The following is a 63,969-nucleotide window of genomic DNA, read 5'->3' as shown; positions in this document are numbered from 1 at the left end:
CTTGCACAGCAAAGGAAACAGTCAACAAAACTAAAAGGCAACCTACTGAATGGGAGAAGATATTTGCAAATGACATATCAGATAAAGGGCTCGTATCCAAAATCTATAAAGAACTTATCAGGCTCAACGCCCCAAAGAAACCAAATAATCCAGTCAAGAAATGGGCAGAAGACAGGAATAGACAGTTCTCTAAAAAAGATATACAAACAGCTAATAGACACATGAAAAAGTGATCAACATCACTCGGCATCAGAGAAATACAAATCAAATGCACAGTGAGACACCACCTCACACCAGTCAGAATGGCTAAAATGAACAAGTCAGGAAATAATAGATGTTGGTGAGGATGGGGAAGAAGGGGAACCCTCTTATACTGTTGGTGGGAATGCAAACTGGAGCAGCCACTGTGGAAAACAATATGGAGTTTCCTCAAAAAGTAAAAAATAGGGCTACCCATTGACCCAGCAATTGCACTACTAGGTATTTATCCAAAGGATACAAGCAAAGTAATTTGAAGGGTCACATGTACACCGATGTTTATAGCAGCAATGTCCACAATAGCTCAAATATGGAAAGAGCCGAGATGTCCATTGGTAGATGAATGGATAAAGAAGACGTGGTATATGTATATGATGGAATATTACTTGGCCGTCAAAAAGAATGAAATCTTGGCCTTTTGCACTGACATGGATGGAAATAGAAGGTATTATGCTAAGCAAAATAAGTCAGAGAAAGACGAATACAATATGATTTTATTCACATGTGGAATTTAAGGAACGAAACGGAGGATACTGGGGGAAAGGAACAAAAAATATGATAAAAACAGAGGGAGGCAGACCATGAGAGACTCTTAACTATAGGAAACAAACAGGGTTACTGGAGGGGAGGTGGGTGAGGGGATGGGGTAACTGGATGATGGACTTTAAGGAGGGCACTTGAAGGAATGAGCACTGGGTGTTAATATGCAACTGAAGAATCACTAAATTCTACCCCTGAAACTAATAATAATAAGTATATGTTAACTAAATTGAATTTAAGTAAATTACAAAAAAACTCAAAGTGGCTGGTATGAAGATCAAGTAATCCTAATACTTAGTAAGCTGTTGAAGCTGCCCAGCCTATAGCAAGCACTCGATAAAAGGTAGCTATCCTGTTATCAGAGCCCAAAGGCTAGGTTTCAGAAGTGGATGTAGGCATATGAAAAGTTTATAATGGAGATTGGACTCAAAAGGTCAATGCCAACACCAAGGAGATAGGAGATGAGAGCTCAGGATGCAGAAATTAATCAGAGTAAGATTTTTTCTTGATTTTTTTTAAGTATTAAAGCAATTAAATAATTTCTACGTGTATGTGATCTCATTACCTCCTTCCTTTCCTGTTATTGTCAGTTTTGTTTGTTTCATTGAGAAATGTAATATGAAACCTAAGTCTTCTCATTTATTTATCAACATTTTTAAATTTAGTATCTGCTGTTTACTTTCTGGACTAAGCCCTATTCTATGAGTTCTATATAGAATCCAGATTACTAATGGTTTATAATGATTATGCTAGTCTCAGAAGCATTCTTACAGGGTCAAGTTCTGGTTTTATAAAAAGAATTAAAGAGTTGAGCCAGTCTCAATCCTTTGACTTTACACCAAAATGACTTAATGTGTAAACAGCTCTACTGGTTACATAGTTTGGTACAAAAGGAAGGAAAAATGCTTGCAGAAATAACTAAGTAATTACGCAGTCGAAATGAGGATAATCCTGAAAATGATGTAAGAAAAGGGAAACCAATAATAGACTATTTTCATTGATTGAACCTATCATGGAATTTTTTTCTTGACTATTAGTAAAGTACTATCAGTTGTCTTTTCATCTAAAAATTAGACCAACTGTAGTTATTTGTAAACTCAAGAAACACATAAAAAAATAGGTCTGACAAGATTAAAAGGACAGGTCCGTCACAAATAAAAATTGGAATAATTTACTTTATTCTAGTTTCTTCCTCCCTTCCATATGAATTTCACTTTTAACATTATAGGGTGAAGATGACTGCTAAGTTTGATAAAAGGTTGTAGCATACAGTGGAGCATAACACCAGATCATTTCTACTGTGTCATCCAAGTACATACATAAATAAAAATACTGACTTAGTGAAAATTAGTGATATTCCCCACCTATTTTTGTTTTTTTCCCCCATAAAAAAGCACCTTAATTAAAATATGTTACAAAAGCAGTGCTACAGTGTTTTTGCTGGGCTGTGTAGTCCTGTGGTAGCCATGTTATCGTCTGATTTCTCACACTGGGACATTGCTTCCCCTTGTTGATTAATAGTCATGGAATGGCATACATTTGAACCTCCTATGTGTCCCCTCTCTTAGCATGAACTTTTGATTTTTTTAAAAGATTTTATTTATTTATTTGACAGCAAGACAGCACAAGCAGGGGGAGCAGCCGAGGGAGCGGGAGAAGCAGGCTTCCCGCTGAGCAGGGAGCCTGATGTGGGGCTCGATCCCAGGACCCTGGGATGATAACCTGAGCCGAAGGCAGAGGCTTAACCAACTGAGCCACCCAGGTGCCTCTGAATTTTTTATTTTTTTTTCTTGAAGTATCTTTTACCTGTGTTACAGCAACTGACATTCCTTTTTTATTTCTGTCCTGTTTTTCATTTTTCCCTATTTCATTTCCTGTTCATCCCTCTCATAACTTCTTTTCCCTTGTTTATCTTCTTGGCCTAAGTTAAGAGTCAAAGAGTTGGCTTCATCCCTCTAACCTAGAGGGTGGGATGCTGCAGAGAACCCACACAGACCAGCCCTCCTGTTTATGCCCATTGATTTGGGTGAAGAGATAGATAAATAAGTCAATGGACTTACTCTGTTCCTTTGGCACCTGTCTGCTTTCTCTTTCTCCAAGTTCTGTGCCAGCTGGAAATGTTTATCTGGGTATTATAGGAACTTTTTACTTCCTCGTGTCAATCCAACTTGTCTCCTATCTTTATTTAATTCCAAAGTCCTTCTATCCTTGATGCTCTTCCACCCCAAGTGGATACATAGTCCCAGTTATAAACTTTGTAATATGCTTGCTCTGCTTTCACAGTTTCATCCCCTTTGTCCTGGGAAGCCTTTTCTGGCACACCCAAACACTTACGTGCTCGTTTTCTCCAGCCCCTTTGTACTTTCTGATACTCATTAGTGCAACATCATATTGCATTTCAATGCCTTTTAAGTTAGATGAACAAAATTGGAAAATGTAGATAATAAAAAAGAAGAGAAAGTATAAAAGCATCCATACTCCCACCAGCCACACATAAGCAATGATAATAGTTTCATTTAGATTTTTATTTTATTATTTTATTATTTTTTAAGCTTTTATTCATTTATCTGAGAGAGGGAGACAGAGCACAAGCAGGAGAGGGACAGAGGGAAAGGGACAAGCAGACTCTCCGCTGAGCTAGAGCCCAACATCGGGCTCGATCCCAGGACTCTGAAATCATAACCTGAGTCAAAGTCAGATGCTTAACTGACTGAGCCACCCAGGTGCCCCTCATTTAGATTTTTAATCTTTTGCTTGGAAATATGTATTTTACAGAGAGACATTTATGATTTTGTAAAATCACCAAATTAGGATCATCTTGTATATACGTTTTATAACCTGCTTTTGTAGCTTCATGTTTTAAGACAGCTTTTCATGTCAACGAACACCTAAGTATTGTTATTCTTAATAGTGGCATGCTATTCCATTTTGGGAAGTGTCTTACTACATTTCAGTTATTTCTCTTCAGGCCTGTCTCACAGATACAACTGAACACCTTAAGGGCAGAGGCCAATGTCCCTTCCCTAGCGCTGTGTATTATATAGTGTCTTAACCATGATAAGATCTGTTTAATATATGTTGAATGAGTCAGTGGAGTGAATACAGATTCTTCTTCCATGTTCTTTTTTTCCTCCTATATATACTTTTGAAGATTTTCTTTCTCTTGTGGTTTTATATTTTTATGTACTCTTCTAAAAGGGAAAAATAGGTACTGAAGATTTATTAATGCTGTGAGCTTAGGAAAGTGACAATTTCAGACAATAACATTGCTCAAAGGCTGAAAGTGAGTGAAGGAACAAGAAATCAGCATTGTTTTAGAAAGACCACAGAGTCATAGTAACTGGCTGGCAAGTATCTCATGATTAACATGATTCGTATTATCCAGACAGCAGAAGAAGAAAGGTGAAAATAAACAGTGTTTTTTAAACCTAGAATGCCCTCCCTTCTCTTGTGACCTTGCAGACCCAGCTCCACGCAGTAAATCTTACTTCGTAAGACTTCTGCGTTGTTCTTGTTCCTTGCTGGTCTCCGAAGTGTGTGGTTGGTGCTGCTGGTGATGATTCTTCATGTATTATTTTGATTCCTATTTCTCAGCCAGTCTCTAACTTCTAAGAGGGCAGGAGATAGAGCATCATTTCATAATCTCTTGTGTGTGACTAGCTTAGAAACATTTTTGTAAAACTGAGTTTAACTTTAAAGAAAGGTGACATGTTACTAGTTAAACGTTAATTTTTGAAATAAACTGCTTGCTTTGTTTTTATAAAGGGAAGAGAAAACTTCTTTCAGAGCTCCGAAATAAGGGCTACCAGGAAGTAAAAGTATTCTAGAACATGAGGTTTCTACCTTCAGTGATCTTATCCAACAGCTGAGAGAAAGTTGTGCCCATGGTGGCCTCCTGTGGGACTGCAGTTCTATGACCTACAACTGAAAGGATTTCCAGAGAAAGTATGGGAATTATATCAGTAGATAATGAAAACCAACAGAAGAAGGGATATTTGATACTAGTTGCTATTATTATGATAGTGTAGCTAACAGTCATTAAAAGCTTATGCTTTGATGTGCCTCATTCTAAGCGTTTTTCATAGGTTAACTTTATAAAACTGAGTTATGAGTAACTTGCCCAGGATCATACAGTTAGTAAATGCTGAAAATTAAGACCCCGCAAATACCACTTTTACATGTATTGTAAAACCTGACTTTCATTGCAAAGTTGGAATGCTCTCTGTCCATAGTAATTTCTGTAGGAAACTGAGCATCAGCCCTTTGAAGCATGCAAATGTTTTCCTTTCAGCACAAATGGGTGGAATTCTTTCAATAGGTTCCCTGCCTTAGGGGTACTTCCTGGGGTAAGCAGGTCATAATCTAAATTTCTTTTGTCTGTTGTTTTCTTGATCACATCCTGTTGTTTCACAGAAGGAAATTAAGATGCTGATGTATGAATTGCTGAGTTATATTTTGTTAACATTCATTCTCAAATCAAAGGCTAACACACCTAATTAAAGAATTACTTCTCTTTTACCAACAAGATAATACCCTTGCTGTTTTTCTATGGATTTTCAGCATGATTTCAAGTATTCTCATGTCATTTATATCAACTATATTAATTTCTTGGTCAACTAAAAGTACACCCCTACTCCATTTCTCTAAAAAGTGGACAGTATTGCCTTTTTTTTTTTAAAAAAGATTTTATATATTTATTCGACAGGATAGAGACAGCCAGCGAGAGAGGGAACACAAGCAGGGGGAGTGGGAGAGGAAGAAGCAGGCTCATAGCGGAGGAGCCTAATGTGGGGCTCGATTCCATAACGCTGGGATCACGCCCTGAGCCGAAGGCAGACGCTTAACTGCTGTGCCACCCAGGCGCCCCTGGACAGTATTGCCTTTAATTTTTCTTGCCAAATCACTCTTGCAAGTTAATAGCCCATTTCACTGACTTTATGTTGTCACTGGATTGTCATTTTAGAAGTACCTTAATCTGTGCCTGCTCAATTTCTCGAAAACCGGAAACAGAGGAGGGGTACGGCCCTTGTGAGAGAATGCCATGCGTGTTCACAGGTATAGTGTCTGTCTTCTTTCTTGTACAGCATCTGAGAAATGCAGGCTAGCTATTAAGGTGGCTTCTTTGTCCTGCAGACTGGTTAGCTGTCTACTGTTTTCTCCTGTTTGTTTCTATGTAAAGGCACATTGTCCTGTATTAAGAGAAATTGCTGGTCAGTTTTTTAAATTGCGTACATCCCAGTCTTCTAAGCTTTGCACATGTAACTGAATGATCTTCTCTGGCAAAAATATTATGAAGCAAATGATTTGTTCTTTCAGTGAAATTTTTCTGTGTGTATACTTACTAGAACTCTACTGGAGTTCTGTTATTACAACGTAAATACAATGAAAACACTTCTCTAGTTAGCTTTTCTAATAAATAAGTCATTATTTTAGAAAGTTTCAAGTCTGGGGAAATTGTGAAGCTGGATTCCTAAGAAATTAATCGACAGTCCAAATTTTAGACAAGATCCAGGGAGGCATGGCCCGAGCTTGATTTTGTGCGGGTGTGAGGCTCCCCCCTGGTTCCACAGGTGGGGTGGAGGAACAGGCCAGGGACACAGCCCTCCAGCTCAGTGCTTCACAAACTAGCTGTGAAGAAAGACCATTAAAATTTTTTTCTTCTCAATGCATTGGGAGCTAAACAGTTTTGGAAAATATGGAAAAAAATTATTTACCAGGAAAAAATTTAAAAAACTTTTCAAGTCCAGTTCTTTTGTTAGAGTCAGTAGGCATAAAATTATAATAAATATAGTCTCAGGAGACATAACAGGAAAATAGTAAACAGTCACGTATTTGAAACCATTGATTCATAAGCAATTAATATTATATTGCACATAACTTTTTGTCTTTTCAAAATTGTAGCTAAATGAAAAGTTACAAAGGAAATCATGAGTTCCCATGTTAAAAGTCTATACTCATGCTTAGAATGAACATTGTGTAAGCTTATAGTGAAAAGTTTAAAGTTCCACATTTAAATGAGTTTGTTTCTTATTATTTGGTTATTCTAAATTGCATTGAGGGCAATGCTACTTGCAGAGGATAATGTATTTTTAAATTGTTTCTGTGTTTTGTTTTAATAATACTCAAGAGTAGAGAAACCAATCACACAGTGAGTGGTATGTTGATAGGAAAAGGAGAAATTTTAGAATATTTTCAGCAAACGCCAGATATTCATTTTAACATTTTATTCATCATAAGGTAAGTGATGCCGTATTGTCACATTACACTTTCAGCCTATCAGTAGTCAGTTCCAGCAATTTATCCTGTAAAGTTATAGAGTAACTTTTTTTCTTTTGATTAAAAAAATGGATTCTGGAGAGGTTAACTTTTGATTTATGGAGCTTTTTTTTTTTTTTTTAAAGATTTTTTTATTTAAGTGAGAGAAAGAGATAGAGCACAGGAGTGAGGGGCAGAGGAAGAGGGAGAGAGAGACTCAAGCAGACTGTGTGCTGAGCACAAAGCCAGACGCAGGTCTCATGACCCTGAGATCAGACCTGAGTCAGACGCTCAACCGACTGCACCACCCAGGCACCTCTGGACCTTCTTTGACGGGATATAAAATTCAGAAGGTGATTGGTCATGGCTTTTTGAAGATATGTTAATATCAAAATCATCCAGCATTTCCTTGCTAGTTGTTCGATTACCTGCCATCATTGTTTGTAATCTGTTTTTCTAACTTTTTGGCGTTTGCTTTTGCCCTTTTATCATTTCATTGTAAAACAGTCCTCTTGGCATAGAAATATTCAGAGTATTCCCTTGCAGGGAGCTGGGTCTGACTGAGTCTTAGATCCCTACGAGCCAACCAGGAGGAGGGCAGTCAGACAGACGCAGAGTGCACTCTTGAATGGATGCATGCGGGTTCCAAGGTTGTGGCTTTTTACAAGGCTTAGAAACTGTGTTTGTGTGGTTTCTGAGCCTGAATTGTGGCCTCAAATGACAAGGGTGGTATGAAGAAGTAATTTGACATAATGGTGACAGAATTCACCACCAGATGTCCTTCGTGGTTAATCTTTTTTTTTTTTTTATTTCACTTTTAATTTTTTTTCTGGAATATCAGGAAATTAGTTAGCTTGGAACCTTGGGAGGCAAGAAAACATGTCTTTGTGCTTCTCCCCTGACATTGTGTGATCCTAGAAAGTTATAACAGTTGGGAATCTTAGAACAGTGCTTGCACCGTGTATCTTTGGGTCAAATACCTTGAACCTAAAGAAAGTATTTGTCTACTAAAGGCCTTGAATTCTACTAGGTATGGATTAATTGGTTTTGTGTCACTGGTCAACACTAGGAAAGTGCAGAAGAACAGAGGATGTTTTAAAATTCACTAGCTATTTACTGAGGTCTAGTTCAGTGCCAGGTACTGCCTTATGTTCTGATGAGTGAACAAGACAGAAAGTACTTTCACACCCTTAGGGGCTGTGTCTTTTAGGGGCTCCTCTTCCTCCTGTTCTGCATGAAAGCTTCAACTGAGCCGGCAGGCCCAAGTTTCCTAAAATAGGATCCTCTCATCAGAGCCCTCCAGTTCATGACATAGGTAAGGGTAAAGGCTACAGACATTGTCAGTTACTTATATCCTGTTCATGAAAGGGTGGGGGATGTTTCTGACATATTAGTACCTTCCATTTCACCAGTGGGAACCCATTTCTAATATGCCACTGATGTAGTTTTGAAAGTTAGGAAGAATTCTTGAGACCTCTTTGGTGCAAAAAGGTGATTTTATTACAGCAAGGGGACAGAAAGCTGCTACCCTGGGGTTGTGAGGAATGGCTAACTACATATTTGGGAGTTGGGGGAGATAAGAAAAAAGGGAGGTGTCCAAAAGGACTTTCATGTGGTAAAGAAGACCCTTCTGGTTACTGGAGGCCTGACTATTATCAAGATAAGGTGGTTTTTCCCTCTAGCAAAGCATTAACATTAAGATAGTTGGAAGTTTCCTGGAGGAATGTGCCACGTATCCCACCCAGGAGTTGGGGTGGGGGGGGTTACGGAATGTCAGTTTGTGCTTTGTCCCCAGCTTGCCTTCTGCTCCCTCAACACCAGTGCTATGTCAGAAGCCACCCATGTGCGAGACAAATTATGACATTTATTGCTGTAATTAGCAAAGTGTCTAACGTCAATAGTTACAATTAATTGCCTCGGGAGAATGGGTTTCATAATTAGAATGCTAGTTAACCATCACCATTTCTAATTTACATGGTAGTAGCTACATTGGTTTCTAGCTTAATGCTGCTAAAAAGTAACCATTATTACACTGCACTGTAGTGTTTGAATTATGGATATTGTAACCCTAGGTCTTACCCACAGCTACTCAGACTGAATGGATCTGTAATGGGGTTCAGAATTTTTAATAATCATTCCCAGTTGAAGGGAGCCACCATGTTTTGAGAATCTCTGGATTATTGTAGTAGAGGAATATAGGAAGCTAGAAAAAGCTATAGAGGCAGGAAAGCAAGCTGAATAGTTTTCATTCAATGAATACTATTTAGTAATAAAGAGTAATGAACTGTTGATGCATACAACAACTGCTAGATCTCAGAGGTATTATGTTGAGTGAAAAAAGACAATCTCAGAAGGTTACATACTATATGATTCTACTTATAGTATAATCTTAAAATAACAAAATATATGTGATGGTGGACAGATGGCTTCCGGCGTTGGCAATGAGGGTGTGCCTCTGAAGGGATAACATGGGGGAGTTTGTGGTTATGGAAGGGTCTGTATTCTCAAGGAGTGTTTTTGGGATGGTAGAACCATTCTGAATTTTGACCGTGGTGGTCATTACATGAATCTATACACATGATAAATGAACTATATACACATAAAAATATTGTATGTAAAAGCTGGTGAAATAAGTTCTAAGGTTTATTAGTTAGTAGTATACAAATGTCAGTTCCCTGGTTTTGGTAATTATACTATGATTATGGAAGGGGTGAGCATGGGGGGAAGCTGGGAGATAAGTACCCCAGGAGCTTTCATACTATTTTAGCAACCTGTTTGTGAATCTAAAATGATTTCAAGATGAAAAGTAGAAACAAACAACAAAACAAACCTAGGTGGACGTGAAGTTATAAATGTAAATGTTGAAGATGGTGTTTGAAAAGAGAAAAAGAAGGCCCAGCCTAAGGTGGGATCTAATTCACATACCCTGGGTTCAGATTCCTATTTTTGCTCTTGCTAGTTGTGGCCCTGGGCAAGTTAGCCTCTCTGTGCTTCAGTCAGCTCATCACTGAAAAGGGGACATCGCGGTCAGTATCGATGCCAAAGGCTCATTGTGCCGGTGAAATGAATACGTATACAAAACACTCTGTATAGTGTTGGATACACAGCAAAGACTCAGAGACTTTCCTTATTTGCTTAGAGAAGTTGGGAAAGAACCATCAGGATGGGGGTTAGAGTGGCTGTGGGGACAAGGGCAAGTGCAGGACTCCAGAAATGCCCTGCAGGGCCGGGGGAGGAGGACAGCCCTGCCCGCCTGCGGAACCCATAGGAGTACACAGTGGGGACTCACCTGTTGGCTCAGAAGTTACAGACAATAGAATTAACTACAGTAGTGCTTTGAACTACCTCTCTCCTCTCTCAGAAAGTTTGAGCCAAGAGAATAAGAGCTGAAGTACTTGGAACTAATGTTTGGGGGATATTTGGAGGAAAGGAAAGTTGTGTAGAGGATACAGACACATTTACTTTCGTTCTAATCCAAGTGCCTTGAGAAGTTAGTGCTGCTGATGGAAGTTATGTCAGAGGTGATTTCACTAGGTTCTTAAAGAATAAGGTCTAACGTAATTATTCAGAAAGGATTGACTGAGCAGGAACTGGGGATGCTGAGGAGAGTAGAAAAGCTGATATCCTAATGAGAGAGTCAATGAATGAAAATCAAAGAAATACGCAGTTACTCTGCAATCCAATCAGTTCATAAGAGAAGAATTTACAGTGCTTGGTGGGGAAGGATTTCCGCAAGTCATCCTTGAGCCTGCCTTTGAGCAGGACTTCCTCTGAGATAAGCAGTCTGTGGGATCTTTGGGGCTGAGAAGCAGTCGTTGGTTTAAAAGCAGTGGCCTGAGAATGTCATTTTGGCTAATACTGGGATCCGTTAGTGGCCTCTCAATCCTGTCTTATTGACTCTCCTCCCAAAAAAATCAATTAAAAAGAGTGAGTGGCCATGTTTGGTGGTCACCTTTCATATTCTCCCATGAATTTTTGAGTGGGAGAAATGCAGCCCACTCTCTCCCTGTGTTAGGAAACGGGTAGGGATGTGGGGAAACACAGGACTGGCCAGCTCCTCTCTCCATGTCCAGATGGACATCCTGTTCACTTCACCTTCTTCCCGCTCCTCCCCATGACTTACTGCCTTCTGGCATGAGAGATGAAGGAAGTGCACTGCGGGCCTGATCTCTTGATTATGGGGGGAAGGCCCTGAGTTTTCTCCTCCATGATCCTTCTCTGATTTTACAGGATACCCCCTGCCCTCCAAGCACACCTTAGCTTTTGCATTGTTAATAAAAGATTCTTTTTGTGGGTATAGTCTATCACAAAATGTTCATTTTTTTTTTTTTCAGACAAAGCAAAAGAGCTTCTGTAGAAAATGATTTCTGCCAGTTATTGGAAGGTAGACTATTTCAGGGAGAAGAGCCATCATTTAAGTGTAAAGAACATAGCCAAACAGGGGTGCCTGAGTGGCTCAGTCGTTAAGTATCTACCTTCGGCTCAGGGCGTGATCCCAGGGTCCTGGGATCGAGCCCCACATGGGGTTCCCTGCTCCGCTGGAGCCTGCTTCTTCCTCTTCCACTCCCCTTGCTTGTGTTCCCTCTCTCGCTGGCTGTCTCTCTCTGTCAAATAAATAAATAAATAAAATCTTTATTAAAAAAAAAAAGAACATAGCCAAACACAGAAGCCACCACTTAGAAATTTTCTCTTCCAGATACCTGCCATCCATCCAAGGGTGAATATCCAAATCTAAACTTCTTTTTTTATTTTTAACACTATCTCTGCCAGAAGTTCTATCTGGAGCCAGTCATATATCTAATTTCACTAAATCTGTCACATCATTGTTGGTAGGATGCACAGTTATTTTATAAAACACTAAGAAAGTAAAGTGGTATCACTTAACCTGTAACACTGTGCAATTTCAAAGATGTTATAATGTGAAAAAAAGGGTGAAATGTAGAATGGATAGAAGATGGTGCATCTTTAAAAGGAAGACAGAGGTTTTCCTTCATAGCCTTAAGAGAGACGGTAGGAGGAAGGATGAGGAGTTTGTCGTTAGACTGATTTGTGAATCGCAGTGGCCCTCTTCCTGGCCCTGTGACTTTGAGAAGTGACATTTCTTTAAACTCCCATTTCTTCATCTGTAAGATGCAATCACACCCACTGCAATTGGGTGGAGGTGAGGAATAAATGATTTACTGGTTGTAATGCTTCTACCCTAATGCCTGTTACATGGCGTATATTTAACAAAAAGCAGTTTCTCTTCCCCTTATTTAAACCAATATATTTCTTGTATTAATTTAAATCCATTTCCTCGTTTCGGTCCTCTCATAGTTCTAAATCGAGATGCCTTACGGAAGCAGTCTTCGTTCCAGCAGAGCATCGCTCTTTCTTGCCATTGCTGTCCCTTTGCTCTTCATCCTCATTCCTGCTCTGCTGGTTGGAATGCAGACCTCAGTGATTCATTACCTGACTCATTCATTACCTGAGCTGCTTTGCATCTAGACATAAGCAAGAGGAGCTCATCTGCTTCTGGATGTCTCATCTAGTTCTTGGTTTTACCTCCTCTTGTTAATACTTTTTGCTTCTTTCGTAATCTCTGAATGCCTCATTCTCTGCTGAATATCCAAAAAGAGCAATTCTCATTACTTCAATGATGAACAGTAGCTTGGCTCAGCAGGGTTATCCCCCTATTCAGTGTCTTCCTCTTTCTTAGGTAATGCTATAGAATGCTGTTAAATATTGCCTTCCCGTTTTCTCTTTTTTCTCTGATAACATTCTACTCCTATCTTCTTTACTCATTGTATCTTTTCTGTCACCAACTCTACTCTTTATTAAATTATCTCTTCATTATCTTTTTTATTTCATTTATTCACAAATTATAGCATCCACCTTCTTTAAAGGTGCCCCCTCCAAAAAAAAAAGCACCCCAAGAAAAACAGAGAAGAAAAAAGAAGAAAAGAAAAAGAGAGGTAGAGAGAGAAAAAAGGAACAGAGCTTTATTCCACACTATTTGGGTCTTGTGGTTTGTTGTGTCTTGCATTTCCACTGTGTTTTAAGTATTTGATATTACTAATTTACTAAAACCATAAGCAAAGGTGAAACAGTTTAGCAGGCCAATAAAATGAAAAAGGGAAATTCAATTAATATATTAGAATGCTATTTCATTTCACTAGCAATAAGAAATTATCAAGATGACATACAAATTTTCTGCTTCATGAATTAATAAGGAAGAGGGTGTGTGAGACAGAGAGTGGTAATTTATTAAAATTATACATCTGTCTTTTAGGGGGACAGTACATCTTATCTACAAACTATAGAACAAATTGTCACATGTGAAAAAATATTGAAATCCCTTTGATTCACTATTTCACTGACTTCTAATGTAAATTTCTTTAATAAATGGATAAAAGAAGAATAAAACTGAACATATTTTGGTAGTTAAATGAGAAAACAGATACCTAGATATTTGGACAGCTAGATAGAGTGTATAGCCAGAGTCAGCTGGAGTGCTCACCAACAGGATAGTTGGGTAAAATAATTCTGGCATTTCTAGTGATGGACTATTACGTAGCCATTAAAATAAGTATATGGAAAGATAAAAATACATACATGAAACCCATTATAGGGACGCCTGGGTGGCCCAATCTGTTAAGCATCTGCCTTCAGCTCAGGTCATCATCTCGGGGTCCTGGGATCAAGCCCTGCATCAGGCTCCTTGCTCACAGGGGAGCCTGCTTCTCCCTCTGCCTCTGCCTCTCCCCCTGCTCGTGAATCTCTCTCTCAAATAAATAAAGTCTTTTTTTTTTTTTTTAAAGAAACCCATTATAAATGTTACATAGAGAAAAGAGTATGTCTCTTGATTAATATGAATATAAGTAACCATATAAGGAACTGCTTTTCAGCCATCATTATTTTATAAATATTATTTGAGGACCTTCTCTGTATCACACACTCTTACGTGCTGGAGGTTCAGTGAAGAACACTGCAGTCAAGTCCCAGCTCTCAGGCACTTGTGTTTTTGGAAGGAGAAATGAACAAATAAAGGAACATCAGATTGTGTCAAACGAGTGCCAGGCAGAGAATTACAATGAAGTGGAAGTATCTAGAGAACAAGGTGAAAATTGGTCAGAAAGACCATTAAATTTTATGTTGTCTTTTTTCCCTATCATTTCTTCAAAATTCTTGAAATAATGTCTTTAGGATGCAAAAGTGTATTTTAAGAACTGCTTAAAGTGATAAGAAGTTAGCTAAATTCTTTTATCTTAATTTGGATTCCACAGAAGGGATTTAGACTAGTGGTCCTCAAACCAAAGCACCTTAGAATCACGTGAGAGTTTTTAAAATTTCAACTTTAAAAGAAAAAAAATGCATGTGTCTGCTTCGTGTAATAAGTTTCAATAAAATTTTCTACCATCTTGTGACTTGGATTGTTCCTGCCATACACTTAGATTCGCTGCAGCTGTTTCCTGCAAACGTAAAAGCATAACTTTAACAGGTTTCATTTCCTACGAAGACGAAAGCACAGAGTGGCGGCTGGATCTTTCCGCGGCTCTTTTACTGCAGGAGCTGTTGAAAAATGGTGCCAGAGTTATTTACACGATGAGAGCTTCTAGGGCCAGCGACTTCTCTCTTCCTTCATCTCACCTGGTTCGCCGAGAGCTACTGCTCTTGTCGCTGATGCTGCAGCCCACGGATTTGTTCCGACAGCGCTGCATATTCCTTGCTCCTATCAAAGCTGAGAATATACTGGTTTGAAGATCAGGGACACTGTGAAAGCCACCCACAGCTGTTAAGTTGTCAGAGTGTAAGTTTGAAGTGATACAACTGAACCCCGGCTTAAGTGTCCACACTTGGCCACAACCTCTTCACCACTCACTAGTGACAGCAGGTAAATGCATCTGAATGACATGAACCCCACAAGGGCAGGAATTTTTGTCTGTGTTGTTCACTGCTTACATCCTCATCACTTAGAACAGTACAAACAAAGCACATGGTAGGTGCTCAAAAAATACTTGAATTCGTTAAATGAATGTAGCCTCATACTTCTGTGCCTGCAGATTTTAGGCTGCCTAGCATTCTGGGTAATTCCCTCCCTGCTTCTCTCTCAAACCACTGAATCATCTCTCTGTTTCCCTTAAGGACTATACATCCCAAAGCAGATGCTCTTACGGTTTAAATGTTTTCCTGCCACATTCACTTTTTGGTGAATCGCAGTGTGTCTTCTTTCCTGAACACCCCTCTACGATTGTTTCTCCTAATGCTGCCAGTGACTGCCTGATTCCTGAACCCAGTGGCCTCTACTGAGTCCTCGTGCTTGAGGATTGCTCAGCAGCACTGCTCTGCTGCCTCCTTGCCCTTTGAGACACATGTCTCAGCGTCCAAGACAGGATACTCAAGAAAGTCCCTCTCCTACTTCCCTGGACATCCTCAATTTCCTCCTTACTAATTTCACTGTCTGTGGCAGCAGCTAAGTGTGGGCATTCTTTACAAAGTGTCACCCTGCCCTGGAAACTCCCATTCATCAGCTCTGTCAGTGTTAAGTGAATCCTTCCGGCAATTCCATATTCAGTCCTGTTCTGCCATCTGATTTCCGAACTTGGATTTGCAGGTAGGTGTCTGCGTATCAGAATGAATCTTTAGTCTATAATGTGAAATCCTAGAACCAGTCCAGTCTGAACTCATGATCCAGTTCCTGTGCCTGCAGTTTCTCAGCTTCTCATCTCTCTCCGTTAGCATCATCCCCATCTCATGCCCTTCCCACCCCTGTCATCCAGAGTCAAAGCAGAGAGAGATCTTGGATTTCTTCCCTTTTATAGCTAATAAAGTCCTTCACATCCATTAAGTTCTGCCTGCTCCAGAATATCTTTAAATACACGCTCCGTTTTTTCTAGTTTTTAATTCAGGTCTACTTTCTTATTTATTCCTGTTGTCTCACTTTTTTTCTGAACAACTAATTGTAATTTCTTGTTTACCCACTCAAACACTTCCAGTGATTTCCTAATGCTTAAGAATCTGAGTCCAGATGCGGTAGGCATTGAAGATTCTGCATACTGTGGTCCCAGCCTTTTTCTATTGCCTTGGGTCTAACTACCCACTAATTTAACCAAAGCCCATTTAGGTGATTCTGTTATTGCCCCTGAGCACAACTAGAATGTTTCCGTTTTCATCCTGTATAGGTATTGCCCCACCTACCTGGAATATTTTTCCTTATTCTCTTACTATAGAATTTCTACCTATTCTCAATTCAATTCAGATCTTTCCTATTCCATGAGATTTTCTTGCAATAGTCTAAGCCCTCATAGAGCTCACTCATTTCCTTAACATTGTTGAGCAACTATTTTGCACTATACACTAGGCATTTTACTGTTATTTAGTCCTTCCCGGCCATCTTCTCTTTTTTTTTTTTTTTTGAAGATTTTATTTATTTATTCGACAGAGATAGAGACAGCCAGTGAGAAAGGGAACACAAGCAGGGGGAGTGGGAGAGGAAGAAGCAGGCTCATATCAGAAAAGCCTGATGTGGGACTCGATCCCATAACACCAGGATCACGCCCTGAGCCGAAGGCAGATGCTTAACCGCTGTGCCACCCAGGCGCCCCCCGGCCATCTTCTATCTCTTTTAAAATTATTTTTATTGGAATACATTCACACACCAAAAACCCACCCATTTTAAGCATTTTTAAATATATTCTCAAAGTTTTGTAACCATCACCACTATAAATTCCAGAATATTTTCATCACCTCTGAAGGAAACCTGAATTAATTAGCAGTCACTGACCCTTTTTCCCCACTCCCAGCCTCTGGCAACCACTGACCTTGGTTCTGTTTCTATCAATTTGCCTGTTGACAGGCATTTTGTATAAATAGAATCATAAATTTGTGGCTTCTTGTTTCTGGCTTCCTGTACTTAATTAGATGTTTCCAAGATTCATCCATGTTGTGACATGTACCAGAATATCGTTCCTTTTGATGGCCAATAATGTTTTATTATATGGATACACCACATTTTTTTTATTCATCAGTTAATAATAGACATTTGGGCTGTTTCTGCTTTTTGTATACAAGAACATTTGTGTACAAGTTTCTGTGTGATCGTATGTTTTCGGTTCTGTTGAGGATACACCTATCAGTGTACTACTGGATTTTTTAGTAACTTACATTTAGCTTTGTGAAGAACTGCCAAATATATTTTTCAAGGAGTTACACCATTTTATATTACCACTAGTAATAGTATATGAGGGTTCCAATTTCTTCAAATACTTGGCAACTCTTGTTACTTTCCTTTTGATTACAGCCATCCCCGTGGGGGTGACGTAGTTTCTCATTGTGGTTTCGATTTGCATTTCCCTAGTGACTAATGATGCTGAGCATCTTTTCATGTGCTTATTGGCAATTTGTATGTTTTCCTTGGAGAAATATGTACTCAAATCCTTTGCCACTTTTTAAATTGGGTATTTGTCCTTTTAATTGTTGAGTTGTAAGCTTTCTTTATACATTCTGAATACTAGGCTCTTATCAGATATATGATTTACAAATATTTTCTCCCCTTTGGTGGGCTGTATTTTCACTTTCTTTATTGTGCCGTTTGAAGCACAAAAGTTTTTTTTTTTTTTGAAGCACAAAAGTTTTTAATTTCTATGATGTCCAATTTATTTTTTCCTTGTTCCTTGTGCTTCTGATGTCATTCCTAAGAAACCTTTTCCTAATCCAACGTTGTGAAGTTTCCACCCTTGTTTTCTTCTAAGAGTTTTCTAGTTTGAGCTCTTACATTTAGGCCTCGGCTCCATTTTGAGATAATTTTGTGTGTGGTGTGAGGTAAGTGTGCAATTTCATTTTCATGTGTCTTATCAGTTTTTCCACCACAATTTATTGAAAAGATTATTCTTTTCCTATCAAATTTTCCTAAACCTCTACTGGTTTCCTTTTATTTTTCCAATAAAATAAAATTTTGTTGTATGTTTTTATTGAAGTAAAGCTAACATACAATATCCTGTTAGTTTCAGGTGTATGTATAATCTTTCAGTGTTTTTATGCATTATGAAATGACCTCAAATTAGTGACCATTAGTCACCATATAAAGTTATTACAGCATTATTGACTATGCTCCATTTCCTGTGCTATATATTATATCCCCATGACTTATTTATTTTATACCTGAAAGTTTGTACCTCTTAACTTTCTTCACTGATTTTGCTCCCCCCTCCCCCTGCAATGCCTCCCCTCTCTGGTAACCAACAGTTTGTTTCTTGTATCTGTGAATCTGTTTGTGTCTTGTTTATTCGTTCATTTTGTCTTTTAGATTTCACATGTAAGTGAAACCATTTGGTATTTGTCTTTCTTTGTCTGACTTATTGCATGTAGCATAATGCCCTCCATGTCTGTCCATGTTATCTCAAATGGCAAGATTTCATTATTTTTTATGGTTGAGTAATATTCCACCACACACACACACACACACACACACACACACACACACACACTTCACATCCTTCTCCATTCATCTATCATTGGATACTTAGGTTGCTTCCATATCTTGGCTATTATAAATAATGCTTCAGTGAACATAGAGTTGCATATCTCTTTGAATTGGTGTTTTTATTTTCTTTGGATTCTAAGAAGTAGAATTGCTGGAGGGTATTATAGTTCTTTTTTTTAATTATTTTATTTTAACTAGGCTCCATGCCCAGCATGGAGCCCATTGTGGGGCTTGAACTCATGGCCCTGAGATCAAGACCTGAGCTGAGATCAAGAGGCAGATGCTTAACTGACTGAGCCACCTAGGTGCCCCCATAGTTCTATTTTTGGTTTTTGAGGAAACCCTGTGCTGTTTTCCATAGTGGCTCTACCAGTTTACATTCCCACCAACAGTGTATAAGGGTTCCCTTTTCTCCCCCTCACCAATACTTGTTTTTTTTTGTGTGTGTGTCTTTTTTATAATAGCCAATCTGCCCTGTGTGAAGTGATATCTCATGTGGTTTCCATTTGCATTTCCCTGATAATTAGTGATGTTGAGCATCTTTTCTGTTGTCTACCTGTATGTCTTCTTTGGAAAAATGTCTATTCACGTCCATTTTTTAATTGGGTTTTTTAAAATATGAAATTGTGTGAGTTCTTTATATATTTTGGATATTAACCCCTTATTGCATATATGATTTGCAAATATCTTCTCCCATTCAGTAGTTTACCTTTCTGTTTTATTGTTGGTTTCCTTTGCTGTGCAAAAGCTTTTTAGTTTGATATAAACCCATTCGTGTATTTAAGCTTTTATTGTGTTTGCCTGAGGAGACTGGTACAAAAAAATATTGCTAAGATTGATGTCAAAGTTTACTGCCTATGTTTTCTTCTAGTAGTTTTATGGTTTCAGGTCTTACATTTAAGTCTTTAATCCATTTTGAATTTATTTTTGTATATGGTGTAAGATAGTGGACCAGTTTCATTCTTTTGCATGTTAGCTGTCCAGTTTACCCAATTCCATTTATTGAAGAAACTGTCTTTTCCCCATTGTATGTTCTTGCCCCCTTTATCATAGATTAATTGCCTATATAAGAGTGGGTTTATTTCTGGGCTTTCTATTCTATTCCATTGATATTATGTATGTTTTTGTGCCAGTACTATATTGTTTTGATTACTATAGCTTTGTAGTAATGTTTGAAATCAAGGAGTGTGACAACCTCTGGTTTTTTCTTTCTCAACATTGCTTTGGCTCTTTTGGGTTTTTCCGTGGTTCCATACAAATTTTAGGATTCTCTGTTCTAGGTCTGTGAAAAATGCTTTTGGTATTTTGAATCTGTAGATTACTTTGGGTAGTATGGACATTTTAACAATATTGATTCTTCCAGTTCATGAGCATTGTGTATCTTTTCATTTATTTGTGTCACTTCAATTTCTTTCATCAGTGTCTTACAGTTTTCAGAGTGCAAGTCTTTTATTTCCTTGGTTAAATTTATTCCTAGGTATTTTATTCTTTTTCATGCAATTGCAAATGGGATTGTTTTCATTAATTTCTCTTTCTGATAGCTCATTATTAGTGTATAGAAATGCAACTGATATCTATATGTTAAGTTTGTATCCTGTGACTTACTTCATTTATGAGCTCTACAGTTTTTGGTAGAGTTTTTAGGGTTTTCTATATCTAGTGTCATGTCATCTGTAAATAGTGACAGTTTTACTTCTTTCTTTCCAGCTTGGGTGACTTTATTTCTTTTTCTTGCCTAATTTCTGTGGCCAGGACTTCCAATACCATGTTGAATAAAAGTGGTTAGACTGGGCATCCTTATTCCTGATCCTAGAGGGAAAGCTTTCATTTTTCATTGTTGAGTATGATTTTAGCTGTGGATTTGTCATATGTAGCCTTTATTATGTTGAGGTACATATCTTTCGTACTAACTTTGTTGAGAGTTTGCTTATCTTTTAATATGTACCTTTTTAAATTACCTCTGAATCACCTCTAAAATCTTTGAAGGCTGGGAGCTTCTCTTATCTTTAGGTATACCCATCTGTACTTAACACTATGCCTTACCCATACTAGGTGCCTGGTGGATATTTTGCTAATGTCTCTTTCTCCAACCAGATAGTAAACTCTAAGAGGAGAGATCTCTGCTCATTTTTGCTCACCAGTAGGCTGAGATCAATAGATATTTTTGGATGAATGAATGAATGATTTCCCAATGATTAGTTTGTGTCTTACTTTAAAATTTTTGTTCTTTCTTGCAGCAGAATGCATACAAGGTAAGAGTAGTTTTCTTACAGTAAGGGGAGAGGTGAGTAAAGGGCAAACATGATTCCAGAGGAAAATCTTAAGTTAGCTTTGATTTTGCCACCATATGATCCTACCATATTCATTTTATATTACTTGGTCCGCTTTAGTTCAGAACATATAATCAAGTATTGAATTAAAAGAAACCCCTTTAAGAACTGTAGACTTGGGGTGCCTGGCTGTCTTGGTCAGAAGAGCACACAGCTCTTGATCTCAGGGTTATGAGTTTGAGCCCCACAATGGGTATAGCAATTACTTAAATAAATAAAAATAAAAAAGAAAAAGAATTTTAGACTTAGGAAAATTTCCAATTTCAACCTTCCCCATCAATGTTTTAGATTTTGCACCAAGAATTTAAAACATATCAAATCTGTGAATGAATTTGTGCTAAATCAATCTGAAGCTACCATTTCTATGTATTGAATCTTTGACTATTCTCTTGTCAAAGTGTAAAATTAATTTCCTGGCTTGATGTCATTACTTCCTACTTTGACAATGCTTGAAGTGCAAAGCCACATTTTGAATAATGAGAAGAGGAAATGTATATCTTGCTCATGTTTTCTGCAGCTCCAAACATGATTTCAAAAAAAAAAAGGCCCTTCATACCCAATTGTAGAGAAATATTGAATTATTCTATATTGACTCAATGAAGTACTAAGTTGCAACTAAAGATAACTTATGAAAATTATATGCCAATAAGGAAAAATATGATATAATGTTAAGTATAAAAAGCAGATTAAAAGACAGCATGGTACTGGTGCAAAAACAGACACATAGACCAGTGGAACAGAATAGAGAACCCAGAAATGGACCCTCGGCTCTTTGGGCAACTAATTTTTGACAAAGCAGGAAAAAACATCCAGTGGAAAAAAGACAGTCTCTTCAATAAATGGTGCTGGGAAAATTGGACAGCTACATGTAAAAGAATGAAACTTGACCACTTTCTCACACCGCACACAAAGATAAACTCTAAATGGATGAAAGACCTCGATGTGAGACAGGAATCCATCAAAATCCTAGAGGAGAGCATAGGCAGCAACCTCTGCGACATTGGCCACAGCAACCTTTTTCATGGCACATCTCCAAAAGCAAGAGAAACAAAAGATAAAATGAACTTGTGGGACTTCATCAAGATAAAAAGCTTCTGCACAGCCAAGGAAACAGTCAAAAAAACTAAGAGGCAGCCCGTGGAATGGGAGAAGATATTTGCAAACGATACTACAGATAGAAGACTGGTATCCAAGATCTACAAAGAACCTCTCAAACTCAATACACAAGAAACAAATAAACAAATCATAAAATGGGCAGAAGATATGAACAGACACTTTTCCAATGAAGACATACAAATGGCTAACAGACACATGAAAAAATGTTCAAAATCATTAGCCATCAGGGAAATTCAAATCAAAACCACACTAAGATACCACCTTACGCCAGTTAGAATGGCAAAAATTGACAAGGCAAGAAACAACAATTGTTGGAGAGGATGTGGAGAAAGGGGATCCCTCCTACGTTGTTGGTGGGAATGCAAGTTGGTACAACCACTCTGGAAAACGGTGCAGAGGTTCCTCAAGAAGTTAAAAATAGAGTTACCCTATGACCCAGCAATTGCACTACTATGTATTTACCCCAAAGATAAGGATGTAGTGAAAAGAAGGGGCACCTGCACCCCAATGTTCATAGCAGCAATGTCCACAATAGCCAAACTGTGGAAGGAGCTGAGATGTCCTTCAACAGATGAATGGATAAAGAAGATGTGGTCTATATATACAATGGAATATTACTCAGCTATCAAAAGAACAATTTCTTAACATTTGCTGTAACATGGACGGCACTGGAGGAGATAATGCTAAGTGAAATAAGTCAAGCAGAGAAAGACAATTATCATATGGTTTCTCTCATCTATGGAACGTAAGAACTAGGAAGATCGGTAGGAGAAGAAAGGGATAAAGAAAGGGGGGGTAATCAGAAGGGGGAATGAAGCATGAGAGACTATGGACTGTGAGAAACAAACTGAGGGTTTCAGAGGGGAAGGAGGTGGGGGAATGGGATAGGCTGGTGATGGGTAGTAAGGAGGGCACGTATTGCATGGTGCACTGGGTGTTTATGCAACTAATGAATCATCGAACTTTACATCAAAAACCAGGGATGTACTGTATGGTGACTAACATAATAAAAAAATATTGAAAAAAAAAGCAGATTATATAGTGATTACAACTAGGTACAATTATGTATTGCTGTGAACTGGGGTGACCAACCATCCTGGTTTGGCTCTGGCTATCTGGGTTTTAGCACAGAAAGTTCTGCATCTCAGGAAGTCCTTCGGTCCCAGATAGACTGGGATGGTTGGTCACCTCATTAGGAATAAATTGCCAAAGGGATAACTGGGGAGAAATCATAGCAATTACCTTCATTCTTCTTTAACACTAGACGTTAGTGCTGTCTCATGAGTTACATGAGGTCAGTAAAAACTAACTTGAGATCATAAAAATGAATAAAATAACTAATATAACACAGTATGCTAATTACACTTGAATAAAAAATATATATAAAATAAAATTCTTAAAGACACAAGGGATTCAGAGAGGGATCCTCTATATATTCCAGAAGTGGAGAAAATAAGATAGAGGTGAGATCTTTTCTTCCTTGAAGGTTTTGTCATTAATTTTTTCCCTCTGGTTTGCCACTGCTCTTGTCCCTTTCCTCTAGTTCAAGGCAAGAGTGCCTGCCTCATATTTTAGCCACATTCTGGAGTGCTAACTGGGAGAAATCTGTTTCTCAATTATTAAATTTTCCATGAAAATTTTCCTTGGGGCTCTGTGTGTGTAAGAATACACTGGCGGGGCGCCTGGGTGGCACAGCGGTTGGGCGTCTGCCTTCGGCTCAGGGCGTGATCCCGGCGTTATGGGATCGAGCCCCACATCAGGCTTCTCCGCTAGGAGCCTGCTTCTTCCTCTCCCACTCCCCCTGCTTGTGTTCCCTCTCTCGCTGGCTGTCTCTGTCTCTGTCAAATAAATAAATAAAATCTTAAAAAAAAAAAAAATACACTGGCATATATAGTTACGTCCAAACATCACACAGTTCAAACCCAGATTGAGCTTAGGTGAATATGAGTTTAAGGCTATGGGAGCTTCCCTCGTGGGCTGACATCACAAGCACAGAGAAGGCTGGGCAAACACCATGTTGGAATCACCGGTTTCAGACAAGAACACAAATATAGTTTTATTCATTTAAAGCTAATTTTGAGGACTTTACATAAACAGAGAAATGTCTTATCTCTTTTTTTTCTAATCACAGAAAATACCTTCTATTGGTTGTCCCTAACAAAGTAGAAATATCACAGGGAGTGAAAATTACTTAACATATAGAAAATGCTTAAATGTAATTGATAGATTATAGTAACGTTCTTTCTATGTAGGGTACTAGTATGTCTGAATAGAAACAGGAATTGAGATGTAAGGTAGCTATTACCTGAGATCTGGCATCGTAACTAATCATATTATTTTCAAGCATGATCTTTTTTGAGAATGTCCATAGCACTTAGTGTCTGGATTATGTAATCTAACAGCTAAGTATATATTAATGATGTAGGTAGTTTTCCAAATATTGTGAATTTCTAAGTCTTTTTATCCCCAAGGAGTAAAATTTGATTCCTGACTCTTGTGTCTCTCAATACCCATTTCATGCTGGTCAGAGAGCAGGTGCTTACTAACATCTGTCGACTTTGCTCAAGTAGTTTATGCAGGCAGTTTGATTATTTCAAACATTATAGGATTTGAGTAAGAAGATCTGGGTATGAAATAAGGCTCTCAAAATTACTAGCTGTGACCATTGACAAATTACCTTTACTTATTTATAAATTACTTAGCCTCTTTGAATCATTTGTAAAATATGGATAGGTTTTTTTTTTCTTGTTTATGGAAGATCAAATGTAGTTATTTGATAAACTACTTTGGGAACTAGAAATTACAAATACAACTGTTGATTATCATTTAAGATTTGGGTACTCATTATGGCATTTTCTTTGATTCTTTCTTCTCTTGCCTAAAGGCTAAAAGTAGGTAGACAGTGCAACCAAGAGCCTAGAGCAGGAGTTAGGAAGAGTTAAGACAGATACAGATATGTCCATTTATAAGCTGTGCTGTTTGTGCAAAGAAAGGGTTGGGTATTGGCCACTTAGAGCTTCCCTGATGGGGTGTGATGTTCTAAGAATGTACCACAGTGTCAGCCCCATAGAAAGATAGCTGGAATAGTTCCTTATTGCACCTCATTATTACTATTTTTTACCTTCCTTAAGACAGGGGTGCAAAAGAGACTCCACAAAATACGTAGATGTGGAAGGAATTAAAGATAGTTTCGGGATGGCCTGGAGCCCACATTTATATTTCTCATCGGGGGCAGAGATGGAATTGCCACTCTGACCACTACTACAAAGCCTTATCCAAGGAAAAGGCTAGTGAGAAATCATGTGGGGCAGCACCTAGTCTGTCTTGTTGTAACGTAAGCAAGCTGCCCCAAACAGGAAGCATGCCGACATAGTTGACTCAATGGCTGTATTCTCTGCATGAAAGAGAGAGAGAATGCGAGCGTGAGCGAGCTGTGGTCACTCCATGCAAAGGTCAGAGGGACACATGGAGGATACTTGCAGAGGGCCTCAGGAAATGGCAGTGGATATGTCTCTTGGAAGCTATGAACACTAGTTTCTAATGCCTAAGAAAAGGAAACAGAAAGGAAAAAATTCATCTAAGGAATGCTGTCATTTTCTATTGGTGAAGATTCCTGATCCTGGGGAGGTTCTGGAAAGTTTACTTCCATTTCCTCTTCTTCTTCTTGGACTGGAATAATTTCAATCTCTTCTTCATTTTTTGGCTGGGAAGATAGTTCAGTCAGCTCAACCATTTCTTCTGTTGTTTCAATAGGCTGTTCTTTTTTTTCTTCAGCAGCTAACAGGACAACTACATCCTAGGACACAAAATTAAACAATTTTGTTTGTGACATTAGCACATTTGTCAACAAACTCTATGAATATTTATCAAATACCTCCTGGTTTTTATGTTGTTTATATTATTTCCTATATGCCTCCAAATACCAGGATTGATTTCCCAACGGAGCAAATCACTTATCAAAGCTCATCTTCAAGGTCAGCAGATATTTGCCACTTTGCCTGGAAGGATCACACAGTATTTGGGAAAGAACACTGCAGTAATAGAGGAATTTAGATTCTAGTTTTGATTTGCCTTTATTGGATATAACCTTGAGAAGGTCGTTTTCTCTCGAATCCTGTTTTTCTCATCTGTGAAATGAAGGAACTATGATGATTTCTAAATTTGAATCTAACATTCTGTGGTTCAAAGTAGTTGATAATCGATCTGTCACTGGGATATTCGTATCTCCCAATTGTGGAGCCTCTTTGAACCTATTGTGGAAGTGGGATTTGATGAAAAGGTGCAGTTTGCGGGGGGGGAATACTGAGAAATGAGGTGGAAGAGCTAGTGCTTTTATCAGCCTTCGACCTTCAGCCATCCCGCTCTTACACATTAAGTGTGGAATCATGAAATCAAGATGGGCACGTGGAGTGAAGTGGAACTCAAGGTTAGTAAGTGCACATACTAGAGGGCTGTACCCTCTGTCTAACCTTTAGACTTATTTCAAATTTGAAGATACTTTTGCCTCATTAGGTATTTTCTGCTTTCCAGAAATCTGCCAAGACCATTTTTCATGAAGCTCCTAGTCTCAAAGTTATATTAAATTCCATTCTCCGTAAATGATTTTTTGTAGACAGGATTTCCTAGATCGGGTGAGTAGACGGAGTGGCTACTACTTACAGATTTAGGTTTGGAGCACAGTTTTTTCCATTCATTCTCAACAATGCCAGCTGTCACAAGTTTCTGGAAGAAGGTAAAGATCACCATCACGGCAAAAATGCCCTGAAGAACAACGGAAAAAACGAGGGCAGAAATATAATAATGGCTCAAAGAATATGGTAGGTGCTCAGTCAGTGAGTGTTGGCTAACATTAAATGATTAAAAGGTCAACTCTGTAGGTGAGGAATGACCAACTGTAAGAGCTGCTCCACCACAGATGGTTAATGCATGCTGCCGATAGAGGATAAGGCAGCAGTAATTAGTTGAAGAATCAATTCTGTGTCGGAAAAATTAACCGCTGAATCCCAAATTAAGTTGTGTCCAGCTCCAGGTGGTATGGTATCACAGCTAAGAAAACCTGTCTATACTTGGAAGATGCATTTTCCCCCTTCAAACTGTACCCTAAAAACTCATTGAGGCAAAAGATGTTCATGATAACTTAGGTACTTCTTCAGTGTTCATCTTAATCATACTAATAAATATTAACCAGTAATAATAACAATAATAATAATAATGCTAAAGCAAACACATAGCACTTTCTGTGTACCAGTTCTAAGTGTTTCGCATCTGTTAACTTATCACTCAAAACAGCCCTACGAGATAAGTACTGTTAATTCCCCCATTTTACAGCTGAAGAAACTGAGGCAGAATGTGGTTAAAATTCTTGCCCAAAAGCCATATAGGCAGTAAGTAGCAGGTATCTTGATCCAGAGTTGACACTCATAATAAAAGTGCTAAACTTCTCCCCTGAAAAGAAACCTGATTTCACACTTACCAAGAAAACAGATCGTATGCTATCACAATATTGTATAGACAGAGAGTTTTTCTCAGCGGGGTTAGCCGGTTCACAGTTGTGTATGTTAATATATGGCGTGGAAACTTTAATAAGATTTAAATTCTCCATTTTAAAAAAATGGGAAATGGTAATATTAAATATGTCCATGATCAAAAAAATTATTCCAGAAATAGCAGCAAAGAGGCTCAATGAGTTCATTATCATCTTCCCTTTGATCTGAAATGGAGACATGAAGATTTGTTAATGGGGTTTGATTTCATTTGGGGAATCTGAGCTAGGAAGGAATTCCAGATCCCATTTCTCTGACTCACAAGGGCGCTACACCAAAATCATACTAAATTACACTTCTCTTAGTGGTTTTAGTGTCCTTGTCACTGTAATGTGACAAACTTCATCTCTAACTCACGTTCCTTCCTCAGTCTTCCCTATCTCATTTTACCCCTTCACATCCAATCAGTTTATCAAGAAAAAATTCTAGGAGTCATCCTAAATTCTTCTATTTTTACCCTTGCACTTCCTTTCATTGCCACTGCCACACCCTGGTCGGCATTCAGTAAATATTGGTTGAGTAAGTGAATATAAATACTGTTCAGATTGTATCTGTCTGCAAAGGAAGGGAGAGGGAAGAGAGAGAAGGAGGTCCTTCCATCACAATGAAGTGAAATGGTACTGTGGGTGTAGGGAGGGAAGGCACAGAAGGAACCCTCTGGGTCTGTACCATCAAGTGGAAACAAACAGTGGCAAGAACACCACCACCTACTCCCTGTTGACACAGGTTGCATTCAGCCTCAGTATACCATCTTTAAAAATGTCTTTAGGGCTGATGTCTCCGGGTAGCATAGGTAAAGGTTGTCAGAGTGAGTGTTCTACTTGTAGGAATGATCAAGGGTCGAAACAGGAAAATATATATGACAAGTACCTAATAGTTTAGGTTATTGATTATTTTAAAACATAACATAGTTCTTCCCTGGCTATAAGACCTAGAGACAGCAAGTCAGTAGGACTGGCTATATCTGGAGAATAAAACAACTTGTTTTTTTCCCCCCAAAACTGAGTCTGTCAGACCACCTCTAGAGAGGAGCCATTTCTATCCACTCAGTCCCTCACTGACTTTGCAAATGACACACATTAGTAATAACTTATTAGTAAGTATAAAAAACTTGGGGGAAGAACTTGCTGGTAAGTTCAGGACCCTGGGTGTAAATGTGTTGTGGGATTATACAGTAAGTCCCTCTGTAGCTCCTTAAATTCTCTGAAGCACTTGCATGTATATCGGCCCATTTCATCCTCTTGACAATGTGGTAGCACCATTCACAGAGGTACATAGAGGTAAACTGACTTGCTCAAAATTAACGAGGATTGAATTCATCACAGTATTGATTAGAGTTTTCCTAAATGCTGGTCTAAGAGAAATGACACAGCTCTCAAAGAGATCTGTTAGTCTCACACAACATTCAACATTCCTAAGACCATAAGCATGTTGCTGTTCCTGGCTCTGCCTTTAGTTGTGTTTCCATGGACATAATTAGGTAGGTCTCATTTCCAAGTTTATCATGAATAACATCACACCAGCTTTGTAGAGAATCTTTTGCATTTGGGGATTGAGAGATAACTCAGTGCGACTGTGATCCCAAAGGTCTTTAAAGGTTTTTGTTTTCAACTGAGAAAGTAGATATTTCTCTGATGTGGGGAAAAAAGGACATATGATTACTTGCCAAACTCTTCCTGGGGTCTTTGTCCGCTGCTGCCAGGAGTGATCCAGAAATGATATACTGTGAAAAAAGAGGTGGTGGGTGGAGAAGGTGTGGGGGACATGGGAGAAGAGGCAGAGAGGGAGGTCACTTTTCACATTGAGAACTGGTTGTAAAAAAGCTATCCACATTTCCAACCACTTTCACTGAAGTGTCCAGCCATTTTTACAGTCCTCATTCATTTTTCAGCAGTCATATTTCTCCTTTATTCATGCTCAACTATGTTCAGTCTATGCCTTTTATTCAACTAACTGGGGAGCTGTGACTAAGAATATAGTAAGACCAGAAGCAGAACTCATGTTTTAAGGTCAATGAATACTAACAACTGTGAATTTCAAAGTTTTCTTTTTCTTTTTTAAACTTATGGAATTTCTCTTTGGAGTTCACAGTGATTTCAGTGACTTTGATGCCAGTGAAGAGTGATCAGTGTGGAAGGAAATCCTTGGCCTGAAGGCCATAGGCGCTCCACCAAAATTTTGGCTGCTACAGGAAATGATGGCAATTATTTCTCATCTTCCTTGTCTACCCTTCAGGCCACAAAAGAGAGGAAACTCTTGTTTTAATCCATCTCTCTTTGTTCTGAAAATTTCAGTGCTGGGCACATCTTTATAGTAGCAGCTATGGAAGTGTAGCGATGGTATAAACACAGCTGCCCCATACCACACCCAGACAAGGTTACAAGCTTGGAAAACATAGTAGATGAAACAGCCATAAGGATTGCTGCTCTGCAGATATGCCAGAAGAGATTCATTTGGGATGGGACTGATTTTACCACTTGTGACAATAGCTGCACAGAATTGTAGGAGGAAGGACCAGGTGGGAGGGAATGGGATGCTCCTGTGGCTTCCTGTTTCTGAAACACCATGCCGTACAGTCCAAATGTTTAGTGCCCTTTTCCCCCCTCTCCACAATGACTTTGCAGAGGTCCCACTTTGGACAATCTTCCTTCCCTGTGTAGATTCCTGGCCAGGTAGGGCATCTCTCTGAATTCACATGAAGCATGACCACTGACTTTCAAGGGGATTCATGCTCAATTTAGTCAACCTCTCTCTCCCACTAAATTACTTTAACCTCATAACCTATTTCCCAGCCATATACTTTCCTCAGCGTTTTTGTCTGCATCATTTCCCAAATGGTTGTTAGTTTTTACTCACCATAATGCCTCCCCAGAGAGGGTACCACACAGTTATACAGATGGGTGCATAGACATCCATGTGAATCATCAGGAGGCCACCGAGGGCAGTGTGGAAGAGCCCATTCATAATCTGGACAGCCTGGAGAGAGAATGAGGGCACTGATGATGAGCTGAAGTCATCATAAAGTCAGAAAACAAAGGTAAGGCTGGAAGCCCTGGCTCCTGACTTGGGGGTGCGTAAATTGCCTAAAGGACGTGGCGAAGGTGCCAAGACCTTTTTTTGTTCAGACCCATTTTCCCCACCGCCTGGGGCATTTCCAAGGCAGACGTGCCTGAGATGCTGGTGGGAGACCACTAAATATGCAAATCACAAAATCAAAAGGAGATAGATCACTGTAGTAACTTCTCAGCCCATCCCTCATTTGGCGCATTGTGTCAGACACAAAGAACACCTCGGGTTGGATCAGATACCTTCTAGTTGGATTGCATTCTGTGCCTGGCCTATGGCATTTGCTTCTGTAGGCCAGAGAGTCTCTAGGATACAGAATGGAGTGCAGCTGACTTACCCCCAATGCCTTAGATTCCCTCATGAAGAAGTTTTGTGTAGGGCCCACCACTGAAGGCATCCTTTTGGGAATTATTTTTTGAGCAGGATGCATGGCAGTAGGGCCTTTCACAGGACCTGCTTGGAAAGTTCCACTCATTGAATTTCTGGGTGTCGTCATTTCACCCTCAGAACTCCTAAAAATAAAACAAATAATAAAATGGGGGGAGAGAGCAAGAATAGGATTTTCAGCAGTCTTTTGACTCATGCATCTGAATACTTTTCTCCATATTCTTTCCATGAGTGTCATTGAGACAATGGCCTCTCCCCAGTGGCTTTGGGTCTGAGGCAAACCCTACTGCTGTGTTTAAAGACAGGATCTGAAGGGGGCATCTCAGTCAAGGACCTATAGGCCCAGGGATCCCTGCCAGAATTCTTGACAACAATGGGGCACACTTTATCATTGTAGAGAAATCCATGCTTGTCTGTCTGCATGTCCTGGGTGTCTCTCATCCCTGGATGCCTTTCTTACACTCTCATATTGGAAAATGTATTTTGACTTGTCCTCATCCTTTTGCTTATCGGCTTTTGTCCATTGTGCTGGGCCAGAGGCATCATGAAGGAGTATGGTGAGGAGCTGGTTCTAGTCTTCCTCTACCATCAACTCTGCAACCTCGAGGAAATCAGTTTAAGGAGGCTCTCTGAGGTTGTATGTAAGACTATGGCCTCCTGAGACAGGTTGCCTAGGTTCAGATTGTGATTATTCTGTTTGCTGTGAAACTACGGGCAAGTTCTTTAAATTCTCTGGGCCTCAAGTTTTTCAACTGTAAAATGGTAATAATAATTCTTGCCTTATAGTGTAGGGTTTCTGTAAGACTTAAAGGGACTGACGGGCTGTACATGGCTGCTGTCTTTTCATTCAGGTGTAGCTCAAACGTCAGCTCCTCAGAAAAGCCTTGCCCGAATCCTCAGTCCACAGTGATCCCTCTTTCATAGTACCCCAGTTTTTTGCTTCGTGGCACTTAGCACTATGGGAAATTACCTTGATTACTTGCTTGCTTGTTTATTGGCAATCTCTCCCTACTAGAATGTAAATTCCACCAAAGTAGAGACCTGTCAATCTTGCTCAGTATCTAAATTATGTGGATTGAGTAGTTTCTTAACACTGCTGAGGAAATAAATGTATGTAAAGCACCAGCGTCTGTATAATTATTACCTGTTTTTGTTGTTCTTTAAGTTCTTAATATTATTACCTTTAGGAGCATTAGTTTCTGTTTTTGCCATTGGAAAAATGAGACCAGTACCCCTGTCACAGACACGTTGTGAGAAATAAGTAAATTCACATATGGAAGTGCCTCGTACGTGGGGAAAAAGTAGGAAGTGCTATCTGTTCTTAGCATTCATGATTTATTCATTTCTCAAGTTAGACAGTGATTATTACCAAGACCCTTCCCAGTTCTCATGTTGTAAGACTGCTCAACTTTCTTCATCTTGTTTTTCCTTTTGGCATTTATTTGTTTACGTCAATTACTTACATGGATTCCATTGGGTCTTTCCTGGGCCCTGGAAATCTCTCTTTAGGGACATGTATTTGGTCTCGTCTTTGTCAGCTGTAAGTCATGTAAGGGGCCTTGGACCATGACTGTCCATCCAGCTTGCCTTTCCTATTGAAGTCACACCAAGCCGGGTGCCTGCAGAAGTGCTGTGGGACAGGGCTTGGGAGTCGCCCAGGCCTCATGTTTGCACCCACTTTATAATGACAAAGAGATTTCACATCTGGAGTTCATATAAGCCTCACAGAGTGGACAAGGGATGAATTGTTCATTCTGTTTTGTAGAAGAGGTGACACGGGCACGGAATAGTTAGGTCACTTGTTCTCAGTTACATGATGACTGGAGATTGAAAGTGAGGGCTTGGACCTATCTAATAAGATATCTGGCTGCTTTGGGCCCTGTGCAGCATAGGGGTTCAGCCCTTCAGTTATGACCTTCTCCCCTCTTCAGATGGATGTGCTATTTGGATGACCAGAAAGCAACTGAAAACACTATTTTTCAGGTCTGTGGGCTGAAGGGAAGAGGGGAGTCTTCGACTGGGTGCTTTGCACTGGATTTTGCTCCACCTTTCAATGATCAGGTGTCATGTGGTCTTGGAGGTTTTGGTGCTTTGCACCACAAACCAACCAACAAGATCACTGACGAAAAGGAATGTATCATAATATAGCCCACAAAGGAGTTTACAGACCGATTGTTATCACCAGGCAGAATTTTTGGAGCTGGTTAGAACCTCAGAAACCATTCTGTTCATTTGACAAAGAGGAAGCTGCAGCCCAGGGGTGGGCTGTGGCTCGTTACAGACCTTGCACTCAGTGACAGCCGAGCCAGAAGGCGGTCACCGCAGCCCTGAGGCTGGTGCTTTTTCCGCTGCCTCACGGCCAGACCACGTAGTTCAGTTGTTTACCTAGCACCCTCTGCATGCCTGGGATGTCATGCATCCAGTGCCAAGCCTGACGCCTGCCTTACTAAGTAGGCATTTTATCTCTTTTGCAGATATGGAAGTGCAGGCCCAGAGAGGTAAATTTTCCCATTGGTGGGAAGGGAATGAGCTGGGGTCCCCACACTCCTCTCCAGAGGGCTTTTCTTAGTGAGGACATCTTAAAGAGCAATTCTCTGGATAAAGGAGATGAGTTGACTGGTATTGTTTTAATTTCTCCTTATTTTTCAACTGCCTGAGGCTGTGTCTATTTTTGGTGAGATAAACCTCCTGTATAAGCAGTTTCTACTGGGGTCATGCCTGCAATGGCTAGTGGCAGTAATGACCATCGGGGAGAAATACTTTATTTCGCTATTAAAATTGATGTCTCACTATGGCAACTCTATTTCTATGAAGTACTTTCAACACATATTATTGTAACATAGTGGTTTATAAACATACCCATTTCAGTATGCTACTTCATTTTTTTATGGAAATAATCTCTCTAAATGCCAGGGCATTGTAGACTAGGTAATGAAATTTTTGTTGTATGGGAATATATAAAATTAGAGCACATACTCCTAAGGATAGCATAGGTTCCTGCAGCTTTGCCTCTCATTGTTTTTTAATTATTCACAATGACTTAAACAGTGCCCAACACACAGCCGTGCTCAAAGCCTCGTTGGTACTTGAGCAGGGGTTACTGGGCACGTTGGTGATCGCAATGGAATTTTGTTTTCACTAAACTATATTACCATCAGGGCTCAGTCGATCAGACACTGCTGCATCTTATTATAGTGACTTCTGCAAATCTTTTTTGGTTTTTAAAAGGCGCCACTGTTTCTCTGTGCATCCGCTGCAGAAAATCTCACAGCCTTTATGGGTTTTGGTTCAAATAATGACTTTTAGGTCCAGTGATTACATCATTTAATGAGAAGTTCAAAGCTGCCTAGCTTTTGTTACCTCAACTTCCTCCTTTGCCACTCAAAATAGTTCTGCATTTTTATCCTTTTTGGCCTCATGCACGTATTATTTCTGAGGAAGGGTGTTCTGACTTCCTTTGCCTCTGCCTGTCTCCTCAGCCCATCTCCTTCCACCGGGATGTCGGTCCTTCAGAGCAAGTGGGTCTTGTATCCTCAGTCTTTATTTGCGGTGCTGCACCGCAGAACATGCTAGCCTGGCTCTGCTGCTTGCCACTTCTGCCCTCTCACCATTCAAAGTAGTGTTTGAGAACGTGAGATGATTTGCAATTCATAATGTACTAAACACTCAAACAGTAATAGTTACTGGACCTTTTTATGATTAAAATATGTTGCAGTGCCCCCATTCCCAAAGCCCCTTCCTTCGATCTGGCAATGTTCCCAGCCGCTGCCAAGTGTCTCTTCTCTTAGGGCCAGGTTCTTCCAGGCTTGTCGTTCCAGTCCGTTCCTCCACTTCCTCACCACCCACTCACCCTCCATGCTTCGCTGCCGCTGGCGGCCGGAGCCGCTCAGCTGAGGCTGCGCTGTCCAAGGACCGTGCTGCAGAGTCAGTGGTCTTTCCTCAGGCGTGACCGCTCCCATTGCTTTATTTCTGTTTCCCTGTGCCCCGGGTTTAAAAAGAAGGAGCCATGTTTCTCTCCAGCTCCTTCACCCCCCTGTTCGGTCAGGGGCCAAGTCATGCCGTTCTTCCTCTGTAAGGTATCTCATCCTGTGTGTGGACCATTTTCTACTTCCAGTGTCACGCCATGAGTTTGATTCTCATTTCCTCTCCTGGTTTAGCACAAAAATCCTGCTCTTCTGCCTTCGGTCTTCCTCTTGTCTAATCCATCCTCTGCAGGACTGCTAGATCAGGCCCTGAATCACCGCTTCAAGGCCTGCTCATCCCGAGCTTGAGAGCTTGAACTCTGTCTGGGCTGTCATTGCCTCCGGCAAAAACCTGCACCTGGCCCCCCATGGCCTTCACAGTGCAGCTCTCTGTCCCTTCTGAAGCTGCACCCCCTGCTCACCACTGAAGCAACTGATCTGGACACATCGCCTGCTTTCTTTTTGGAAACATGTCTACATTGAAATGCTTCCCTCCCTCCCCCTTCGCTGCCAGACTCCTCATTAGACACTCCTGTCATCTGAGACTGTCCGGCGTGGCTTCTTCAAAGCCCCCAGCTCTCTGCATTCCTTCCTTGTCACCCAACTATTTTTTTTCTCATGAAGTAATACTGTAACTCCTCTAATGGGGTGTACATTTCTTAAGGGATGTCCTGCTAGGGTTACATAGAGAACCTATTTTCTACTTGTACTATGAACTCAATAAATGTTAAACTGAACTTCTTCCTCAGGGAATATTTACACATAAATGCTGAGGATGTTGGACCAAAAGGTGATCGTTTCACCTCACTTGATGACCAGTGAGATCAAGCCGTTTTGTGGGAAACGGGAAAGGTAATCACATTATATACTGGTTTTAGGAAACAGTTATGACGTGGCTAAAACTCATCTTTGTGGCCCTTCCTTAAATCTTCCTAGTCTGCAGCGTCCACTCTCACTGTAGGCTTCTGTGATAGATTTGAGGCAGGATTTTGTGCTCAGTGTGATGTCCTCCCAGTCCCCTCCAGAAAATGGTAGCCTGTGATGTTTAACAACATCTCAGGGTATTCACATCTAGCAGGATATCTTTGGAGAAAAAGCATTCAAAACAAGAGAAGTCGAAATATTTTCACGATAGCCGTGGCTGATCATTTTCTTCTTTGGAACCGGGTGGTTCTAGGAGCTTTAGGATTTAAGCTCATTTAATCTTATAAAGCAGTGGGTAATACCATTGCTCCCATCTTATAGGTGAGCAAACTGAGGAACGTAGAGGTTTGGTAATTTGCCTGTAGACTTGTAGGTGGTGGAGCTCCAGTTTGAGCCCAGGAGCTTGGTAACCACGCTCTTGTCTACATTTTGCAATCTGCTGCTTTTGTAGAATGGCTCCTAGTTCATTGGCCAGGCTCTCTCTTGAGAGAGGGAGTGGTTAAGGGAGGGGGTGGGCAGCAAGCCCTGGTACCCCTCCTCAAATTGTGACAATACCAGAAAACCTGACCGGGGAAACCCTTGAGTGAATGGCTGTCTCCCAAACCATCCAACGCTTTACCCACCGCTCCCTTTTAGTTGCTTAAAGAAAGCAAACTGGCTCCTTACCTGAGTGTCCAAGGCCTCCGGGCGCGTGGCTGATTTGGATGCTTGCTGCTGAGTTCACTTCCACTGCTGGTGTCTCACGTACAGAGGGGTGAGTGACATAAGGCAGGTCTGGGGCCTCTCATAGATACCAGGTGACAGGAAATCAGTGGCTTCTGCTACCTTGGCCTTTGCCCCAATCACTTTGGTTTAATGCACACTTACCAGAGCCAAAGGATATACAAAAAAGTTTCTGCCTTACCAGGAGGTTTCACTTCTTGAAAAGGACCCCAGGGGACTGCCTGGCGTACTTTACGCTACCTTAATTAGAAGAACTTTGCAGCCCCCACCCTGTAAGCAGGTGTGGATGGTGGGTCCCCAAGGGCAAGAAGGGCTCTAGAAATTCTCTAAAGATGGGCTGTTAGGACTTTTACCTTTTTACTTCACTTTTAGGAGTGAGTAGGTGGGAAGAAGGCATCCAAGCGGAGAGATTCAGGAATCATTAAGCCCGGTCATTTGGGAATGTTGTAGGTATCCCTCTCCAAATATTGTCCACGTTTACCCATCTTAGGGTTCTAGTGGGACCATGTATGTGTTGTGTGGGATTTACTAGAAATGGCCTAAAAGTATACTTTAGTGCTGTAGAATATGTCCTAAGAAGCTTGAGGTAAGAGTTCCATGTTTTGGGATACAAACAGAAGTAGCCCTTTTACCTACAGCCCCCCCCCCTTTTTCTTCCATCTGCTCATTCCCTTGTGTCCCCTCTCTTTTCAGTCTGGCCTGGAGCTATGCCACTGCTAGATCAAGTGAGGGAATGGAGGAAGCCGGTAGCCAGGAAAGTGTAAATATTTGGGAAAGGAATCAAATAAAATTTTGTCCAAAGGTATTATTTCCCCTGCCCCCACCATGTACAACTTTTATGTTCGTATGTTGGATTTTTCGTTGCTTTTAATTTCCTTGTATGTTGCCTTATTTTATTAGAGACCCAGGGCTGTAGTAGGTAGTTTGCCTAATCTAGAAGGCTGGAATATGTCAGCTCTCCTGCCAAATTTGAGGTTAATTTCTACCTTCCCTCTGTCTCTCCTTCTCCCCCTCTCCCTTTCTCCCTCTCTCTTCCCACCTCTCTCTCTCCCTGACCTCCTTCCTCTGTTTTCTATTTCTCTCTCTGCCTCTCTCTACACGGTTTGGATCAGAGGGTTAGAGCCTATAGGTAGGAGTAGTTCTGGAGTGGCTGATTTTGGGGCAACATCAAAACAAATCCTATCTCCCCACCGTGGAAACAGTTCATTAGTGAAACAGGCTACCATTTGAATAGAGAACTTGCTGTCATCAGGTATACACGAGTAAAAGGCATGCAGTCACCTCTCATAAATCTTACAGAGAGAAGAGGAGCGGAAACACAAGATCTGCCATCTATTTAAGCTTCTGGTTATAGGTCTGATGATCTGCTGGAGTGCTTGAATGTTGGTGAGGGATAATAATTACAGGAGATGTGAACTGTGGGTTATTGTGAGGCCTGAGGTTGGGAGTCCAGGATGGTGGGTGGTTACCGGAATGTGCCTTCATGTTAGTTGGCATGGAAATTTGGCAAATGCCTGGCATCAGTGAGGCTTGGACTGGGCTCACACAACCTGAATTTTCATGTCCTTTTCTCTGTATAGGCCCTGTTTTCCGAGTCTGTCTTAGAGTGTTTGCTACTCTGTTTTTTGTGACCAGTGGGATCAGTTGGGCGGCTCTTATGTGATTCCTCCTGAATAAACTTGAATTTGAATGTATATAAACAAACTAACTTTCACTTTGTCTTTGCTGGTTTGGATTGATTGACTTTTCAGTGCTTGAGTGTGTTGAAGTCCCCACTATAGTCTGGATTTGTCAGTAGTACTTCTGTGTTCAATAATTTTTATTTTTCTCTGTAATGTTTGAGGATATTAGGTCAAACATTTACACATTTACAATCGCTCCTCCTCTTGTCATTACCTAGTGGCCCTCTTGCTTCCAGATGATGGTCTCTTCCTTAAGGTCTGCACAAAAGTTTATTAACTAAACTTGAATTTAATTCGTATTTCCCTTCCTTTTATTTCCGCTAACTCCTAACACTCTTTTTTTTTTTTTTTTTTTTTTTTTTTTTTTGTCCTTGGAACATTTTGCCTCTCCTACAGAAATTACATCATAATTACTTGTGTCCTTGCCTTACTCAGCCATTGAAAGTCTCTATGTCCCTTGGAAGTGGGGCCATTTTTTCTGATTGCTGTGAGACATTGTGATTCTGCTTTGGTTCTTTCTCCCAGCCAGATGATTATCACAGTGCTATCCAGTATCAGGAGAGCTTTGTAGTTTATGAGGTCTTCCTTCTGTTCTGAGGGACTGCTTTATATTTTTAACAGGCAGATAACATGAGTTGAGCACCTACTTATAGGCCCAGCACTGTCCACGTAACACCTATAGTATTGGTTCCATTTTATAATTGTGGGGACTAACAATCAGGAAATGAGGGAAACTGGCTCAAAGCCACAGATGTGATAAAAAGTGATGCCTAGAAAGCAAGAAAACCTCAATTATAAATTTAAAAGAAAACCTACCATTTACCATGTGATTTTTAAGTTCCAGGCACTGATTAAATTAGATCACATTTCATTTAAAGCTCATGGTAAACCCATTAGGTATTATTATTGCATTTTAGCCTAGGAATTTAAATCTCACAAAGGTTAAATAACTTGTTCAAGCTTTAAATTGCAAAACTGACATTTAGACCTTGGGTCTGACTGAAGAGCCCTTACTGTTAGGTGATGGGGAGTCTCACCCTTAAATGTATGTCACATACCCACACATCTCAGCCTCACTCAGGCGCCAGATATTTTTCATCAGAACATGACTCCACTGGGAATAAATTTTTTAAACAAATATTTTTTCATTAGAATCTCACTCCCCTGCCTCCTGCCCTCACATACGTACCCATAGGCCTTTCTCCTTCCAGCTTACGTCAGCAATGGAAACCTGATAGTTTATCTCTTTGCACATGCTAAGTGTTGCCTATACCAAAAGAAGCATCGGATAATGAGATTTGGAGTTAGGCATCTTGACTCAAATCCTGGCTCCAAAACCTACTCACTTTTGTGGTCTCAGAAAAATCAACCACGTTGAGCTTCAGTTTTCATGCCTGTGACACAGGCTAGATGTACCTACCTCAGAGGGCTGTCGTGACAGCTGGGATGACAGAAAGAAGATTCCCTAATGCTTAGCAGGTGTTCAGTCAGCGGAAGGAAACATAATGTAAGGCAGCCGTCTCCCTGTGCGGCCTGGGAAACTCCCGGAGTCCTTGAGGCTCTTGTAGGGTGTCTGTGACCTCAAAACAGCTTTCATTATAATACCAAGACTTCAGTTCCCCTTTCCACAAGTTTATAGCAGTCATCTCCGCAGGCTGCAGCACATGAGGTACCACATCAGACTGAACGCAGAAGCAGTTACTGGAATCCAGTTGCCTTCCATTAAGCTAGAGAGAACCTCTGCATTGGAATCACCTAGAAAGCTTTAAAAACTATTGATGCCAGGCTCTCGCCACATTCTGACTTAATTGCTATGGGGTGATATCTGGTGCATTTGGGGGCAGGGGGGCACATTATTAAAGTTCCTCTGGTGATTTGAATGTGCAGTAAAGTTAAATTGGCCTTTGTTTTCCAGTGGGTATAAAGTTTTTGTTATGCAAGATACGTTCTAGAGATTTACTGTACAACAGAGTACTTAGTTACTAATACAGAATTGTACACTTTAAAATACGTTAAGAAGATAGATCTCATGCTAAGTGTTCTCATCAAAAAACAAAGAAACAAAACCCCACAACAGAGCACAAGAAAATTTTGGAGCTGATGGATATGCTTAGTACCTCAGTTATGGTGACGGCATCAGGGGAGTACATAGACATGAAATGTGTGCATTTGTTTGTAAATAAACTATAACTAAAAACAACTAAAAATAAAAATAAAAAAATGTTAAGTAAGCTGAAAAAGGAGATCTGTAAAACTATCAATGCCACTCTTCACACTCATTTTTTTTCTATTTTGGAAAATAACAGTTATGTTAATAAAAGGTTATTTGTGTTAATGTGTAATGAGTCTTCAGAATTTTTTTCAGAGTGTAAAGGGGTTCTGAGACCAAGAGTCTAAGAGGCGTTGGTATGTTGGTGCAGGGATTGAGCCCCCGGGCTCTGCAGCCAGACTGCCTGTTGATATGGCTCTGCCATTGCAGGCTTTGGCACCTGGCGCACTTTGCTTACCTTCTTTAGGCTTCAGCTTCCTTGTCCATGAACTGTGTATAATAATAAAATTTGCCTCTTAGACTTTTTGTGAGGTTAAATGAGTAATACACAAAAAACCTGGGCACAGTGTCTGGAACGTTATAGTAGCTTTCACCAATCTATGCCCTCCTTGTTACTATTCTAATTGTTATGAGCGGCTAACATTGATGATCTTGCAGTATCAATGCAAACTCTGTGGGCCAAGCCATTCTTCCAACCAACTCATTTTTTCCACACAACCATGGAGAAGGAGCCACGAGGTAGCCTTTTGGAGAAATGACCAGGAGATGTCGTAGACCTGGTCACTCCACACCGTGGGCTTTGGGTCATTTCTTTGTACAGTTTCAACACTACATTGCTGTCCTTCGGTTCAGTGAATGCATGACTAACAGAGGAGGTGGCATCAAGATGATCATGTGATTTGGGGAGAGGAAGAGATGGCATTGCAAAGATGCAGGATGTGTTTTATTAGCCAAAATGTTCCCAGTCCCCACTCCCTTAAGTCACTCCCCTTTACTTCCGACAGTTGCCAGCCTTAAGATCCTGTGTTCCTTCTGCCTTTTTCTCACAAACATAATTCACCTCTTGATGATATTATAACACATCTTTATTCCCACGGTGATATTCAGCACCATTAGTCACAACAATAAAAGGGTTTCCTCAAAACTGAGAAAGACAGAGAGATGAATAATTCAATAATGCTGAAGGCCATCAACATAATCAAAATTCCCTGTAACAGAAGAAAAAAAAAGAATCATGGTATTAGCACAATAATGGTTTTTCTGATACCAATGAGGTAGCAATGCCCAGTTAAGAAAAACTGTCCCACATGTCTCAAGTGTGTCTGATGCTCAGGAAGTAAAATAGTGGAGGATCATGAGAGCGTACAGCTGTTTCAGCACAGGAAAGCACAGCACGGCAAGGGACAGCACAGTATTTTCTCAGAGAAAGTCATACAAAACAATCCACTTTCTATATCATATGCCGGATATGCTCCATTTCATAAGTATATACAATACAAAGAAATAAAGTCAAAACATGGTGTGTTGAAGGAGAAAGAAAGGTTAAGAAATAGGAAAAAAAATAGAAGCAAATAGAAAAGGAAAGAAAAAGGGGAAAAACCCTAAGGGCACAGACAAAAGAGGAACATGTAGAAAAAGAAAGCATTGGCAAATAGTACCATCTCCTGTTCATTGTATCAGCCCTAGAGACCATTTTCAAACGCTTTGTAGCTTGGCAACAGAGAGCATGAACGGGATACACACCTTGTGAGGAGCCCAGAGGCTGGACACACAAGTGTTTTGCCAGTGAAAGTTTGTGAAGGTCGATGTGGTTAACATTCTGTTCTGCAGCTGTATCTATCTACATGTTTTAAGCATAGGTCTAAATATTGTTTATTTTAGAGTCACATGGTTTTTAATGGCCACATGATAATATCTCATGGTATAGTTGCCGTAATTCATTTATTCTGTAGTGACAGTGGAAATCATTTATTTCCTTTTCCTCCTCTTCTCTTGTGTTTGTTCACTCTTAAAGCTCTGAATACAATGCTTCAATAAGCGTTCTTGTACACGTGCCCTTATATGTAGGTGTCTAATTGCCATGGAGAGAGCTACCGTGGTATCTTTCATTGAAATAAATGCCTCCTTGCTTTCCAAAATGGTAGTAACATTTCAGATATCTGCCACGGATACTCAGGAACATCCTTTTTGCCATTTTCCTACCTGTGATAATTTTTATAACTTTAATTTTTGCCAATCTAGTGGATGTATTTTAGTCCACTATTAATTTAATTGGCATTTCCCTGGCTACGAGTGAATTCGAGCATCGCTGTGAATATATTTGGCCACCACATTTGCATTTTTATAAATTCCTTCCTCATAATCTTGTCCATTTTTTTACATTGTGTTCTTGACTTTTTGTATGTAAAAACATTGAAACTGCTGTTATCTGCTTTAAAAATATTTTCCACTTCTTTTACCATACCAGATTTTAATATGTAAATATATATTTTACCCTTTTTTGATTCCAAATCAACATATATTATACACTCCCATCACCCCAGTAAGTTCACTTGTGACCCTTCCCAGTCAGTCCCCCGACTCCATCTAGAGGCAACCACTATTCTGATCTCTAACACCATTTAATAACTTTGCCTGTTCGTTTTTGTATGTGAATTTGTTTGTTCAGTATAATGGACTGAGATTCATGCATGCTGTTGCATGTATCAGTAGTCTGTTTCTTTCTTGTTGCTAAGTAGTATTCTGTTGTTTGAATAATCAGTTTCTCTAGCCACTCTGTTGTTGATAGGCATTTGAATTGTTTCTAGTTTTTAAGTTATGAATAGGTTTTATGTAAACAGTCTTGTATATATTGCTGACACGTAAAATACGCCTGGTTAATTTTAATAGAAACTACCAAATAGTTTTCCAATGTGGTTGAGCCATTTTACATTCCCACCAAAAATATATAAGAATTCCATTTGCTTCACATTCCTGCCATCATTTGGTTTTGCCAGTCCTTTTCATTAAAGTCATACTGGTGTGCATATGAACATTGTGATTTTGAATTTGCATTTCTCTGGTAACTAATAATGTTGAGCACATTTGTACATGCTTACTGACTGTTGGCATATCTTTTATTGTGAAGTGCTTGTTCAAGTCCTACTCATTTTTTTGGTCTTTTTATTATTGATATTTGGAAGTGCTTAATATATTCTGGATATGGGTCTCCAGTCAGATATATGCATTGAGGAGATTATCTCCCATTCTGTTCCTTGCCTTTCCCTTTTTTTTTAATGGAGATATAATTGACATATAACATTGTGTAAGTTTGCATTCAGTGTGTTGATCTGAAGCATTTATATGTTGCAATGTGATTACCATTGTGGCATTAACTAACACTTCTCTCATGTCACATAATCATCATTTCACTTTTTGTAATGGGAACAATTTAAGATCTAATCTCTTTGCGACATTGAAGTATATAATACAATATTGTTAACAATAAGTACAATGCTGTGCATTTTATCTCCAGAACTTTTTCATCTTCTAATTGGAAGTTTGTACTCTTTGACAAACATCTGTCCAAATTCTCCACCCCACAGCCCCTGGTAACAACCATTCCACTCTGTTTTTATAAATGTGGCTTTTTAAGATTCCACATGTAAGTTATATTGTACAGTATTTGTTTTCCTACATCTAGTCAGATGGAGATCTAATTTAGCATAGTATCTTCAAAGTCCATTCACATTGTTGCAAATGGTAGGATTTCCTTCTTTCTTGTTGCTGAATAATATTCCATTGTAAATGTACCACATATACATCCATTGATGTTTCCATGTTTTGGCTATTGTAAATAATGCTGCAATGAATATGAAGAAGTTCATATCTTTTTGAGTTAGTGTTTTCTTTTCTTTCTGATAAATAGAAGTGGAATTGCTGGATTATATAGTAGTTTTCTTTTTAATTTTTTGAGGACCCTCCATATTGGTTTCCATAGTGGCTGCACCAATTTTCATTCCCACCACTAGTGCACAAGGGTTCCCTTTCCTCCACCACCTCACCAACACTTGTTATTCATAATAACCTTCTAACAGATGTGAGGTGGTATTTCATTGTGGTTGTGATTTGCATTTTCTTGATGACTCATGATACTGAGCATCTTTCCATGTACCTGTTAGCCATCTGTTACGTCTTCTTTAGAAAAATGTCTATTCAGATCCTCTCCCCATTTTTTAATTGGGTTTTTTTTTTTTTTTTTGGCTATTGAGTTGTACAAATTTTTTATATATTTTGCTTATTAGATATGTGATTTGTAAAATTTTTTCCTATTCCATAGGCTTCATTTTCATTTTAATTGATTTCCTTTGTTGTGCAGAAGCTTTTTCAAGTTTGATGTAGCCCCACTTGTTTATTTTGCTTTTGCTTTGGGTGTCAAATCCAAGAAATCATTGCCAGGACAGATATCAAATAGTTTGCTACCTATGTTTTCTTCTGGGAGTTTTATGGTTTTAGTCTTACATTCAAGTCTTTAATCTATTTTGAATTGATTTTTTGTATGGTGTAAGATGGTAGTCTAGTTTCATTTCTTTGTATGTGGCTGTTTAATTTTCCTAATACCATTTATTGAAGAGACTGTCCTTTCCCTGTCATATATTCTTGGCTCCTTTGTTGTAAATTAATTGACCATATATGCATGGGCTTATTTCTGGACTCTCTACTCGTTCCACTGATCTGTGTGTCTATTTGTATACTAATACCACGCTATTTTGATAACCATAGCTTTGTAGTGTAGTTTGAAAATCAGGAAATGTGATGGCTTCAGCTTTGTTTTTCTTTCTTTCTCAAGATTGCTGGTGCTATTTGGGGTCTTTTATGGTTCCATAAAATTTTAGGACTATTTTCTATTTCTGAGAGAAATGTCCTTGGCATTTTGATGGGGATTGCATTAAATCTGTATATTGCTTTGGGCAATATGGACATTTTAACACTATTAATCCTTCCAATCGTGAACAGGGGATATCTTCCCATTTATTTGTGTCTTCAATTCTTTCATCAATATCTTAAAGTTTTCAGTGTACAGATCTTTCACCTCCTTGATTAAATCTATTTCCAGATACTTTATCTTTTTTGGTACAATTGCAAATGTGATTGTTTTCTTAATTTCTTTCTCATAGCTCTTTATTAGTATATAGAAAGGCAATGATTTTTGTATATTGATTTTTATATCCTGCAATCTTATTGGATTTATTAGTTCTACTAGTTTTTTGGTGGAGTCTTTAGGGCTTTTTAGGTATAATATGTCCTCTGAAAACAGAGATATTTCTGCTTCTTCCTTTCTGATTTGGATGCTTTTTCTTTGTTCTCTTCTCTTCCCTTCCCTTTTCTTTCTTTCTTCCGCCAGTTGTTCTGGCTAGGACTTCTTGTACTATGTTTAATAGAGATTATGAGACTAGGCATCCTTGTCTTGTTCCTGATTTTAGAGGAAAAGCTTTTGGCTTTTCACTGTTTAGTATCATATTAGCTATGGGTTTGTCATATATGGCCTTTATTATGTTGAGGTATGCTCCTTTATCTCAGTGTGTTGAGAATTTAAAATTTTTCATATTGAATTTTGTCAGATTCTTTTTCTACGTCTATTGAGATGGTTATTTGATTTTCATCCTTCATTGTGTTAATGTGGTATATCACATTTATTGATTTGTGTATGTTGAACTATCCTTGCATCTGGAATAAATACCACTTGATAATAGTGTATGAGACTTTTAATATACTATTGAATTCAGTTTGCTAACAATGTGTTGAGGATTTTTGCATCTGTGTTCATCGGGGATGTTGGCTTGCAATTTTCTTTTCTTGTAGTGTAGTTGTCTGGTTTTGGTGTAGTTAATCCTGGGCTTAAAAATTGAATTTGGATCCTTCTTTTCTCTGTCTCTCTCTCTTTCTCTTTTTTTTAAGAGTTTAAGGATTGGTGTTAATTCTTCTTTAAGTTCCTAGTTGAATTCACCAGTGAAGCCATCTGGTTCTGGACTTTTCTCTTTTGGGAGGTTTGATTCCTGGTTCAGTATTCTTACTAGTAATTACTGTGTTCAGGACTAATTTGCCAATACCAATTGTTCTCAGTTTTTGTTAGTCTGATATCTTTACTTCAACTTTACTTTTGAAGAACATTGTCACCGGACACAGAATTCTGGAATTTTGGCAGTTTAAAACATCATTCCACTGTTTTCTGGCCTCTGTCAGAGCTCCAGATGAAAAGTCAGTTGAAAGTTTACCTTTGTTTCTTTGAATGTAGTGTACTCACGCCCACCCCCACCCCCACCCCCAGCTTCGTTTTAGGTTTAGCTGTTTAGACTTTTTCCCCCCAGAAATTTGAGTACCTTGTGCTTTATGTAGTTTTCCTCGTATTTTCCTGTTTGTGGTTCATGTCTTCTCTTTTTTTTCCTCATTTTCTTGATAGTCTCCTTTATCACTTTATTGAATTATGAGGATAATCTTCTTTCTTTTCTATTTATATCTTTTTTATTATGTTATGTTAGTCACCATACAGTACACCCCTAGTTTTTGATGTAATGTTCCATGATTCATTACTTGGGTATAACACCCAGTGCACCATGCAATACATGTCTTCTCTTTGATTCCTTTACAAAATCATCAGCCATTCTCTCTGTAAGCATTAGTCCTGTGCTACATTTTCATTTTCTCTCTTGTGGTTCTTCAGTTGTTTATAAGGCACATTTTTCTGTTCTGCTCTATATGTCCCCTAAGTTTATTCTTTTTAATATTTTATATCATTTTCCTCTCTCCAGGCATTAGCCTTCATATTTTACACTGATTCTCTTCCTGTGCGCTTCTGATGTGTCTAATATGCTGTTCGCCCCATCTGCTGAGTGCTTAGTTTCAGTTACCATAGCTTTCAGTTCTTTAAATTCCAATGACTTCTTTCTAATAGGTGTCATCTCCTGTAATATTCTCCGACTTGTTCTCTTCTCTCTTGGACATAACAGCCATGTTTATTGCCAAGTTTATATCTGATGACCCTACCATATGGGTCACCTTTGGGTGGTTTCTATCATTGATTATTTTTTTTTAAAGATTTATTTATCTATCTTAGAGAGTGAGAGAGAGAGAGAGTGGGGGAAGGGGCAGAGAGGGAAGGAAAGAGAGAATCCTGAAGCAGACTCCCGGCTGAGTACAGAGCCCAATGTGGAGCTCGATCCCAGGACCCTGAGATCATGACCTGAGCCAAAGGCAGACACTTAACCGACTGAGCCACCCAGGCACCCTGATAATTTTGTTTTTGTTTTTCAGATGTTCAGTCCTATCTTCTGGTATGACTAGTTTTTTTTTTGTTTGTTTTGTTTTACACTTAATAATAAATGTAGTATGCAAAAAATGGTGGAAATTCTAAATTATGTTATCTTCCTCTGGGGATGAGTTAATTTTCTTCCATGAGACAGATTAGGGGAAGGTTACCATGATCACAATAATTCAAGGATGAATTTCAGTTTTGTGAGGCTGGTCTGTGTCCTTTGTGCTTAGTTCTAGGGTGTAGTCTTTCTTCAGAAGTGAAATTTTGGGGTGTTTACCAGACTCCACTACCCCTCTTGGTGGGCTCTGAACAATGTGTGTCCACAGTACTGCATGACTGCTGAAATCTCTTCTTGGCCTTTTAGCCTCTTAGCTTCCTATCAGCTTGGCTTCTGAGCTTTGCATCCTACATATCTTAGGTATCAGCAAATAACTTGTGGAGGAAAGCGATGGAGAATTTTGGGTTTATTCATTCAACGTGTACAACTCTCACAGGATACTTGCACTTTAAATCCTGGCTGCCACGGTTTCTTTCATGTTTGTTCAAATGGAAGGTTTTTGTTATTTTAATAAGCTTTTAATAAAAGGTGGTTTTCACTAGAGAGATGCTCTGATATAAATTATTCTGTCATAACAGAAAAAAAGGATTTGTGTATTTTACTAGTATTTTCAGTAAACCATTCATTGGCTATTTTGATCCTTTCTAATATGTGCATGATTTTTTTTTTTTTTTTACTAATTTACTAATTTCTTGTCATTATATATTAATTGCTTTGTTCTTCTTTCTTTGGGCTAATTTTTTCTCCTTTAATCCCTGAGATTAATATTTGGGCCATTATTTTTCAAAGTTTCATATTTTATAGTATCCACATTTCCAAGCTATGAATTGCCTTAAAAGTATTGCTTTACCTTTGCCCTCAAGTTTTTGAGCTTCATCTCAGAACATCTTTGGATTCATATTATGATTTCTTCCCTAATCCAATAATGACTTTGAAGCCTACTTCTTAGTATCCAACCATGCAGGTTGAAATTATTTTTATCATTGTTTATTGTTTTATTGCATAGGACATACACTAGGACTTCAGCCTTTGGTATTAATCCAAAATTGTTGTATTTACCAATATATAGTCATCTTTTGTTAGTATGTGTTACAAAACTGTGTATTCTTTGTTGTTGGGTATAATAGACTAATACCTATTACTTCTAGTTTTTTACTTTTGATGATACCATTAAGTATTAAAACATATCAAAGTCTAAAAGTTCTTCAAACTTTCACCCTCTTCTCAAGGAAAACTCAGGTCCTTAGCAAACACCAATAACAAAAACACCATTTGCTCCCTTCTCTACTTATATGTTAATGCTGATTGGTATTTTAAATACTTTTTTAATCTCAATATATATTATTATTACTGCATTACACTGGCAGTATTCATTTGTATTTGTCCACACATTTATCACATTCTTTGTTCTTCATTCCTTCTTGCATATCATTGTGCTATCATTTTCTTTCTATTTAGAGTTCATTCTTTATTCCTTTAATCCTGGTTGCAGGAGACAAGCTCAATTTTTGTATCCCTAAAAATTTTTCATTTCACTTCATTCTTCTAAGATTTTTTTTCTTCTTTTTTTCTGTTTCAAGTTTTTATTTAAATTCTAGTTAGTTAACATATAGTGTAATATTGGTTTCAGTAGTAGAATTCAGTGATTCATCACTTACATATAACACCCAGTGCTCATCACAAGTGCCCTCCTTAATCCCCATCACCCACCTAGTCCATCTCCCACTCACCTCCCTCCAGCAACTGTCAGTTTTCTCTCTATAGTTAGGAGTCTGTTTCCTGGATTGACTCTCTCTTTATCTTCCTCCCTTTGTTCATTTGTTTTGTTTCTTAAATTCCACATATGAGTGAAATCGTATATTTGTCTTTCTCTGACTTATTTCACTTAGCATAGTACACTCTAGCTTCATCCATGTCATTGAAAATGACAAGATTTCATTCTTTTTATGGCTGAGTAATATTCCATTGTGTGTGATATATCTCACAATAATGGGTAGTGAATGATAGGTTATTTGCTGGCAGTTATTTTTTTCAGAACACTGGAGATATTGTTCAGTCTTTTGACTTTTATTGTTGCTTTTGAGAAGGTAGGTATCAGTCCAGTTCCTTCTACTTTTTCCTTTTGGTACTTTTCATAGTTTTTAGTTTTTGTCTTAGTTTTAGTTAAGATTACTGAGAATTGATAATGAAAAGAAACCATGATTTGAAAATTAATTGTACTTTGACTCAGCAAATTGGTGAAGTGTACCAAAGCATGATATGCAAGACCAAATAGCTAAGTTCAAGGTTTTAACATAAGATGTCTCAGAGCTTTATGTTCAAAATAGGGCCACAGAGAGATGTTTTAATGGTAATTCCATGTGAATTCATGTTTTCCAAGAATTAGACCATTGACTGTCTCTGCAACTCTTCAAGTTTGCAAATCTAACCACTTCCTTTCCAGACTACTATTATTCTCCCCTAAAATTACCTTATGACTCTTCCAGCTGATGAAATCCTATAAATGCCCTTTTCTGTTTTCCTCTATTATGTCTGAGATGCTATGCTCCCCCTCGATTAGCAGATTTAATAAATTCAGCCTTTAACCGTCATTGATTTTCCTGGTGGTCTTTGAAGGTGCTAGACAGTCACAGAGGCCCCAGAGATGTCTAGTCAGACCCCTCATGATTATCGTTCTGGTCCTTTGACTCATTTAGTGCCTATTCCACTGACTGCCTGTGAGCAACCCTGTCCAGGGTTTGCACATCTATGTTGATGAGGTGAGTCTAGCACTTTTTACTGGGTAGGGTTTATTTTATTTGTCCTAGGAATCAGGTTTCCCAGGACTTTTTCATTATCCCTGCACATCTCTTCTTGTTTTCTTTTCCCTTAGTGGGGTGGGGGTGAAGAAAAAGATAGTCTGCCAAAGCTTTGCCACATTACCCATCTTGTCTATCTGCCTCTTATCTATATTTTTGTGTATCTATAAGAATAAATCCTAGGAAAGGAGTTATGTCTTGTTAGCCAGCCACCAGGACTAATAAGTGAGGTGTCTCTTTGACCAATATCCTTTCTAGGACCTATTGTCTTGGATTACTCATTAAAATCTTTTAAGAACCTTCTCCAGTCTTGTCTATATGTAGGAAATTGGCTGTAGGAGAGAGACTTCACATTTTCCACCTGTCGGAGGCTGCTGATTTCTTGTGTCAGCAAGCAGAGGTGGATATTCCAAGGCCTTCACTGTCCCTATTATCTTCTTATTTCCTGGTAATCATTGACTAAATTCTCCAAAATTATTTCTGTATTATATTTCACTGAATGATTTGACTTTCATTCTGATAACTGTGATTATATAATAAATTTGTCAGTTTTTTCCACTAACAGACGTGGACTACTTTTCCTTGCCAGACATCTAATTAATCATTCTTTGTGACCTTAGGCAGGTGATTGGTTATTTTGGAAATAACATCAGGGAAAGAGTACACTTGAGCCTTGTTGAATAAGATCTTACTAAAATCACCACTACCACACTTATTACAGACATTAAGCTGTAGTCCTCTAGAAACTTTACAAAAGTAGGTGGTCTAAAAGATAGGACAGCTAATACACAGGTAGCCCAAGCCCCTCAGAATTAGGAATTAGATTGCTTCCACTCAAGGTGACTGGAACAAAACTACTCTCACTCAAAATGACCAGTGCCATTGATGGTGATGGGCTTATACTCTTGGCTATTTTATCTCCTCTATGCTAATTCAAGGTTCTAGATTATTGGTAGACAACTCTACTAACACAGCACTACCAAGACAGCCTTCTTGAAAATCAGTATTGTCATGTTCCTTCATTCACTTATACTGACAATAAGGGACAACTCCTGAAACTGATCCAAGAAGAAATAGGAAATCTAAATAAACTGATAACAGGTAACTTAAAAAAACTTCCCACAAAGAAAAGCTCAGACCTAGGAGACTTTACCAGTGAAGTCTTCCAGATGTTTATGGAAAATTCAACATAGCTTTTCTCAAAATTTACCAGAAAGTATAAAAGGAAGCGATATTTTCCAACTCATTCTATAATGCCAATATTAACCAGACACAAAAAACAAAGACACCACAAGAAGAGTATAGTCCAATATCCCTTATAAATAAAGATGCAAAAATCTTAAAGTACTAGAAAATTGAATCCAACAACATTTAAAAAGAATTATACAGCATGACTGAGTGTGATTTATCCCCAGAATGTGAGGTTTATTTAAGATAGAAAAGTCAATCAGTGCAATGCACCGTAACAATAGAATAAAGGACAAAAACCACATGATCATCTCAGTTGATACAGAAAAAGCATTTCACTAAGTTCAACACACATGGTAAATATGTTCAACAAACTAGGGGGAGAAAAAACTTCTTCAGCCTGATCAAGTCCATCTGAAAAACCTTAGCCGACATCCTGCTTAATGGTGAAAGACAAGATGTTTTCCTTCTAAGTACAGGAGAAAGATGAGGAAGAATATCTGCTCCTGCAACTTTGATACTTTACTTCTATGAGGACTCCCTTTTCTGTAGGTGATTGATTACTTTCCAGCTTTCTCGACAAATTCTGATGGGTCTTGTTGGCTGTTTTTTTCTCTCCATGTAGATTTACATCTTTTACATTCCCTTGAACTAATATTAGTGGTGTTTTGGAAAGAGCAGAAATAAGTGCCTGTTTTCAGTATATACCATGTTTTATCAGAAGTCCAGTCTAAATATTAAAGCCAAAACCAAAACCATAAAAACATTCCACTTACGACTCTAAAGCATATCTGGGACTAAGAATTACCATCATACTGTGATACCTGCATTTTACTTCCTGTATCACTCTACCTTTTATATTATACTCATTGGTGTACATGTTTTATCTTCTCTACTCATCTATGAATTCTTGAAAGTGGGAGTTGTATTGTGTTTATTTCTCTATTCCACAATGCCTGGTATAACCTATCAGATATTATGATTTCTATAAATGTTTGTAAATAAAAGAAAATACATGTGTCCACAACATTATTTGGATTTTGCTGATTGGATGCCAATAAATCTTTATGATTACACCCATTACTCCTAGCCATAAAAATGCTGCATACTTACAATGAATAGGGTGGCAACAGCCTGACACTGACTAATCGTTTCAGCGTAGCCACAAAAGAAGTGTTGATCTAGAACGAGACCAAATGTGAGGAGAATGGTTCCAGCTGTTGCTGCCAGGGCACTAAGAGAATTCATTATTCGGCTCAGCTTCACCTGAAAGAGATGAAGACCGTAACACTGAGTCTACAGACAAAAAGCAATGGTGGGGAAGACTGGAGGGAGGGTTCTAGTCACAGCATTGCAATGCCACAATACAGCTGTGTGATCATATGCGAGGCACTTCATCCTTTCGGGCTTCAGGCTCTCAGCCAGAGAATGAGGGAATACAGTGAACTTTTAATAACCCTTCCATCCCCCACAATCTGTACCTAAGTTAACTTCCATTTAGTTGGGGGCAGTGGTGCACACTGAACGAAAGAGGTACGTAAGCTTGGCCACATTGCACTGCACTTTGATGCTCTGGTAGAAGTCATGACCTATTTACATTTTAGTTTTATGACTCTGTTTAACTAAACATTGTATTTCTTTGCAATTCTTATTTCTTCCTAAAACTTCAAACCTGCAGGAGAAGTTCTGTGTTGGAAATAATTTACTGGCTTGTTAATTGATATCTCATATTTTTGATTCTTTGAGAAAAGTAAAAATATTCTCCTTATAATTTATCTGTAAGTTAAACTTTTGCATTCATTAACACTGTATTATTTATTTTGAACTTCTGCTTATAAGGTTTATTTTATTTATTTATTTATTTTTTAATTAGGTTGTCTTCACAGTGAGCCTATCATGGGAGTCAAACTAATGCCTTTCAAAGTGTCTGGCATGACAGAAAGAATGAATGAAGGAGTTCCTGGAGTACTGGGACCCATTTTACCATTTGGCTTAGCAACTTGGCTTTCATTCTATGCCTCAGTGTTTTCATATGTAAAATAAGAAACCGGATAACCTAGAAAACTCTTCTGACACTAGTGTTTTATGATTCTATGGACAAAAGACCAATGCCGTTGATTGGTATCAGTACTTGACAGTTTGTGAAATTATAGTGGGTTAATGATTTTCCAAATTCATTTTCAAGGCTAGAATTAATTATTTCAAAGTTATTAATTTTTAGTGAAGGGGAAAATGTAACTCACCAGAGTTTTCGTGGTCTTTCTTTCCAGTGCAACTAGGAAGGCTCCAGAATTAATGAACTATTAAAAAGAATAAATATTTTAGTGATGGGCTTGCTTAGCTGATGTTGAAGAGTTATCAGAGAATAGACTTCTATGTGTTTTGTACACATGCCTTCCTTCCTCGTTCACACAATCCTTGGAGCAGTGAGCAGGGTGAGATGCCTGATAAGATTGTCCACAAGTGAGTAGTGGACAAAATACTGAACTAGGAATAAGCTTTAGCCTTAACTGTCTATTCGAACATGAGATTTTTCTTTTTTTTTTTTAAGCTTTACTGGGCTTTAGTTTTCTCATCCACCTTCCTCTTATAGCTATTGTGGACTGAGCTTCGATATCATGCCACACTGGTGTCAAATCGGTTCACAAGCAATAAAATCAGATTCTGTCACTCTTATAAGAAACGTCCTTGCTACCCATTTGCAGTCCAGAGTGCTCTGCCAGCTAATATGCTGGGCATTCTAATGAAAAAAAAAATCCCAAGAATTTTCATGGAGGTGAGTCATATGTGGTAGCATCATTATCTGGTAGAAACTCCAAATCGGACTACAGCAGATGCATTTTTAAGTTTCCATTCCACTGCCTGGTATTTCTTCAGCCTCATCTCTTCACCCTCACTCTTACAGTTCTCAGGATAGAAAGTGTTCTCCCATACCTTGAGCCTTTTGTTCATGGTTCTCCCTTGGCATGCAGCAAGATAGTCCTACCCCTTATGCTCAACCATTCCCCACTCTCCACCATTCCCCCCGCCCTTCCTCTGTGTATGCGCTCATCCTGATTAACCACCCATCCTTTAAAATTTAGCTAAGCTGGAGTGTCTCTGGACATCTTCCCCTCCTTTTTGTAGGAGCCTTTCCTGTAGAGGCAATTCCTGTGTTTGTCACCACTCATCACACAATATGGTGATGATCTGATTCTCTCCTTGAGAGACCTTGAGACCAAGAACTGCCTTTTCCCTGAATTCCCACACACCATCCATTCTCTGGCACTAAACTTGGTGCTAAAATGATGTTTATTGAATGTAATTAAGTAAATGCCTCTGTGTAGCTCAAAGGTACATCTGAGAAGCCTTCCTGTTTCTTAACTTCTCTAAAGAGTAAACTGACCTTTCATCTCTCCTTACACAACCACTTTCTACACCTGTGTGATATCATTTATCACATTACCTTGAAATGACCTGTTTACATGTTTTCGTCTTGCTAAACTGAGAGCCCTTTGAAGGAAGGGCTCAAGTATTATTATTTTTGTTTGTTTATTTTCCCCCAGGTTTATTGAGATGTAATTGACATAGAGTACTGTATAAGTTTAGGGCGTATGCATAATGATTTATGTATCTACCTTGTATATATGTGAAATGATTATAATAACTTTACTTCCCATCAATTATTTCATATAGATATGACCCCCCCCAAGAAAAGGAAAAAGAAAGAAAAAGAATGTTTTTCTTTGTGATGAGACTCTCTTAAAATTGACTCTCTTAAAAAATTTCATAGATATCACGCAGCAGTGTTAACTGAGTCATCCTGTTGTACATTGAATCCCTAGTACTTATTTATCTTATTACTGGAAGATTGTGCCTTTTGACCACCATCCTCCATCCCCTTTCTCCTCACTCTCTGCCCCTGGTAACGTTAAATCTGAGCTCTTTTTCTATGAATTTTTAAAAATTCTAAATATCAGTGAGATCATACAGTATTTGTCTTTCCCTGTCTGACTTATTTCACTTAACATAATGCCCTCAAGGTAACTATGTTGTTGCAAGTGGCAGGATTTCCTTGTTTTTTTATGGCTACATACACACACACACACACACACACACACACACGTATATATATATATACACTTTATCATCCATTCATCTCTTGATGGACACTTAGGTTGTTAACATGCCCTGACTTTTATGACAAATGCTGCTGTGAACATGGAGGTGCAGATATAGGGCGCAGACATAAGGTTTTCATTTCCTTTGGATATATTCCCGGAAGTGGAATTGCTGGATCATACAGTTGTTTTAATTTTTTGAGGAAACTTCATACTGTCTTTCATAGTGAGAGTCCATGTATTATTAACCTTTGGATCCTCATTGCCTTCCTCTGTGTATCCGGCTTATAATAGTAACTCATTTTGAATGAATGGACAAATCACTTCAAGACCCAAGGACATATTCCCAAAGGAGCTTCAGGACCCAATGATGGAACATCAGTAACTCTGATGAATTAATAATTTCAACAAAGTTGATTTTTATTTTATCTTTTCAAAGCATATCTTACAACTGAATGCAGCTCGTTTTGTAATTAAGAATTCCCTAGTGTCCCTGTTAGCATGGCTTCAAATTGAACTCAATTGACTGTACTCACCAAAACGGAGCTCCAGAATGGATATCCTGAAACAAATATAAAGGGGTACCTTGGGTATGGATTTTCAAGGGTGAAAAGGAAAACAACTCCAAAAGAAAAGTTCATCACTCCAAACAGGATCTGCATAGCCTATAAATAGAGGAAAAAGTCATGGTAAGGAAAAAGCAAAATGGTAGGTTTCCTTTTCAAAAATATACACCATCTTCTTTTGGTGAGAAGGATTTGGTGATTACCTTCTTTTAGAAATAGGGGAAGGATAGTAGAAGCCCCTTTATGATGCTCCCAGGTGTTTTCTTGATCCCTTTATCTGACATTTGGTAACAGGTAAAATGATCTAAATCAGTGCTCTGGAAAATGTAGCCTGTGGATTGGCAACATTAGGATCACCTGAGAGTTAGAGATGCAGACTTTCAGGCCCTATATCCTATATCCTATACTTACTGAATAGAATCTCCAGTTTAGACTGAGAGGTCCATGTCAAACTCTCCAAGCAGCAGGGAAATGCAAATCAAAACCACGAAGCAATAGGACCTCACATCTGTTAAAATGGCTATCATCAAAAAGACATGATAGCAAATGCTGGTGAGGATGGGGTGCACTGTTAGTGGGGATGTATCACTATGGAAAACAGTGTGGAGATTCCTAAAAAAATTAAACAAATAGTGAAAAAGGTAAAGCAATGGTTTGACGATTGTTAGGGAAGATTGGTGAGAATGACGTAAAGCATGGAGGGTGTACCATGTGTGAGTGTTATGTTCTCTGCCCTCTTACTCTCCGTCTGCCTTCTCTGAGTCCTCTCATTCACTCCCATGGCCACTATGACCTTTAAATAGGTGAGTTGCAAAGGATAGCCTTTTCCTCAAGTCCAAGTCAATTTGAGTAAGTTTAACTGAATAGCCACTACCCATCCGTCTAAACTATTAAAATTGTTTTCTAAGTGGCTTTTCAGCACCAGCTTCCTTTTCCTCTATTCCAGTGTTATGTCAGTGCTGAAGAAAGATCACAAAACAGAACCAATCTGGTTACTCCTCTCAGTTTGTTTGAAACAAAGGTTCCAAATCTGGTGGCCATCAAATTCAGAGAAGTGTTTACAAAATACAGATTTCAGTCCCCCTGCACAACTCCCCCCACCCCCAATTGCTGTTCGGTAGTTCTGGAACAAGGCCTGGGGACTTGGTATACACATTTTATGAAACTCCTTAGGTGCTTTGTTGATTTCACAGATTGGAAGCTACTTGTCAATATTGTAAAGTCTAAGTAGGGATGGATATAGGATGCTTGGCAATTAGGTCTCCAAATTACCTTCCTGGTTGTTTCTTTTTCTCCCCAAAATACTATTTTTCACATTAAAAAAAAGTTGGTAAAATATCCATAACAAAATGTACCATACATACTTACCATTTTATTTAAATTAATAAGCTTTATTTTTATATATTTTTTAAGATTTTATTTATTTATTTTACAAAGAGAAAGAGAGCACAAGCAGGGGGAGCAGGAGTGAGAGAAGCAGACTCCCTGCTGAACAGGGAGCCCGATGCGGGGCTGGATCCCAGGACTCTGGGATCATGACCTGAGCTGAAGGCAGACAGATACTTAACTGACTGAGCCACCCAGGCGTCCTTAGGCTTTATTTATAAAGGCAGTTTTAGGTTCACAGCAAAATTGAGTGAAAAGTACAAAATTCCCATCTATTTTCTCTTTCCCTCCCCTATTGCACTATCAATATCCCATATCATTGTGGTATATCTGTTACAATTGAACCAACACTGACACATCATTGTCAACCAGAGTCCGTAGTTTGTGTTAGGCTTCACTCTTGGTGTTGTACATTCTGTGGGTTTTGACAAATGTGTAATGACGTGTATCCACCATTATAGTATTGTGCAGAATAGTTTTCCTGCTCTAAATATCCTCTGTCCTCCACCTATTCCTCCCTCCCTCTCTACTCCATACCCTGGCAACCACTGATCTCTTTGTCTCCATATTTTGGCTTTTCCAGAATGTCACATAGTTGGAATCATAGTTTGTTGTCTTTACGGGTTGGCTTCTTTCACTTAGCAATGCATATTTTAGATTACTCCGTGTCTCTTCATGGTTCGATGGCTTATTTGTTTTGAGCACTGAGTAACATTCCCTTGTATGGATGTACTGCAGTGTATTTATCCATCCTGATTTTTCTTTCTTTTTTCTTTTTCTTTTTTGTCTTTTAATCCCCTTTAGTCTTTCAAGTCTAACTTGCTTGCTCCCAGCTCTCTTTTGCCATTCCCAAACTATGCTACCCTGAGCTCTTTGTTCACAATGCTTTCTCTATCCAGAATATTCTGCTTTCCTCCTCTCCTTTCATTACTACTTACTAAAATTTTGTCACTTCTTCAGCATATAGATTAAATGCCAAATTTGCCATAATGTGGTGCCATTGCTTTTAGACAGAAGTAAATGTTCCCTCTCTGGGTTCCCCTGCCCCTCACCCCCAACCATTTATGGCTCTTATTAGATGCTACATTGAAATGTGGTATTTAATATTGTTATTTTATGATTTTAAATCATGTATTTATCCTCCTCAATGAGAGAAACTAGGTTGTATTTATTTCTGTAACCCCCATATTGTCTCACATAGTTTTTTGCACATAGTTCAATCCATATTAAAGTATTTGAACTCTTTAGCAGAAGTTTCAGTACCATTATATTTGAATAGATGCTAAAGCAGTTTAGACTGATGGCCCTTATCTACATGTCAGGGCCATCTTTCTCTACTTTTTTTTTTTTTTTTCCTGGAAAAAAAGTCAGTTTCTTTCTATTTTCCATTCTTGAAGGCTTGGGATTGAAACGACAAAAATTTAGAAGATATAGACACTATCACAGCCTTAAACATACTGAATCACATTTTCTGAAAGGAAGATTGGTAAACAAAAATTAATTAATATTCATGAAATGGATAGGTGGGTGGAGAGATGAGCATTTACGGTATTAAGGAGATTTTCTGCAAAAGCCCCAGATATAAAAATACCATATCATATTGTGAAACTGAATTCTGAGTCTTGATTGGGAAAATGTAAAACTGTAGAACTCAGTAACCCAGGATATAAAATCTAAACAATTGACTTCTACTTGATTTTCTCTTTCTCTGAACTTGACTAGGAAAAAACTCCTAGGTGGTCAATTTGGAGATTTTTACTTTAACCTCAGCCTTCAAGAGCCCAAAGATTTTGGCTTATTCATTTTATATCTTCCTCTCCATAGAACCTTGTACATAATTGGTTTAGAAATATGACATATGCTTCCTGAATTGGACGGAAATAAAAGTTGGAATTAGCTCCTACCTTGAAACATTGTGCTGCCAGATATTTCTTTCCCTCTTCTTCTCCCCCCACCCCTTATCTTAATTCAGCTTCTATTGCAAAGTTATAGAATCTATAAAACCATACTGGGGGTGGCTAATTAAGCCCATGGTTCATAGACTGGGTGGCTTATAAACAATAGAAATTTATTTCTCATGATTCTGGAGACTGAAATTTTGAGATCAGAGTGCCAGCATGGTTGGGTTCTTGTGTAGACCCCTTCTGAGTTGCAGACCACCAGCTTCTCTTTTGTAACTTCACATGGTGGAAAGAGAGCTAACTACCTCTCTGACCTCTTCTTATAAGGACACTAGTCCCATTCACGAGGGCTTTACCATCATGAACTAATTACCCCCCAAAAGACCCACCTCCAAACACCATTACACTGGAATTATGGTTTCAACTATGAATTGTGAGGAACACAAACAGTCCATAACACACCTCAGTTGAGTATACATTGGGGCAAATCTGACTTACCCCTAAGATTTTCATTTTTGTAGCAAGTAATTTTGGAAAAGGGCCGCTCGTATCATAGGTTGTGGCTGTGAGGTCTGTTGACTGCAAGTCAGGAATAGTGATTTCTGGAGGAAATAGCAGAAACACAGGATTGTGTGCAGCGTTTGAATCCATGATGGCACAGTTGATATTTTGAAATGAAAAAAATGTTCTTGGTGGTACTTAAGTCTAGACCATGTTCTTCTTCTGTACCAAGGCTGTCTGGAGCACTGGCATTGTTGTGCTTTGTCTTGGAATTATAGAACCATAGAGTCACAGAGTCATGGAATCTCAGGATTGGTCGAGATCTCAAGGTTAGTGAGTCAAATACCCAGGACTGGAGGTCAGAGGACCTGCCAGTAGTCCTAGTTCAGTTAGCAACTCACCGTGACCTTGGGCAAGTCACATCCCCTCTCTTAGTTTCGTTCCACATATGTACATTGATCAGGCTGGGCTAGGTGATCTGTGAAGACATTTTAGTTCCCAAATAAATAAGCATTGTGAATATTTATTCTAGTTCTCTGTCTTCAGGAGGTAGGGGACAAAACCTCTCAGGCCCTCAGAAATAATTAATAATCCACTTCTTGAATAGACATAGTATCTATTTAGTCTGTCACTTTTGTTTTTGCCACCCGATTTTATTAGCTTTAGTTGTGAACAAACCACCTCAAAAGTTTTGAGTGGCTTCAAACAACCAGCATTTGATTTTGCAAAGAATTCTGTGGGTCATGTAGGTGGTTCTACCAGTCTGGTCAAGCTCAGCTCTTGTGTGCCAGGTTTTCTCTGCATCTGTGGTCAGTTGGTGAGGTGGCCAAAGGTAGATGATTTAGCATGGCCTCAGTCACATATCTGGCAGTTGGTAGGCTCTTGGCTCTTCTCTAACTCACAAATGTTTTTTAAACTTCTGCTGAATCATGTATGCTAATCTCTCATTGACCTAAGCATATTGCAGAGACCATCCATATTCGAGGGTAAGGAAGCAGACTCCATACCTTCATGGGAAGATCTGTACTGTCATAGTGCAAGGACATGGATGAAGGGAGGAGAAGAATTTGTATTCATTTACACACTCTACCATGTCATTTTCTGGTGTTTTGTAATAAGATCAGGTCTTCCTAAATCAAAAATCCTGATGTGACAGCCTCTAGCCACTTGCTGGTTAGAACATACTAAAGGACCAGCCCTCTTACAGTTTTTCTCTGAATTTACCTTCCAGCATTCAATTTTTCATGAACATAGAATCCTAATGGTGATCTTCCCTTATTGTTCTCTGAGTTAAGCAAACTCTATTCCAATATATTTTATAATACCATTTCATCTTTATTTATTCATATTTTAGCTTTTTCTGAACCTTTTCCAGTTCCTCTTTCTCTTTCTCTTTTTCCCTAAGCATGATTACTAGAACAATGTTTTAATAGCCATCAGACAAATAATAGAAAGATTACTTGAAGTTTTTATTGTGCTTTAATTCTTGCAAGCTAATTCTGGAGGTGCAGTTCTGAAAGACTCAATCCTTCGAGCATAAGAGCTTAGAATTAATTCCAAACCCTTTTATTTACTAGGTATGAGGTCTTGGCTAAGTGATACATTAATTTACATATTCATGTTAACTTACCTATTTATTAAAGTTTTACATCTTTTATCTAAAAATGAGAATAGTCATTGTTACCTTATAGGGCTATTGTGAGTGAATTATAAAGTATTTGGTATGTAGTTAATGCTAAATAAATTGTAATTACAAAAATAATAGCAATTAGCATTTTTTATTCTTATTTTTTTTAAAGATTTTATTTATTTATTTGACAGAGATAGAGACAGCCAGCGAGAGAGGGAACACAAGCAGGGGGAGTGGGAGAGGGAGAAGCAGGCTCATAGCAGAGGAGCCTGACGTGGGGCTCGATCCCAGGACGCCGGGATCACGCCCTGAGCCGAAGGCAGGCGCTTAACCGCTTTGCCACCCAGGCGCCCCAGAATTTTTTATTATTCTTACTATTTTAATCATAGTGGCTAAAAGCTTCGTTTTATGTTTTCATTATTTCCAAAGTTTATTTTGGTTGGTTCTTTATCAGCTGAATGTTCAGTGTATTTTTGTAAGCTTAGCTATAGGAACTTTGGAAATGTCATACTGAGTTGGTCCAGAAGTTATTTTACCTCATTTCTGCATTTCAGGGTGGCTGTGGAACTCCATAGCCCTCCTGCTAATAAAGCATCTAGGCCCATTGATACATGGGTAAAATAAGTTTGTGCGCTACTTTTCTTTTGTCCCATATCTTTAGGTTTCTTTTTATTTTCCAGTCTGCCAAAATCTACTCTTTTTGTGGGAATTATTCTAGCTCTAAAGTGGTTTATGGAATAATGTATAATATCCCTGTATTCCTCAATGTTCCCAAACCAAGCTTCACTTGCTCGTTATTCCAGGGAAGTTACAGTGGTCCAACTGATTGGTGTTCTCAGCATCATAGTTAATGGGATCAGGCTGCCCCTTGTCACAGCTTCCCTAATTTCCTTGGTAGAAAGTTCCAAGAAAGGCCCTCTGTGCTCTTTCTCTTTCTCTTCTCTTCCTGCAGCTGAAGCTCAATTTTGTTTTTAAATTTCTTATCTTTTTCTGTGTTGCAAAATCTCCCCCCTTTTAGAGATCCATAGTCATATTCTAGCCAATAGCAGTCACCTAGTATGACCAGATGTCATCTGTTTAGGGGCTTGCAGATCCTCTAGATTTCTCTTGCTCTTTAAATTAGAAATATCTTATTCCATGAATGATAATAAAACCCAGTGTCCCTCCCAGATATATTTCAGAAGGGGTAATCAGATATGAGGGAAGGGGATTATTTTAACCATGGACTAAAGAGGAAATAAAATCATTGCCCAGAACTTCACACAGGTAAAAAACATAGAATATATAAGAACCTAAAAATAAATTAAAGTCCTTAGTTAGAAAGATATGAAGGATACTGAAATGCAGGGTTTCTTAAATCAATGACATAGTAAATTTATTTAACAGAGAAGCTCACAGATGGCAAACACTGTATGCTCCAACCTTCCAATAAAACTTTCTCATATTTCCCTCTGTTATATGAACAGATAACCAAAAATTATATGAATTGTGAGGAAACACGAAATATAGAAACAGAAATAAAAAGAAAAAATCAGGGACTATATAAGAGAAGAAAACTTGACCAGAAATCCACTAATACACTCAGAAGTGTAGGAAGAAATATTGCATCCATGAAATGAGAACACTATAATATGGAAAGAGAGAACAAATAAATCTCTTGAAAATGAAAATGATAGCCAAAAAGAAAATCTGAGTAGACATGTTGGGATGTTAAGTAGAGAAAATTAACCAGAATGTAGAAAAAAAGAGCAAGGTAACAGAAAATAGAAGAGAAAATATAATAGTAATAATAACAATAACAATAATAATAAAATGGCTAATTCAGGAGATTCAACAGCAGTTACAGAAAGAGAAAAGAGAAAAAACAGGGGAGAAAATAATTTAAAAATTTATATTTAAATAGAAGAACTGATGAAAATAGACACATAAATAAATTTCAGAGCAGTTTGTACAAACAAAACATCCTTTAGGATTCCAAGAGGAAAAAAAATTGAGTCACACATAAAGGACTAGAAACCAGAATGGCTTTGGACTTTCCAACATCAGTGCTAGAATTGAGAAGACAGTGAAGCCTTAAACATTCAGAAGAAGTTTTTCTAATCTAGAATTTTATAGCCAAGATAAACCATTGAACTTTTGAAGATATATGAATTAAAATGTTTTCAGATATACACAATTTCCAAACTTTATCCTCCATGTGCTTTTTGTCAAAGGGCTACTGGAAACATAAAAGGATGGTCAAATTCATTAGCC

General features: G+C 38.7%; 2 protein-coding genes across 2 annotated transcripts; both read right to left on the bottom strand.

Moving 5' to 3' along the window:
• Window positions 1–23,990: 23,990 nt before the first annotated feature.
• Window positions 23,991–36,661, bottom strand: MS4A1 (membrane spanning 4-domains A1). The gene is made up of 7 exons (XM_008707456.2): window positions 36,509–36,661; window positions 30,907–31,081; window positions 30,360–30,479; window positions 29,170–29,226; window positions 27,434–27,670; window positions 26,620–26,721; window positions 23,991–25,756 (listed from the first exon to the last, which is right to left on the bottom strand). The coding sequence occupies exons 2-7, from the start codon at window positions 31,063–31,065 to the stop codon at window positions 25,538–25,540; spliced, it is 894 nt and encodes a 297-aa protein (XP_008705678.1). The 5' UTR covers window positions 31,066–31,081; window positions 36,509–36,661; the 3' UTR covers window positions 23,991–25,537.
• Window positions 36,662–41,409: 4,748 nt separating this feature from the next.
• On the bottom strand, window positions 41,410–60,264 carry MS4A5 (membrane spanning 4-domains A5). The gene is made up of 5 exons (XM_008707543.2): window positions 60,084–60,264; window positions 56,269–56,397; window positions 53,876–53,932; window positions 52,746–52,898; window positions 41,410–41,505 (listed from the first exon to the last, which is right to left on the bottom strand). Exons 1-5 carry the CDS (start codon window positions 60,234–60,236, stop codon window positions 41,410–41,412), a joined length of 588 nt encoding a protein of 195 aa, XP_008705765.1. The 5' UTR covers window positions 60,237–60,264.
• Between the last annotated feature and the right edge of the window lie 3,705 nt (window positions 60,265–63,969).

This window comes from Ursus maritimus, unplaced genomic scaffold (genome assembly GCF_017311325.1).
Source record: "Ursus maritimus isolate PB19 unplaced genomic scaffold, ASM1731132v1 scaffold_23, whole genome shotgun sequence".
Taxonomy (NCBI): Eukaryota; Metazoa; Chordata; class Mammalia; order Carnivora; family Ursidae; genus Ursus; species Ursus maritimus.
This window is presented reverse-complemented; position numbering and strand designations above follow the sequence as displayed.

Excerpts from the sequence above, each read along its gene's own strand:
- MS4A1 (XM_008707456.2), bottom strand. The coding sequence starts at position 31,065 with ATGACGACACCCAGAAATTCAATGAGTGGAACTTTCCAAGCAGGTCCT. Across the intron at positions 26,722-27,433 it reads GCATACGATCTGTTTTCTTG|GGCATTTTTGCCGTGATGGT; the intron begins GTAAGTGTGAAA and ends GTTGTTCTTCAG. Across the intron at positions 25,757-26,619 it reads TGTGCTCCAAACCTAAATCT|GATGTAGTTGTCCTGTTAGC; the intron begins GTAAGTAGTAGC and ends TTTGTGTCCTAG.
- MS4A5 (XM_008707543.2), bottom strand. The coding sequence starts at position 60,236 with ATGGATTCAAACGCTGCACACAATCCTGTGTTTCTGCTATTTCCTCCA. Across the intron at positions 52,899-53,875 it reads GAAAGACCACGAAAACTCTG|GTGAAGCTGAGCCGAATAAT; the intron begins GTGAGTTACATT and ends CATCTCTTTCAG. Across the intron at positions 41,506-52,745 it reads CTGTTGCCACCCTATTCATT|GGAATTTTGATTATGTTGAT; the intron begins GTAAGTATGCAG and ends CTTCTGTTACAG.